The sequence below is a fragment of the Micropterus salmoides genome, unplaced genomic scaffold (assembly GCF_014851395.1).
Source record: "Micropterus salmoides isolate LMB-PRFRI ecotype aquatic unplaced genomic scaffold, ASM1485139v1 Ms_hic_scaffold_11, whole genome shotgun sequence".
Taxonomy (NCBI): domain Eukaryota; kingdom Metazoa; phylum Chordata; class Actinopteri; order Centrarchiformes; family Centrarchidae; genus Micropterus; species Micropterus salmoides.
Window position 1 is genome coordinate 23,097,006 of NW_024040152.1, and position 72,089 is coordinate 23,169,094.

General features: G+C 38.2%; 1 protein-coding gene and 1 long non-coding RNA gene across 2 annotated transcripts; one reads left to right on the forward strand and one right to left on the reverse strand.

The window, feature by feature from the left end:
* Positions 1-42,871: 42,871 nt before the first annotated feature.
* Positions 42,872-45,671, reverse strand: LOC119896868. The gene is made up of 2 exons (XR_005443299.1): positions 45,583-45,671; positions 42,872-43,276 (listed from the first exon to the last, which is right to left on the reverse strand). It is a non-coding gene; the product is annotated as an uncharacterized LOC119896868 (long non-coding RNA).
* Positions 45,672-59,394: 13,723 nt separating this feature from the next.
* On the forward strand, positions 59,395-67,422 carry nrsn1 (neurensin 1). The gene is made up of 6 exons (XM_038711899.1): positions 59,395-59,538; positions 62,952-63,070; positions 63,317-63,409; positions 63,585-63,703; positions 64,707-64,894; positions 65,043-67,422. Exons 2-6 carry the CDS (start codon positions 62,969-62,971, stop codon positions 65,144-65,146), a joined length of 606 nt encoding a protein of 201 aa, XP_038567827.1. The 5' UTR covers positions 59,395-59,538; positions 62,952-62,968; the 3' UTR covers positions 65,147-67,422.
* Positions 67,423-72,089: the final 4,667 nt, after the last annotated feature.

The following is a 72,089-nucleotide window of genomic DNA, read 5'->3' on the forward strand; positions in this document are numbered from 1 at the left end:
CATATGGACGCATGGTCAAGACCCGACGGCATCAGTTTGTAATGCACTGGGGATCCCCTTAGCGTCATAGTTCAATACAGTGCACTGTATTCCCAAATAGTGCTGCTAACTCATAAGCATTATGGGCGAAGCACTCAAAAACAGCTAATAAGTAAACCCAACAATAAACAAGTTAAAAGTTATTTTAGGATGTTTTAATTGTATGTGGATCAATGTTTATAAGTGAATACTGATTTCTAAATGATAACTTTCAAGTCTACAGAGGGACGCAGCGTCTGACTTTGTCAACGTCCAAACGTCTTTATGTTTTCAAAAAATTCAAGATAGCTACCCGAGGCTAGCGAGACGAAATTGCAAGCAACAGAGCAAAACTGTCAATTAATAACATAATTTACAAAGTAAATTTACAAATTATTAGTAACTGTTTTCTTGCACCTCCAACTCAAGTGATACATCATACTGAGTAGTTATGAAGTAGTCCACCATTAATTTATGATTAGGGCAGACCGTGTATGGTTGTAACACTTTTTGCTTCAGTAACTATAACTCACTGAATTTTTTAGCTAGAGTTCTCATATTTTTATACAAAGTACCCATATTTGTTCAGTACAAATTGCACCAATTAAATCCTCTACAAGAATATCATAGACCTCGTGAGTTGATGTCAAAAGCATGTGTTACAACCTACCCCAATAGCGTGGTAGGCTGTAACACATGCTGGGGTAAGTTGTAATAATCACACAAAAGAATCAAAAATAGACGCCACACTATATGATAAGCTTCCAAAACAGGTAGTTAATATAAAAGAACAAGGTTTCTCTCTTGCTGCAACAGACTTTGTCTGATGACTCACACGCATGTACAGTATGTGTGTACATTTATCTATAGAATAAACTTACTTAAGTCAGCCCTTAAGTATAAATACATACTACTAAAATGTATTAAATAATTAAAGAACATCTCTGTACATCCTTAGGTTTAACTAAAAAGAGGTGTGTGTGTGTGTCAATGTGTGTATATTCTTAATCAGAGTCACAGTCAGTGCTTCTATATTTTACTCTTTGGTGTACCGGGACTTTTTCTTGCGCATAGGCACTTCTCACAAGCTGCCCATACACTTTTCAACCCTCTCCACCGGCGGAGACCGAGAAGGTCAAGTGACGATACATACGCAAACATGTGTACAACATGTGAATGGGGTTCACATGTTGTACACATGTTTGCGTGTGTACTGATCACAGTGCTGACAAATTAATGCTGGTAACCCTGGAATGCGCATTTGGTGGGCCCAGACTGCATAGGGCAATCTACAAAATATTAAAATCAAGAACCTAGTTTTATGTATCGTGGATGGTTGTAACACTTTTTAAAGATGTTACAACCCACCCCTCCCCTGTCAGCCAATGTTTAGCTATTACCATAGTGGTTTGAAATTAGACAGGAAAAAATGCATCACATGTTGAGAAACTATATTTCAATCTAATATAAGTTAAACAATTCTATCTGCAATAGTATAGATTCTAAACAAAAAATACTCTTCGTCAAAAACTTTACTTTCTTACCTCAAAATCAGTTTTTTTCTCTATATATTCTAGATGCACCTCTTTCCAGACTTGATAACCACCATGCCTGATCAGGGAGGAAGTAAGTAAATACTGAAATGATCACCTAACTCCTATCTTATCTCTATTTGGTGGAGTTGGTGTTGTTACAACTCTCTCCATGTTACAACCATACCCAGTCTCCCTTACATGACTATTACTTACCCTTTTTGTTCACCCTCAAGTAAAGTGATAAATAATACTGAATAGTTACTAAACAGTCGCTCATTACTACAAGTACTTCAAAGTAGCTAGTGGGTTTTAGCTAGTGATGATTACTGATCATTGACAGTTAGCATAATGTGATGCTGTCTGATCAATATCTTGATATGCCACACCTGTGAGGTGGATGGATTATCTCGGCAAAGAAGAAGTGCTCACTTACACAGATTTTGACAGATTTATGAGCAATATTTGAGAGAAATAGGAAAAATTTACACCTTTTGTGTACATTGAGTCTTAGATCTTTAAGTTCAGCTCATGATGAATGGGGGAAAAACAAAAGTGTTGCGTTTAAAATTTTGTTCAGTGTATTTGGCTACACTTAACTCTCTAGTTCTTGTTGGACAGTTAGTGTTGAGCCTAAACCAGTGCTCAAAGAATTTAAGTTGTGCATCTGATGCTGCCAAGCAACACTTGAGTATGTTACACTTCAGGTGTCAGAAATTAAAGGCCGAAATTAAATAAACAAGTTCTGTGCATTGGGAGTAAAGTGTGTTTGCCATTTCACTATAGACATGTCCTGTTTTGTTTAAGTTTTAGTGGCATGTTAGTGGCCCAACAGCAGGTTGAAAAAAAAAAAGCTTAGCTGTGGTTGCAGCAGTGATCCTCTGCTGTAACCACAGCTTATCCAAAGCGATTTCCAATTGCTATACTGTATATATCAGAGGTCACACACCTCTGGAGCAACTAGGGGTTTAATTGTCTGGCTGAAGGGGATTTGAACCTGGGTCTTTCACACCAAAGGCATACAGCTTATCCACTGTTCCATCATCACCACTCGTTAACTAAAGGCTTGCAACTGTCTTGTTTCTTGGAGTTCAATACTATTACTAGCACAATATTTAATGCTGGGGATTTGTACATGCAAGTCTGCATACAGTCTGCAGTTCACTATTTGATGCTAGATTAAAAGCCACCATAAAAATGTCCTTAAGGCAATCTTTTACAGTCTTAATGTATTTTTATAGTAAAATTAACTATCTATAGATGTAATTTAACAGCCATAATGAAATCTGAATGAACGTATCAAACTAGATTATTTTAATATTGTCTGTAATTTATATGCAGGCTGAGGTAAGCTACTTACTGTTTCCAACTGTCCAGCATCCATTACAGACAGAAGGTTGTTTTTTATTTTATTTCATAATGATCATTATGTGAAAAAATCATTGGTGTTTGAATTTCTGTCATTAATAAATATTTCATTTTATTTTTTGTTATGATAAAAAGAGCAAGAGAGACAGAGAAATCCCCACAGACTCCCTAGAATGATGTTAACTGGCATTTAACACCATGTTGCTCACCTTCTTCACTGGGACAGGGAGGGCTACAGTTATGGGGAGACTGGGGTGCTGCTGACTCATCTGTTGTTAGTCTGCTACAAGGGGCAGGGACAATGATTTAATATGAATATCTTGCTAAACGTTTCCCTGCACTGATTAAATGTTGATGAAATGTAGGCTAAAAATAGTCTGTAGCTAGCGAGCTTATTTCACTGTGGACATTAACACCACTCACAAACTAAAGGCTATCCACCTTCTTGTCTTCCCTCTCTCTCTTGTCTCTCTTTCCTTTTTTGAAAACCAGATTTTGGTTTACTAGGCAACACTGTGATCACTGTATTTCTGGCGCATCTACTGACTGCAACTAAACACCATAACTGCAACAGTGGCTAAAGCAGGACCAAACCATTTCATGCAGATACAGGGGGGTGGTCGGTCAATATGGATGTTTACTTTTTTTATGTTTACTTTTAATGCCAAAAACAAGTAAAAACAAAGAGATCATTCATTTTATTATTACACTTGAAATATATTTATACTCAATGATGATGGTTTATATAAATATAATTTGATATTAGTTTTTACCTATTTTTTGCCCCCCCCCCCCCAAAAAAAACTTTTCCCCCTTATATGGCGCCCCTGGCATCACAACATGCTAGCTAGTGAGCTTTGTACAAAGCTTCAGCTCCACCACTCACAAATGTTCATACTGATTTACTATGACAGTGGATTCAGAAATAGTATACTTTAGTGTGCGCCCTAGACAGACTTTGCAAAAATGTTGCACAAACTAAGGAGGACTGTTAATGTTGGGAGACAATGTTGAGACCGCATATTTCAGTAATTTTTCAGGTTTCTGTTTTTAGGGGCAAGTCTATTTAAAGTATTCTAACTTGTTAATAGTCAATAAAACATGCATCTTGGGTAGATTTAGCTTCATGTAGGATTAATTCCGTTGCTTTAGCGTTGAAGAGCTGATGCTGCCTAAGAAATGAAGAAGGTAAAATTGAGGAAGGAGGATTGACTGAAGAACCCACAACGCCCCACGATATCACTGATGGAGAATAAGCTTTAATGATCGTTATTGAACCTATCATAAATAAGTAATATACAGTACTGGTTTTTTTTTGAAAGTCTAACTGGATGAGTTTTAGGCAGGTGTGGAGAAAGAATACTTTCAAAAATAGACATGTTGATAGATTATATAAAAGATTATATAAATTATATAAAAGCCTAAATCAAATTAATAGAGTGACCACCCTTTGCCTTCAGTACTGCATCAGTTCTTCTAGGTAAACTTGCACATCGTTTTTCAAGGAACTATAGATAGGTTGACCCAGCCATCTTGGAGAACTACTTATTAGATTTAGATAGCCTCAGTTGCTTCTCTGTCTTCATATAATCCCAGACAGACTTGATAATGTTGAGATCAGGGCTCTGTGGGGGCCATATCGTCACTTCCAGGACTCCTTGTTCTTTACGCTGAAGATAGTGACTTTCATGTATGTTTGGGGTCATTATCCGCATTGAGCAGACCGTTAATTCTGACCAAATCCCCAACTTTTTTTGCAGAAATGTAGCCCCAAACTTGCAAGGAACCTCCTACAATGCTTCACTGTTGCCTGCAGACACTCATTCCTATACTGCTCTACAGCCCTTTTTTTACTCATCAGTCCAGAGCACCTGCTGCCATTTCTCTGAACCCCAGTTCCTGTGTTTTCTGTTTTCTGCCAGTAAGCACGTATGTCTTTCATCTGCTGCAGTAAGTTTCCTTGGCTGACCACTGCGTCTACGATTCTCAACGTTGCCCATTTCTTTGTGCTTCTTCAAAAAAGATTGCACAGCTTATTATGACCCATATTCTGTTCTATCTATAACTTTAATTAAGACTGGGGCTCTGTAGCTCAGTAGGTGCTCTGTAGACACCACTGTGACATACACAGACACACACAATCATGCCATTGCCCAGAATTCACACACACAATTTTGTAAAGAAGGATGCATATGTACACACCAGACACACACACACACACACTCGGCACAGGGTGACTGAGTCATTCATTGACAAAGGTTAACAGGTCTACACAGATTCACCAGGAAGCGTAATCACCATAATTATTCCACCACAGGTGCCTATTGGCCGCTGAGGGCAATCACATGACATCTCCTCACAGTCTTTGACATTTGATTGGTTAATATGGTTCATTATGTGACACAAAGATAACAGATCAGTTATTACGGTGTGGGGAAAAAGAAAATGTGCGTATTTGTCTGGCGATGGTGGAGGTGGTAGGAACATCATGGTTGAAGAAGAAGAGAGAGCTTTAAAGTCAATGAATAGGAGAATACAAGAAAAGGCACAACACATGGGGTTAGTGAGGGCATTACAGTATATGATGACTGACACACGACCAGCTGGAAATCCACATAGAGTCACACTGTGAAAGAAAATGAGACAGAGTCATAAAAGACTAATGAGATAAATTTAATCATAATGTATACACGCAGTATATGTTGGTTGATTTACAGACATAGAGAAAAAGAGAACAGAAGATTAGATATTTAATGAGGTGTGTGTGATGACTGATTCTCTGTGATTCCTTGTGAAATAGACAGAGAAAGAAGGAACAATTAGGTCTTTAATTAACAAGACTATGAATGGATTCATATTCACTCAAACACTGACACTATGAAAGAAGAGAAAGGATAGGGATTAATTGGTGAAGAGAGTATAAGTAGCTGTGCTGTGTCAATGATAATGTTGATTCATTTAAACATTTAATATTTGCATGGCCAATACAAATTACTAAAGTAATTGTGATTGTGACATGATGACATGATGGGAAAAATAAACATTTTAAAAACATATTGTTAGGGGGTGTGAATATGTATGATTTTACTGAAGTATTTACTTGTTAAATCAGAAGAGAAGGGAGTGGGATAAAGTAAACCTTTCTTCTGCATCCACCATAAAAGTGCTGATTCTTTGAAAGTATGCCTGCTTCCATAGGTCTTGTCTGCCCCCCGCAGGCTGGCAAACCAAACATTCATGCAAAGTTAGGAAGTCAGTCCATTGTCTGGCCTCAGTGCCACCATGATGTCATGGCAAATGGGTAGGACAGAGGAGATTATTTATCCATTATTTGCTTATTAAGATGCTGTGGTCATTCTCCCTGGGGCTATTGTGGTAAGTCATTGTATGCTGAGAATTACAGGAAAGCTAAAGGGTTGCATTAAAGAAGACAGATTGCTGCTGGCACTAATAGCAGTAAAGAGTCTGCTCAAATTTCTATTTGGTCACATGGCTATTAACCTTTCAATTGGATTAAAATCAGTGCCCTCAATTTGGAATTCCACTTCACAACAGCTGTGTATTTGATTTCACCCACTGAATTTCCAAGTCAGTGGTACTGATGTAGTCTCTTGAAGACCTTGTACATCCAAGTTGTATCTTTGTATCTTTGTTACCTGAGAAAGTGCAGCATTAATGTTAACTTGACTGTATAACGGAAACATTACATGCAAGCTAAGTTTTAAGTTTCTGAATACTATGAAAAGCCTTTTTTTGTACATCGAACCAGTTATCTGCATCATCTAGGTACTGATGTGAAGTGTGAAGTGTGTGAATCCCTGTAAAATATACGCGTGTGTGACTTAATAAAATTGAGAGCTTCTGCTATATAATTGATTCTTCAAAGACAGTAACGCATTACAAGGCAGTGATTTATTCAAGTACAGTTCATTTCAATTAGCAAATAAATAACTAAATGCATCTGTAATCTTTAATATTATAACAGATGCATGCGTTGCTTTAAAGCCTTGCAATACCTAACTAGAACTAGAGGCACTGCATGCACTACAGCTTGTACTACAGCAGTTTGTTATATTTACCATGATGCAGTTTAACTTCACAGATGGATGAGGGTTGATAACAGATTATTTTGTGTGTTTGAATATTGTTGTCTTGGTTGGTATAGCTTTTAATCTTTTGTTAAGAACATATATTTCTACATTGTGAAATAAGTCTACTTTCCTTTGATCCTACCAATAATTGTGTCATATACTATCCTTTAACTAATTAAAGCTTCTGTCAGGTAACACTGCTGTCCTACAATGAAACTGAGTCTTTAAATTATCAACTTCTTATTCACTGAGCCAAAAATATCCTAATCTATTAATCTATTCTCTGAACCTGGGAGTGACTTATAATGGCTGGGTTGTTTGGGGGATAAGGATGTTGAGAAAAATGTTGTAGAGAAAGCCACTTGTTTTGATTTTACCAAAAGGTTAATCGGTTACTCATTCAGTTGCTTTTAGATGCGGGATCAAGAGCTATCAATGGCTTTGTACATAACCTCAACATGTTTTACTGTAAAACTTCAATTAATATCCCTCTATTTGCTTAAATCACTAAACTCACCCTGTCTATATTTGGGATACGCATCTATATGGGACGGGCCTTTAATTCCTTTTCCATGTCAGTGAATTTGAATGAATTATACTTTGGTGCTAGTTGTTTCCGTAAAATGAACTTAACAATTGAATTGATTGAGCTGAATTTATCAACACGATAGATGACGTATAACTCGCAACCACTTGCTCCTCTCCCCTATAACGCCTCTCCTGTTCACTCCCCTCTCCTTTGGCCTTTAAATATCTGTACCTATTGCAGTCATTTTCTATATAATGAGGTGCTTTTAAACACATTCTTATGCTAAAACAAACAAACATAACAAAACAAACAAATAAGGCCAGATACACAACTTGAATGAGACAGTGAATTGCCACACAACTATTTCTGCTGCCAAGCTAAATGTCCTTTTGCTAAAAAGTGCCTGCAAATGGATGTCAAAGTTTAATAGATTTATAGTCTGTGCCCTGGCTAAAACCCAGGGGTGTAAAGAAATACTTGGAAAGTAACGCTTGCTAATGGGAGGGGAATGCTAAATTATGCAAATCAGTCTCTGAGCCATTAATGGACATAGTATTTTTTAATAAATTGGGGGGGTATCTTTTTTTTCCTCTTCTCTCTTATTAACACCATTTGGCATGGGCCTCAAATCAATAGGAGAGGTGTGTTTCAGTTAATTGCTCCTTTCTGTCCTGTTATTCTGGCCTGTTTGTGCTTAATGGGAGATACATTATTGTAAACTTCTTGGAATGATATTAACATTTAATAGGGGACAATAAAGTACATTGGGGACCCGGTATCTGATGTGACAGAGCAATTAAGACGATGTTTTATGAGTGTCTTTCTGTCTTGAAGTGTGGCCTACGCTGTGGAGATTTGCTAATTTGGAGCAGGGTGCAAATGTCCTGGGTCATCTTGGTCGGTGCGGCTCTTGAGAATCGTACATGAATTGCTGGCAGTGTTCCTTTGGTGCTTCATTTTGTTATGTTATGTTTTATGTTACATATTTTTTTAACACACCATGACAAGAGAAGAATTTCGTGGCTGATAATTATGTTTCCTGTTGTCTTTCCCCATTCAAAGATTAAGCAGTTGCAGCAGAATGGTTGACTGCTGTTGCCTTGCAGAACACTTTTTTTTTTTGTTGTTGAGTAATTTCACTTTGATTCTCTTTGCGCTGTCAACGCACAAATTGTGACTTGAAATTGGCTGGCATGAGTGAACCTGTCTATAATAACATTTTTAGACAAATAATATATGTCCATGCTGTTATCTGAGATTGCAATGGTAATAATTAGATGGAAAGACATTTTGAAAGGAAATATTTTGGAATACCTTCTAACTTCTGTACTAATGCATAATATGCTTATCTTAAATACCAGCTGCCAACATGGTAGAGATGGCATTATTTTGTTATTATTGTTATTGTTATAGAAGGTATATTTGGATGGATGGAACAAACTGTTAATTTATGGCTACACTAAGTTTGATTGTTGATATCCCATTGATTGGACAAAATTATATTCATCCCATTTGCTACATATGGATGTAGCCTTGTGAATGCAACTTTTTACAACCTGTAAAATGACATCTGTAACTATATTGGAAAGTATGTGTGTACTGTGGGATATACTGTATGAGTGTGTGTATTTGGGTGCTTGGATGTATGTGTGTGTATAAACAGATCTTTAGTCAATATGTCTTTTCCTAAGCTGCTTACAGGCAGTGTGTGTGTGTGTGTGTGTGTGTATGTGTGTGTGTGTGTGTGTGTGTGTGTGCATACACATTAATGTGTCCACCAAAGGTGTCAATAAGTCTGCTTATGGTTTTGTATTGTGTGTGAGCATTGCATGTGTGTGAGCACTGCATGTGTGCCGCTTACCCACTCCCATCTTCTACCGAGGTGTCATTTGGGTGCTCTTAACACATGGAAACTGTAAGAATATGATGCATTCAGACTTAGCTCTATAATCTAGCCATGGCAGAACAAACCCAATTGGACAGTGGGAGGCTGAACACTGAATCTGTAATCCTCCACCCAACAGACAATCAATTCCTCCACTGGCCCTTGGATGACTCCACAGACTACCCCCACTCACCTCTTGTCTTTGCTGTTGGCTGCTTATGTACATTTCAGATGTGTGAGTGGGCTTGATGAAATTTCCTGTGTATTTCTGATGCATATTTTTTAAAGAAATGTGTCGATTGCATGCATCTTTCTGTCTATTTGTGTTGTTGTTTCTGTATGAATCCTGAATGAAGAAGGGGACAAGATAGCATTGTTAAAAATAGATCTGCTTAATTTGCTTTGCCTTGAGTGTGGCTGAACTTTGATCTGCGAAATAAAAAGAATCACTAAAATTCAACAAATTTTCGATAGATGACTAGGGATGACCTTTGTTCTGAATGTACTCATGACATCGTTTAGGTCCTAGTAAATATTTTGGCAAAAATCAAGTTTGTGAAACGCTATTGGCAGCTGGCAAGTCATTGACCACAATAACTCAAGTCCCTCCTGAACACAGGACTTTCTCATAAAAGGATTTTGATCTCAGGAGAACATCCTAATTAAATGAAGGTCAGATATTCCACCAAGGAGTTGCAAGTAAATTTCAACCTGCCATTTCTGGTCGGACTGTACCTTTAAGAGCTATTCTGTTCACACAATATAATTTGCGTGACGCAAATCTCCAACAAATCACCTGTTTAATGACTTTGCAGCATGTTCATATTAATGTGTAAAGGTGTTTGGAGTATTGGTAATCTCCAGTCCACACAACCCAAGTAGTCTCTCTATTGTTATTCTCATAATCCTGCCCTCTTTGAAATCTTCATACAAGCTTCTGATAGATGTTGTTGGCAAGAACATCTGGTGGGCTTTCCTGTTCACAAACTGATAGGAAGCCGAAAGGGAAAATAGTTCTTCTGCAAGAACTCACAGCCCCAGCAAGGTATGGAAGGAAGATATACCATTGGGTAGAAGCGTTTGAAGGGCAGGTAAAAGTCTTACCAAGGCAGCAGTGAATTACATTGAGCCAAATGTGAATTTTAATCTCAGTTACATACAATAGCCTAAATCAACATAGAGTTGAACTAATTACTTATAATTCAAACAAGTAACTACCAAAAGAAGGGAGAATAAGAAACATCATTTATAGCAGTGTTTTTCCATCTGAGTCTTCAGGATCCCTGTTACTTTTTACTCATGCCTTCTGTTACGACCCCTCCCCCTTCCTGCTTCCTTCTCCTGTAGGAGGCTGCAGGCAGAGAGAATGATTGGGCTGGGCAATCACCTGTGCAGCTCTACCTTCAGAGCTTATTTAGCCAGGAATGATCAGTCTTTTGTTCTCTCTCCTCCTAGGCTGGCGTCCTACCAGGTTTGTCTTGTGTTTCTTCTTTGGTTAATCCTGACAACACACACATACACATCTCACTCATCCATTCACTGCAGACACCACTGATAGTCATACTTTGCCACACCACATATTATTGGTGATCATTTGACCGTTCTTTTACTTTTATAATAAATCATACCATTGGCATGCAAACCTGTTGTGTCTCACCTCCTTTTTGTCACGGGCTAAGAGCTGGCTTGTGACATCAGAAATCCAGCAGTACTCTGTCCTGAAGATGAGAACTCACTACCACTAATTGACAGTATACAGAATATAACAGTAGGCTATGTAACATTCAACATCAACACTTCTGGTTGGTGGGGGTCAAGTTTTTTTTTCTTTTCCCCCAAATATATACTGATAAAAAATACACTGAAATTGAAAGTTTTATTGACACACTGAAATCAAATGAAATGGTGGCTACTATAACTTAGAACGGGGACATGTTTGAGCGTAGCTTTAGTCATCTCTTTAGTCATGCAAAACATCCCATAGAATAACATTAGCAACTCCTAGCTTAATAGTACATTCATAGGCTAACTCCATAATAATTTGAGATAGACCCTGATAGTTTATATATTTAAAACTGCATTTTTGTGTTAGTATTATTGCATCTTTCTGAACTGCATTAGCTGTTATTTTCCTGGAGTAGTGATACTGTCACATACAGATGTAAAAAGTCCCAGAGAAGATGCAGAGGCTTTCTTTTCTTGCTCTCTCAAAGATATCTGCTTCTCTATTGATTTCTCCCACCCTGGGCCAAGTAAATGCCTTCGCTGTGAAATTAGTAATGCACGTCGTCACGCATCCCTCACAATCATCAGGAGATTGGGATACAGGGATACGTGCTGGCTGTACCTCCGAGCATAAGACATTTGCATGAACCCTCATGTGAGTTTAATCAAAAGGAAAACTGTAAGATGAACTACTATGGAAAAGTGTATTGTACAATTTGGGAGGATGCCTTCGTAAAAACTGTGACGCTCTAAGCTTTGCAACCTAGACCTTGTTATTAGATGGAGTTTTTGTTTTGGAACTGTTCTGCATGTCTCTACTCTTCTATTCTGTGCCCACAAAGGTTCAATAATATGCAAGTTGTAAGTCCTTTAGTTGCAGTTTCACTGATAAAAAAAAAACAACCATTATAAACAAAGTGTCGACTTGGCAGGTTCACAAAAATTATCCTCTCAAAGATGTGATTATGTCTGTGCAATCTTCACTGGTCCTTAAACAAATACTGAATGACTCAACCTCATTAGGTGTGTGGATGTGAGTGAGATTTTCATGATGAGGCTTGATAGCAATGAGAAAATAATTGGTATTTCAGTTATGATCACGCTGGGGTTTACGGTGGGGAGATGGCTTCCAGTCTGATTTACACTTCAAGAAAAGTGCATTGACAGAAGAAAAAACACTATGTCTCTGTCTTTGATCTGGCTCATCAACAAGGCTTGGCGAGGGCAATTCCCACAGACAGACAAGACAGACAGTTTATTCAAAATGAAGTCAAAACTAAATCAAAACATGAGGATATTACATTGCGTATGGAAATTCCACATTTTCGTTTGGGCTGTTATCTTGAATATGTATTTAACAAAAATATAGATATTTTTTTGTTTTAATATAAATATTATAATTGTTTACAGTTTGTGTTTCCCCCTGAAAAACATTTAAAACAATCATCGCCATGTGAACAAACTCAAACAGATGCTTTTGTGTTGTTCACAGTGCTTCACTGTTTAATGATTCATTTTCCTTTAGATCAAATTAGGCCAAGCACTAATTGATTGTAATGGAAATGAGGTGACCAGTATTGTCATAAGCTGTTATTGCTGCGTGGCCCCAATCTCACTGTCTTTACGCTGATGGCTAATTGTTGGTCTGATTGCTTGGCCTTCCAGTGATGTGTTTTCCATGCTAATAAGATAATTATTGAACAACGATGTAGCCTTAAATAATTCAATTACTGTAGACACTAATGAACACAAATTCCAATAACAAGCGCTTGATATTTCAATTCTACTTGTGTCTGTACTTGACAGTTAGGGTCTGTGTTCACATGCTCAGTTTGCGGTAGATGTGATTGTATGGCAAATGGTGAGGTTAGAGAAACATGCCCTGTAGTCACACACGCATTCATTAATTTCAGAAAAAAATAACTGCAGCTTTGTGGTACACAAAGAAACAGATGCAGCTTTGTGGTACACATCCACATATATGTATTGGTTTTTCCTTGCTATTCTGGTAACAAGCTTGAAGCCCATCGATTGTCAGTATGAAGCAGAGTGTCTTTGGGTGCACAACTGGCATCAAGACTGATAATTTTTTTACTCCCCTTTCCTGTTGCAAACTGAACTTTCATTTATCATTTAAGGTTCAGTTCAACTTTTTCAAAATTTTCCATATTTCCATTTCAGAGAGTAATTAGTCGAAATTGGAAACAATAATAGTGAACACATTTTCTTTCACAAGTGTCAAGTGTCTCAAATGTTTTTGAGAGAGACTTGAAGACATGTGAGCCAATTCTTTAAATTTCACGGTTTCACAAAGTGCTCACAGATTTAGAAAGACATGGCACAATAAATAGAACCCATTACATGTAATTGTGAGTGGGACCTCATGAAAAAGATTTGTGTCTTTCCATCAGAGGTGGCATAGCGAAGATATAGCACTTTGGGAATGCACTTAACTTCACAGAGTCTCAAATTACTGTCAGATTAGTTCATCAAATGCAGGATAGATAGAAACCCAGAACATTAGAAACTATAAAGAATTTTCAATAATAAAGGTTCACTTCCTTTAGTACAGTTCTTCCTTATATCCAATTGTTTGGTGCCATTAGAGCCAAGTGAGATACCGACCTCAGGTTCTGTTTATACAAACTTCACACTCTTGGCGGCATGGCCTGATAAATGATACTGCCACAAATACCTATTTTACTTGCAGGTATTTGTGGCAGTAAGTAAAATCCCTTGTCACGTTCAATGTGTTTATAGAGTCCTTCCACAGAAAACAGTTTCAGAGACTTTGTTTTGTTTCTTTGTTGCTGACCATGGGAGGAAACCGGAAGAAGGCAATAAAAAACTTTAGTCTTTGGAGGGTTTACAAACATGGAGTTAATTGATGTTAAGAATGACTTTAGCTCTGTGTGAAACAGGTCCTCACACATTCACAGGTCACAGGATGGTCCAGCAAAAAATTTGAGCTGAGTTGGCCTATCAAATAGAGGCAAGCGTACAGTCTGCTTTGTAACAAGAAGGTCATATTTCTATTTCAGTTTACCTCGTGCTCGTCATGACGAACATCATGATAAATTTATGAAGATGTAACATTCTTAAAAAATATTAACTGTTTTTTAGCCATTAAGCACACCAATCTGTTACTTGAACTGGACTTTCTGCATCATATTGTCTAACATGCTCCCACCAACACAGCCCCTTGCATTTTTTTTAATGCAGGGCTGTTTTCAGTCTGAATGCCTGCTTAGGGTTACATTTCATAGATATTTTTCCCATATGAACAATCTCACCTGCGATGCTTGTGGGGAAGTGAAACATTTTTACTCAAATGTCCAGGATGTGATTAAAATTGCTACGGACTATAAAAGTTTTTATTTTGCACTTCTCATCTGGTAGTACCATGTCTTAGGAGGTCGCATGGAGTGGAGCAAATGGCAGATGCAAATGAAGAAACCTATACTCATTATTTACAGTTGTACTGATAGATACTGTAACTGATGTACTGTAAATATTTTGTAAACTTGATCTTCATAGAAGCTACACTCTGTAACCTCAACCATCCATCCCATAATAAGGTGGAAGGGGTCAGACCAGAGTTTAATAAGGATAATGATTCAAGCCCTATCAAAAAAGGAACACATCCTCTGATTCTACAAAGAAGAACGCTGCAAAGCTAACAAAAAGGCGGATTGGGCATGTGGGGATGCGATATTAAAGCTCCTGTTAAATTAAATAAATTTAGTTCCAATTTCCTGGCACAGAGGGATTTGGTGTCACAGAAGTTCATTTTATTGGCCTTTTGACATGACTAAATCAAATGCTGAGGAATTCATTTTACTATTATTTGATGGGTAGACAGGATTCACAAGGCTGGGGACTGCTTGCAAAGGCCAGCCAAAGCTTTATCCCTTATTTAATGTCTGCGAGTCGATACTAGACAGAAAGAGAGAAAGAAAGACAGATAAAGAAAAAAGAAAGTTTGAAACTAGAGAGTGAAAAAGAACTTCTGCAGAAAAATAAGCCAAACCAAAGAACAAGACCAATAGCATAGTATATTTATAATGAAAGCATAGGAAAGTGATAGAGAGAGAATCTTCTGCCTTAGATGATGCCCCTACTCGCTGCTGGAAGCCAAATGAACATTCTGATTTTTCTTTTTTTTTTTACCATAAAATGGACAATTTTGAAGCTTTACTCTGACACAGGGAGAATTAAGATGGTTTGACTGGGCTTAGGCTGAGTTATCACATCATCCAGCCGGACACTACACACACAGGCTGAGCCAAGCAGAGAGGACAGAGGAAGAGGACTTGAAAGCAGGTGCGGGATTCCTATGCCATAATGCTGAGTTGAAAAAGACTAGCTGTCTGTACTTTAGGCTTTATTGGTCTCCATCATACAAAGCACAGCCAGAGGCAGTGTATCAGAGGTGGGAGGTGGTAAGGGGGTGGTAGCAGTACTTACTGTAAAAAAGTCTGGAGGTTCTCAGTTGGAATCCATGATCCTGTTTAAACTACAGGCACTTTTCACATCCTCCATTCCATCAGCCTCTTCCAAACATCAGCTTGCCATATGCCTGTACAAATGTCTCCTTTGATGTTCTTTCTGCTATTTTAGAAATATACTTTTTTTTTTCTTATAGCATTACTCAAGACTATTAGCTAAGCACACTGTATAGCATTTTAAACCTTTAATGTGTGGGCATGGGTTATTGTTTATTAACTTTAGCTATAGAACTTCATGAAACATTAACTGAGGCTGACAGTTCCATTTCCCATCCATTAATTGCTCTATTAGTGGCTCTTTTGGGTCTCACAGCTGAGGCTCCCTGTTTCAGCCAGAGGCCAAACAATAACCTTTATTTCATTTGTTTTTTACTGTTGTTAATGTTGCAAATGGTTTCTCAAAAGACAAGACTGTAAGCATGCATAAGACTCTTACACACATGTGCATGCATGCACATACATGAGTAAAATCAACAAACATACATGCAAGCACAATCACATGCTCCAGGGGATGGACAGAGGAGGTCAGTGTGTTTGCAATCGCTTGTTAAACAGCTCTGTAAATCATCATAGTATCTCTTTTTGATTGCCAATTCAAGGTTATTTTACCGCAGCAACTGATTTGAGCTCTCTATATGAAAAGCTACACTGACATTCACACACATATACACCTGCACACCCGCACATTGTGGCTTGTGAGGCACAAGCCATAAACAAAATCCATTTAAGTACAAACCCGTCCTTTTTTGCTTTTATCTTCACAGTGCTGGGGCTTGATCCGAGATGAATTTTTTTAAACCTGTAACACCCACATCTCTGCGCTTCATAAATCAGGCCAACTATCATTCTCACAGGCCCAACACACTTTTCCTTGGAAATGAAGACATACTAGAATCAATTAGGTTTGATGGACTTGACGCTGTTGTGGTCTTTCATGTGCGGTGCAGTTTAGATTTTGTTATTGCTGTGAGAGCAAAAAGGAAAGTTTTATTATCACCGGAGTGTTCCATAATGTAATATTTGAGGAGACCCAGTACTCCTATGAAGGCCTGTTTCATTGCAGTCAATGTCTTCAACCACCAACTCTACACACATCAGAAATAGCTCAGTGAAATACATGAGAATAGAGTGCACTTTAAATTCCTATTTGAACCGATTTACCATTTTTCCCTTTCTCTCCCTTTGATACTCTTATGCTTTTTTTATGTGCGTGGAAAAAGCACCTTCAGCCAAAAAGAAGTAGATCTGTGTCCTATGGGAGGGTTGCCTTGAAACGCCAAAGTATACTTTTCCCTTATGCCTGTTGATAAACAGTAATGGGAATATCTAATGGACCATGGAAATATACAAGACCATACCTGCATCTAATATTGTCACTGCATTTTTGTTGAAATCTGCAGAGATTAAACTGGTAAATCAAGTGTCATGGACAATCAGAAACATCCCTAAAGGCCTAAAAGTTGTGCCCATGCACTGACATTCCTGGTTCCATTGTGATTTTTTCAAGGAAAATCTACAAGCAGAATTCTGTATTTAAGATTAAAATATATGTAGATATATTTTGCGTGCTATATCACAGAAAAAAAAAAACACGATTGTTGTGCTGTTTTGGTTATTCCTCTTTTTTCTGCAAAAACATGTCTGACTTTGAGAATATGAGAAGCTGACTATTAGCATCTCTGCCAATGGCAGTGTTAGCCATTTTCAAATGTTTGAGCCATCCTTCAAATTACAATTCTAGTCACTAGGGATGAAAAGGTATGGAAATTTCATATCACGATTATAGTGCCCAAAATTATCTCATTATTAGTATTATCACGGTATTGTAAAAATGTGCCGAAAAACATTCAAATGTACTGATACACACACTGAAATGATTTCAACAAGTTCTATATTGAAAACTACAAATAAAATTGCCATTGTGTTTGCATAAACAGTAAAATAACAGCCAATACCTTTTGTAAACATATGAAAAACATCTAAGTGTGCATTATAAAGATTTTATATTTTATATTATATAGGTAATGCAATGACCCCATGCACAATTACATGAAAACAAATAAGTCAGACAGTGATAGTAACTGCAATAAGCCCAGCAGCCAAACAAACCCACGTTGCATCCTGCGCGTGCGTACCTGCTTCTGGGAGACTGCCGCTAACTTTGGTTGATGCTGGACAGTATTTGCCATGAGTTTATAATAGCGTGGTAACTGAACCCAGTTATCATGGTAATTACAATGTGTACGGTAATAATCGTTAATCGTTTCATCCCTACTAGTTGCATGAAACTAAAACTAGTCCACTTTTCAAAAAGTGGATAAATACAACATGTACAAAAGCAACTTTATAAAAAAAACCCTCTAAGTTAAGGAATTATAAAATTAAGTAAAAAAATATCCATGTCACAGTGAAGCAGAAAATAGACAGTTCTGCTTTGACACTGATACTGTGTTAAGAATCATACATTAACTGATGAAAAACTCAACCATAACATGAACACAGTTAAAACTGAGTGTGGTTTCACACCAGTCACCAAAGTGTACGGATAAATTATCATTGTGCAGAATATTAATTTAGCATGAAAAGATTAAAGTTTTTCAACAAATGATTTTTTTTACAGTGTTACCATATTAGCATATTTGCATGTTAGAGATGAAGCCATTTTTTCCACTATTCTTGCCCAGTCTCTCCTAAATTATCTAATGATCTACATGCCAGCTTCAAAGCCATATTCACATAATTCATCCACAAACCAGGAATTATGATCCAAGTGTATGTCTTCCTAATATCATACACTAGGGAAATTATGAATTTTTATTACAACCACAGTCATATATTTGATTAGGTCATAAACATTACTTCTTTGTGCTTCTAGATCTAAAAATGATTAACTTCTGTTGGAGGGACATTATTCATACTATTGAAAACAGTAATAAATATTACAGATATTATCTGTACATAATGTGTTATGAATCTTATTTTTTTCAATTGTTTTCTAAATCTAAATCTAATTCTAATTATATTTGTCAGAGTACACATCATAGAAATATTTCACAGTTATGATTAAGAGTTAGCAGTTAGGATAAAGATCTGAAATGTCCACTTTCTTGCCAAAGAAAAGAAAAGAAAAAGGTCAACTGATAACTTCCACCGTATGTGTTCTCACCCCATACCACATTCAGTCTTTTTCATATTAAACCTAAACACACAATAGAGAGTCTAGAATATAAATTAAAGATTTCTACCAAATCAATCCATAGACTTCCATTCAATCTCCCATTACCTTTGATTCATGATACTTCAATATGCAGGGGTGTTCTATACTTAAAGATGGCCATCCATGTAAATCCTGCCCGTACTTGGCCCAGCGTGCAAGAGATATGTAAGAAAATGGAAGGTGGTGGGGGGAGAGGTGGGGGGGTGGAGATAGAGAGAAAGAGAGTGTGTGAGAGAGGAAGAGAAGGAATAGAAGAGAAAGACAGGAAACAGCATATGAGAAGGAGAGATCAACAGCAAGTGGGGGAAATTGAGAAAGAAAGAGAGAGAGAGAGTACCACACCTGACAGATATACTAAGAACTTCCAGCCAAATCTATCATGATGAAACTCTTCTTTGCACCAGGAGGCCTCCACTTCTTTAAGATCTACAGGCTTTGATGGCTATCATTTTAAAGGTCTAAACATCTTACTCGCAAAATGTGCGTAAAAATGGCAATGGGATTTCTCCAGGATTTGATGTTGGGGATGAGATATTGGAGAATTTAATAAAATGAACAACCTGGCTGAATTTGTTGGGTGAGATGGGTGTCAGAATTTATCACATTTATGGTAAATGCTCCATTTTAAAGTTTCCAGATTTTCACTAAATGTATTTGTTATTTTTCATTCTTGCTTTTTAAAAATTTTCACAGAAATCCCTCATGTCTTTAAAGGGGCCATGTGTAGTTTTTTAGTGGGCTCTAGTGGTGACGTTTCAGATTTTTCAAGCATGTTGAATGAGAGAGCTGAAACTCCCACTGCAATTTTATAGTAATATTTTTCATTACATGATAACGCTACCTAGATGGCATTAAGCCGATATTATACATCAATTTTCAATAACTATTGTGTATAGCCAGAGGCTCAGCAATGTTAGCATAGCTGAATTTATTGGATGAAAACGAAAACGGTTAGTGTGTTAGACTGAATATAATAAATGGGTTTACCATTACTTGTTTCAGCATAGCTAAAAACCATCATTTCTTGTAGCTTACCTGTCCAATAGGATTAAAAACAACTCTGTTTTGAAAACAAAGGTCTCCATAAACCAAATGCCTATCCAATGTCAACCTGTATTGTCGCTCGATGTCGATCTGATTCTCGCTTGGCCTGACAGGCTTCATCACATACAAAAAATTCCATTACCAGTACCAGCTCGACTCGCCTCGACTCGCCTCAACTGTACTTGACTTGGGTTGGCTGTGCTCCGTTTTCCATTGCAGATAGTACCCAGAGATAGTACCCTTCAGTGTAGCTGCTTGCCATAGCGACACCACACACAAACTGCTGCGGCGTAATGTTCAATGCGACACACACACCAGCGACTCACACACAGCTGTCTCTTGATTTAAGTTAAAACGTTTCAACATTCCTCAGAATGTAAAGACAGATAAGCGGTATGTACCTTACAGCTGTTTTCCTCTGCTGTTGTTGCTGCAGCGGTCTCTGTGACAGTAGGACCAGAAGGCTCTGTGAGCGGGCAGCTGGCTTTCTGTTGCTGGCCTCTGTCAGGCGCGCTAAATGATGACACAGTTAATAGTGACGATTCTCTCTGACCAATCAGTAGTCTGCCATGTTTTCACGTCACATTTTAGTATCGCTTCAGCTCTCTTGTAACCTCGATGGAGGTGATGCGAAAAAAAGTACCTGGAAGCAGGTACAGGTACAACAATAGAAAACCAAACAAAGTCGAGCAGAGTCGAGCTGGTACTATGCAGTGGAAAAGGGGCTTAACTGGCAATCATCCACCCAACCCACCACCACCAGAGTACAACTTTATGTCTATTTATAATGCATAACCGTCTTTGTCATGTGTTTGTGTTGTAGGGCCAACAATGACTCTTGTCTTGTCTATGTGCAAATAAAATCATGATAGATCAAAGGGACAGAGCTAACTGATTAAAACAAGGTATTTAGTATAACATAACATGATATGCTGCACCTGCGAAGAAAAATTATCTCTGATTAGTCATTCAGTGATTTGTAATCACGCCTCATGCATAAGCATATCATGTTCTATTATTCTGAACATTAGGAGAATTGAAGGCCAGGATTTCCAGAAAATCTGATGTAATTCTCTATAATTGTATAAATGGACTGAATGGAAAATGAATTGGAGGGACACACATGACACTGCAAAATACAAATCACTATTGCCCCACATCATTTTTAAGACCAGAAAGTCCATTATCCACAATTTCCCGTGAACATACACACATTTTGATCATTATATGTAGCATATATGTTTTTTTTAAACATTTTTAAACACCCAGAAAACACTGAGTTGTCTTTCAAATGCAACATGACATAAATTGACAAACTAATAATATTTAGCTATTAGCTAATAAACTAATAGAGAAGCTTACAAAAGACACTGGTGAAATATATTTATATAAACTTGTGAGTGGTAAAAAGTTAAGCTGAAGAATTAGGCAGTAGGTATTTAACATTAATGAATGAAAATGTGGGAACACTTTTTTGGGTCCATTCCCGTTAACTTATTTTTTTAATGATATCATTTAATTTTCACATTTTTCCCTCATTATGTCCCCACTTGAATATTCTTCAAACAGGATCAGGTTCAACATGTCATATGAACCTTGAGCAAGAAATTGTTCTGCACCTGACTTTGAACTCTGACTCTTATGGAGAAGGTGATGAGTGTGTGGGAACAGAGATGTCCCAAAAGCATGAATAAAGTAGCATACGATATATGCACGTCATGATCGTTTCTGCAATTATGTGTATAGGGGTGCATGTACAATATGTGAATCTGTATGAGAGAGAGCAAAGGTGAGATTGTGTGTGACTTCATTCAAACCTGGAAATTGTGTTATTTGTTGGGTTATTTTGGTTATATCATCATCCATATTAGCTTCTCAGGTTCATACATACACTTACATACACTCACACAATGTACAAACACACACACACACACACACACACACACACACAAATATCTGTTAGGATCCTGCTGCCATTATTCTAATTCAAGATTCAAGCCGTTTTGGACCACAAGACGAATATTGGCTAGCCATACCCTTCAAGCCAGTGACACACACACAAACACACACTTGCACATGCATGTACACCCCATCTCGTCACCTTGCCCCCAAAACACCCTGAAACAAAATTTATTCATTCATTTATTCATTCATCCAATCATTTTGGCCTCTTCACTTTTTGAGAGGAGGTGAATAGGCCCATTGTGCTGCAACCTGTGTACCTCCACCCCTCAAGCACTCTGGCCAATTTTTGCTCCCATGCTGTCCCCTTAAGAGGAAAGAGCTGAAATGAAAAGCCTTGTCCTTCTTTCTCCCTCTGCTTTCCTCCACCCCCACTCCACCCCGCCATCATCCTTCCATCCTCTTCTCCTCTCCAAAAACAACCCATAATGGGGGACTGGAGGCTGTCTATCTATTTTTCTGCCAAAAGAGGGGGAGAGAGAAAGACAGAGTAAGTGAGAGAGAAAGGGAGAGAGAGAGACCAACAGTGAGCTCATCATCCTTGATTAGGCCTGTCACCACCAGGTAGGAGGCAGCAATTAGCCTTGGCCAGGCCTGTTCCACTGAGACACACACATGCCCACACGTACATAATTACATAGACACAACAGACACTCATGCAGACACACACCCATACACTAGGGATATCGACTGAATGAGTGTGGCATCTGTTAGAGAGTGATTTGGCTGCTGAAGTGAAAGAAAGGATGGATGAATGTGTGGCAAGGAGGAGAGGAGCAGTGGCACACTGGCATGGAGGGATGGAGAACAGCAAAAGAGTCATGTTGAAGGACAGGAAGGGAAAAAGAGGGAGGGAGCAAAAGTTTTTAAAAAGGTAGGAGACTGTTGAGAGGACAGGTCTGTGAGGACAATGAGTGGAAGGGAGGAAGGAAAAAAAACAGTAAGGGATCTAAGGATCCATGGATGTTAAAGAAGGAGGAAGGAGTAATGGAAGAAGTGAGGAAAGGAAAGGAGAGGAGGAGTCAAGAAACTAAAGGGGGATTAAAAACAAGAATGTGGCTGCATGGACTGATAGTTTGAGTTGGGACAAAAGAGGAAACGATGGAGTAAGGCAAAAGGAAAATGAGGCATGGGGAATTGGGGAAAGAGGGGGAGTGGGGCACTAGCGCTAGTGAAAGAAGAAAGGAGGGACGGCAGGAGAGGAGGGGAGGACAGATGGAGTGAAGGAAGGGATAGGAAAGCAGGCAAGGAGCAAAAGGCAGGGGGGAGAGAGGGGAAGGAAGAGTGGGGTGCTGAAATGGACGGGGGAGAGGAGATTGGCTGTTTGGTTTTGATAGCATGTGCCAAATCGATTGTGGCTGACTAATCCAGTTAGTTATGGCAGAGGCATGCAGAAGAGGCGCTTATGGGGGTGTTAGGTTATAGTGTAGGGGTGTGTGTGTGTGTGTGTGTGTGCTTGTGTGAGTGTGTTTGGCTGTCTGCAATTGTGTGCTATTCTGGTGTTGTTTCCTGCCCTGTGTGTCTGCATGTATGTTTGTGCATGTCCAAAGCTGACATGAGGCAAAGCTACAGTACTGCCATGCTGTGAGACTTCACTCTTGGAAAAAAAAAACAACACAAAACAACAAGCACACACTAGTCAATAATCACTCATAAATGCACCGGGTAAGTACTCAAATGTTAAGCTAAATTAAATTGCTTTTACTTGAAATTAAAGGATGATTATGGCAACAGCAAGGGAGACTAACTTTAATATGCTGTCTAGATTCCTTTGGCTAAATATTGTATTAATTAGATTCTTTTCAGTAGACATTCTGAAGCATGCACAGATGAGGACAGATGGAGTCTGCTGGCAAATGTAAGCAGTTACAAAGGGTTTTCTTCAGCTGAAAGTGGAGCTGTTCATATGTTCAGTTTCTCTCCTAGCTACTTCCACAGTCTACAGCCAAGAAATATGGTACAGAATTAAAAAAAATCCCATGTCATATTCCATTTAAAGACATTGTCAAAAATTATTGCTGTGGCCAGAGTCATAACAGCAGCAGTGCTATAGGGTGCTTAGCATGCCCCGGCCCCTTAGCCTGCTCTTTACAATGAGCCACTTATGTAGAAAAGGAATGCTGGCATGTTAAATCACTTCATCTATAATTGCCTGCATTTACTTCTCCTTAGAGGCCCAAACATAAGAAATCCTCCCAGGCCCAATAAATGCCGCCGCTGACCGTATTTCTGATTAGGGGCTGTGGGTTTGACGTTCATTTTTCACAAACAATTTTTCCATTTTTCTTCACAGGCAGACAGTTGGCATTAGATTAGGACAGGCCTAACAGAAGCAGGGCCGCTAGCAAATTGTGCGGCTTGAAGGGCAAATGCCCCTCTGAATTTATCAACTTATGGCTCCAGTGAGCTGCGAGGGATGGTGATGACCTTAAGATACCCTCCTAAGGATGCCTTTTACCGTCACTCAATGCTACACACATTGGGTCTTTACAGGGCCATAGGCTACCAGTCTGAATGAGAATAGTGCTCTTTTTGAAGTTTAATTTTTAATAAATCTGTGAGTAAATTGGCTATACATAGCTGTGGTTGTTTTATGTTTTTTCACTCATGACTGGACCACTAAACTACATAGCAGTATGCACCATTCTTCTACAATATAAAAGCAGTGTTATAAGTCATTTTTCTTTTTAGGATGACTTATAAGATCAGATGAAGTTTGGATATAGAGTGAATGACAGAGCCTAGTGTGTGTATACACAACATACAGACAGTCATGTGTAAGATAAAGTGTGTAAAGCAGAAGTGTGTTCTCCCTAAACTCCGTCACTCACCTTCTGTGACAACTCTGTACAAAGAACTGCTGTTTCATCAGGTTCCTAACTCAACTGGAAGGACATGTACAATGGAAACACACATTTCAAAGCCGTTCCAAAAAAGACTGTACTCTACTGCGGTCTGTAAGGACTTATTGTGTGGTTGAATGAAATGCATTTGAATGAATACATTGTGCCTTGAAAACATCCAGTAAATTATACATCTGACATGTGGCCTTGAAACTGGACAGACACAAACAGGGACACACACACACGCACACACACACACACTCAAACACTCAGACAGAGCATCCTTAAAGTAAGCAGGGAAAAATGTAATTCTGTGTAGCTTTAGTACAGGTTGAGGTACATGCACCTGATTGCTGAACATACTGGAACTGGCACATTCTGCTTCATACTCGCATAGCAAGGGAAATCTTCAGCACTGTCTGATTATGTATCCTATTTACCTCATTGTGGTCATTTGTGGCCAGTTATCTGACACCAACAAATACGTTCTTTCTTCTGTATTAATAGTAGAAATCTAGTAAATGTTTAGTGTCGTTCGGTTACTAGCTTGATGGCACATTTGAAAAACATCACAGTCCATACATTAAAACTACAACAATGCTAATGGCGTTATGAGGATAATACATGGGTCACCATTGACATATTATGTGGGTATGATTTAATACTCTTGCGGAGTCATTTATTCTTACTGTAATTATCATGCAATCTAGATAATCAAAATGCCTGTTAGTTTAGAGTGAAAGGTCACCCTTACTAATGCCTACTTGATGAAACATGAGGTGTTTGAATACATGCTAATGTCATACACAGCAGCGGCCAGCCATCAGCGGGAGGCACTGACCATGACCCACTTCATCATATGATCTTTACTGTCAGATTTTACCTGTAGGAAGAGGCTGTAGCGTGAAGGCTGACTAACATGTTGTTTTCACGGGCTGTGTTACATCTGGATAAAAGGATATGAAGGTCATCAGGCTATTATTCTCTATAGTTTGAATGTAATCCAACATCTTTACAATCAATCTAAAGGGACAGGGAGAAAGTAACTTAATAAAGAAACATATTTATACATGTAACATTTGCCACTTGATTTTGATAGCATAGTAGAATGACTGTGGAGAACAAGACCATTACTGAGGAAAGTGGCTTAGTTTTTCTGTTTTTCTCCATGTATTTATTCTGTTTGTCCCCAGGCTCAGTTTCATAAAGGAGAATTGACTTAAAGCATGAAGGAGGGCCTCAGTCAAAACAGGAACGGGACTGCCTCAACCAGCCTCAACTACACTATAGTGACTACTTTGTCAGTTACTTCTCGTTCCTAATACCAGCATTTTGGTGCAACATTGCAAACTTCTTTTTCTTAGTGACAAATTGTCTTTCCTAACCAAATCCGAAACTTATATTAATTTTTTTTTTTTTGACAGAATGGGTGTGATTGCCCAGGTCAAAAAGAAGTGCTCTTAAAGGCACTGAAAATATACTAGAAATTCACATAGTATGCTTATTGTACATTCATACTCCTAACATGCTTACTACAAGTATATTAAAGATATATTCTCCTGAGCTTTAACATACTTCTCAAAAGTATACTTTGAATAAATTGGTAGTAAATATATACTTAATTAAACTTTTAAAAAATATGCTTAAATAAAAGTATATTTTTCACAACATTTTAGTCTATTTATTAAAACACATTTATTTAACTCTTAGTAAATACTATTTAGGTGTACATTGTTAAACAATTACACTTTTAGTGGGCTAAAATATATTTAGGCCAAATATGCTTCATTGTATAGGCTACTGCAAAATATTGTAATTATTTATGTAATTGCCACGTTTCAGCCTGATTTCCAGAAGTATGATTTTTAAAATATATTTTTTAACATTAAAATGTATTTTTCAAAAGCATTTTTTTTTCATTTCTTTTCTTTCTTTTAATTTTTTTAAATCAGGTAAATAGCTAGTTGAGATCAGAGACCTCTTTCATAAGGGTAACCTGGCCAAGAAGGAAGCAGCACATGTTGTTAACTTAAACAACAACATATAGAAATAAGCATACTTTAAATCATAATGTAAATATACTTGTTACTGATTTTTATTATTATGCTAAAAGTGCATTTTGCAAGATATTTTTAATGCATTAATAATGAATTATTCTCATACTGAATGGTTTCATAAAGAAGCTTCCCAAGATATTAATAGTGGCTCTTGAAGTATACTAGTAATAAATTAAATATGCTGAAATGCTAATAAAAATGTTCAGGGAACACATTTAAAATATATTTAAACTGTTCTTCAAATATAGCACAAAAGGGCATTTTAAGTTAAATTTAAAGAAGTATATTTAAATTACACTTAAAAGAGGTCCATTTTAACACAACTAAATATATTAAAATATATTGCAATTATCTTAAAGTTGACTTTAAGTATTTCTAAAATGACACTTAACATACTTTAAGTTGTTCCAAAATAACATATTTAATAATAGTACAATTAAAATGTAATAAGTGCATCCAAAAAAAGTGCTACTTAAGTATATTTCTTTTTCACTGTGACGCTGAGTTCTGCTGCAAAATTGATTTAAAGGTTCAGTGTGTAAGTTCTAGCGACATCTAGTGGTGAGGGTTGCGAATTACACCCCCTCCCCTCCCCTACTCTAGCGAGCGGTATAGCTACGGTGCCTGAGACAGGACAAAGATGTCATCTATGACATAAAAGAGATTGCCAGTCAAGAAATGAGGTTTCTTTAGATATATTAAGAAATTATATAAATTATTTAAAACCGTATGTTTTTTTTAATATTATTGTTACTTTTTCATTAATAAACTACAGCCACATGAAGAAATGAAGTGCTACATGATGTCTCATACTCCTGTAATACATTATTTTTGTAATACACATCTTGGGGGGTTTGGCTCATCTGGACTAACATAGAAGAAAATGAAAATTAAGAAATTACTAAACTAAACTAAACTATCACATCTAGTGCATCCAGTATGACCACTGACAAATACCAGAACAATGTAAGCCTCACTGTTTCTGCACCATAGTCCATTATAAACAACATAATACATGAAGTTTACAAAGGCAACGCAATAAAAAAGGGACGCAATATCCAATAAGTTTTTTTAATGCAAATTCGGAAAGTATTTGTTATTGGTCACTTGATTGGCACATGGTCTTGTTAAACATCACCAATAGCAGTAAAAAGAAATACATGTTTTCCAAAAACTACAAGAAGTTACAATCCAACTACATATTTTTTCTACCAGCGCAGTAAAAGTTTAGCCGGCTGATCTGAGCTTCGATGCTGGAAGCTGCAGTTTTATTACCAATAAGCGATCAGCTGATTCTCATGAAGTAACATACAAAGCCAAAAACAGAGCGCTGGAGAGAGAGAGAGAGTAACTACATGAAATTAATCCAACTAACATAACACCACAAGCCAAAGCATAGCGCTGGAGAATAAAGCAATCCAACTAACAATACATTTTTTTCTACCAGTCAGTAAAAGTTTAGCTGGCTGATTCTTCCATGCTCTAAGCTAACGTTATGGTTTTATTGCCAATTAACTTTCACACCGCTGACAGGGGAAACATGTCACGGCTCTCTTGTGATTATGGCCAGCTTCTAGCTAAAGCTATCAAACAACAGTTTTCATTTGCATCGCTAAAGTCTGACAAACAAAGTTAATTACCTGTCCAGCAGAAAACAGACAACTCCAGCACCGCTTTCAAAACATCTGTCCCACATTAACGTTATAGCCTTCCATCTGGGAAAATCCACAAAATCCGTGATTTCTGCCGTCAGCTGTCTGTCCCGACGCCGTCTGGCTGTCGGCTCTCCTGCTAAATAACACGTGTGCTCCTTCATTTGTCCAAATGTCACTTCTCTTCTTACTTATAATAAACCAGAAGACTACTCGGAGACAGTATATTACTATTAATATTATTATTATTCCCTCTTCTTCTTCTTTGTACGTATTCAATGTAGTGACGGGCGTCTACACCACCGGATTTACACAAGCAGAAGAAGAACGCTGTGATGACGAAACGCAGTCTCTAGCACTCTTTGTTTGTTGTTGCCTACGGTAAAAACATGACGACAAAATACAGCGACCTCCACAGCAGGGGGTGCCGGCGGTTATGTAGATATAAATGTCTCATTCTAAGGTAATAAAAACATAATGGTTCATTATGTAAGGTCTTCTTACACCACTGAAAACATAGTTATGGATCTTATATTGCATTTCTCTCAATAGATCCTCAGAAATATTACACACTGAACCTTTAAGACTTTTAATATCTGTAATAACACTGCACATATTAAACAGCAGGTGTTCCAATTAACATGGAAAAGTGAGGGGGTCTCAACTTACAATCTGATGTTTCGTAATTTGGTAATTTGGTAAAATGTTTTAAGATCTGATGCTTTGTGTCAGTCAAAATTAAGGAAATGTTACAGTCACAAGTCATAATTGTGCCAATGAAAAGTCTGTTTAATTAAAAAAAAAAAAACATTTAATTTATTTGTAGCTTTGGCAATATTGTTGTTTTACATTCAAGCCATTAAAGCTGAATTGAAAAGATGCTAGTCAGAAATAGCATTGAATTCTTAATAATTGATGCTATTTTTGTGTATGTTAAGCAATATACAGTATCAGCATTTACAGATGAACATTCGCCTCCACGTTTTAATGTTGATAATAATATTATCCTCAAGAATCAACCTAACCATTCATGTATGCAAACAATTTATAATCACCACTTGAAGCCCATTTATAAAAGGTGTGTTCAGTTTGAGCCATGAGATCTTTAGTTGCATTTGGCAGGTTGTATTATTTTAGTATTTGATGAATGGAAATCTGTCACACATTTGAAAGTACAAAATGCAGTCATGCATGGTGGGACTCTCATTTTATATAGGACATAGAGACTAATGGAATTTGCTTCAAACACTTTCTGAGCCTAATCAATGGAATCCCTACTTTCAATATAGTTTGCATGTCGCCTATTAAACTGAAACAGCTTTATTTAAGTCAAGGCCATCAATCAAAAGGTTCAGACATATTAAATCAGGAGATATTTCTGATGTTCTGACTACATCGTGCTGAATCGTGTGTGCAATTGACTACCTAGGTGCATGTGTGTGAGTATGTTTGTATGAAGGTGTGAATAAAGAAATCCAGGCATTAAAACATGCACATTGACTGGGTTTATCTTTTATGATCTGCAGTGTGAGATTCCATTGTTACAGTATTTTGGGCTCATATAATTTGTTTTTTCCTCACATTAAAGACACAACATCAGCCTTTCTGTCAAACACCTCAGTCATATATGACTTAAAGGTTCAGTGGCATCTAGTGGTGAGGTTTGTGAATTGCAACCTGTCCTGTCTACCACTGCCCCCTACCCTTTGTTATGTCCCGAGGTGTCTAGGGGTGTCGGGACATAAACATAAACAGGTGTATAAAAATAAAAGGGTAAACCAAAAACCAAAAACCAAAAAAAGTGCGTTTGCAAAAACAAAAACAAGGCGCACAGCAACCTTGAACCTAGTGGAAACTAACACACTACTGTGGGTGCATGAAAGGTCAGTTAAACAGGCCGTGGTCTTCGCTGGCGCTCCTTGATAGGCCAGCGGCAGCGTGCCGCACTAATCAGTGTCATGGTCACAGGAACCCAGGAAGTAGGCGGGACCTTCCTTCCTCGCACAGCCAATCCGCAGCGTGGGTTAGCACAGCCAACTCAGCATAATAGATAGACACATGCACAGGTAAGATTACAGACACCTTTCAAAGAGTATAGGACAGTTGCAGAGAGTAGCCCGTCAAGAAATGAGGTTTCTTTAGGTATATTTATTAAGAAATTATATTTACTTAATTATTCGGTAAAACCATGTTATTGTGACTTGGCCACTGACAGATAACATGGAAAATATAAGCAAAGAGTGCGTAACATTGTCACTGTTTCTGCACCACAGTCCATTATAAACCATGCATTAAAGTTTATATAAACATTGACAAGGGATACACAATGTAATAAATAAAAAAAGAAGCGGGGCGGGGGTACAGGACCTGACCTAGTGAAATGGAAAGGATCTAGGTTGACGTGTATAAAGTTTTGTATCAAGTATCATGTATCAAGGATGTTTGTTTACGCTCAGCTGCCAATTCCACACCTGCGCAGTATGTACCACAGGCGCTCTCGCGCATCAGTGGTACGTAACGTGTACTGCAAACAGTTCTACATTTATACTTTGGCTAATTGAAGCATCAGCTAAAGCAACACAGCAACGTGAAACTCAGAGAGAAACTCCATATGCTGCTGCCAGTGATGCTTGGACTCATCGGGAGAGAGTGGTGTTATAATAGGTAGTGGGCCTAAGTAGAGTAGCTAATATTACTTTTTTAAGGAGTAGGTCTATAGCTTATGCTAAGTAACTAGTAGGTAATATTATTTCTGAGTAACTTGCCCAACACTGAGTTGACAATAAGGATCAGATTAATTGGGAATGTTTTGATTATTGCTTGTTGTTCATGTAGCCTACACACTTTGCTGTGTGAATGGTTGCTTTTTAAGTCGTCCTTATGTGAAAGGTTTTGGCACGTTATTAATTAATTTCTTGTGAATGGTTGTGACAAGGTTTAGGCTATATAAATTATATTCACACAGGTCGCTCCGCGCTCCTCATCAACAGACAGGCAAACAAGCGCTCCGCGAGGTAACCATGGCAACGGCTTCTGTGTGACTGTTCCATTAAACTGGCGCGGTCGGTCGCGTCTCATGCACATGCCTGTCTGCTGCCAGAGTTGAAATGTCAAACTTTTTCCTACAGTTTCCAACAGATAGAGACTGATCAGCTGTTTCTTAAACAGTCAGGCCACCAGGTCTTAAACAGGCAGCAACCTTTGCTGCTGTCTTTTATTCATTAAAAATCATCTATTAACTTCAACTGAATTCATTTGAAAGTTAGTAGTTACATTATTTAGTTATAGACTCAATTATTTCATGTTTCATGTTGCACATTTAGCTGTTGAAGTTTGGTAAAAATGAATACAAAATAATAATTATTATAGAGAGGTTGCGATGGGGCAGTGGATTAGACCCTTGTCTTTGATTCCCACTAGTCCTACACCTTGCCATCAGAGGTAACCAAACAACATGTTGATGTAAGTCAATATTATGTGTTATATTCTCATCCACCATCTAATGGTTGAAAATATTGCTCAGATGCAAAACTTATTTGCCGACCCCTGCTGTATATTATTACAACATATTCTTCTTCTACATATTCAACATTGTGATCAGTGTCTGCACTGCCTGAATTCTACAAGAAATAGAACAAGTAGAATGTAGTGACAAAACATGCTCTGTAGCGCTGTTTGTCCGTTTTCAGCTACAGCAGAAAAATGATGATGCAACTTGGTGATGTCCATGGAAGGGGGTGCCTGTGGTTATGTAGATATAAATAGCTCATTCTAAGGAAATAAAAACATAATGGTTTATTGTGTAAGGTCTTTACACACCGCTGAAAACATAGTTATGGATCTCATATTTCATTTCTTTCAATAGATCCTCAGAAATATTACACTGGACATTTAATATGATAAAAAAATTAACGATTGAGCCTTTAATTTTAGGCAATTATTCCTTATTTGATGGTTAATAAAGGATTATCAAATACTGAGAGAGAGAGAGAGAGAGAGAGAGAGAGAGTAAGGGTGATATGTGATAGGTCTACAATTGTGGTTTTTATGGTACAATCTGTGTTACAGCCCCATACATCTCTCAGCTCATGAGGTGTCCCCAGGCTTCCTGGGATGTATAATCTCTCCAATGTGTTCTTGGTCTGCCCTGGGGTTTCCTTGAGTGCTTTAGAGAGGCATACTGATCAAATGCCTATCAAATCCTCACCTTATCCTGAAGGGTGAGCCCAGACACGTTATTTGGCAAAAAACAAATAATAATATGAAAAGTTGCTCATTAGTATTCGGGAAAAAAGTCAGCTCTGGAATGTGATAAACCATCTGAGAATGGAACTAAAGAAAGGCGATAAATCAGCAGGTGTAGCAGAGAAGAAGCTGCTGGTCTATCTGCCTGTCTATGAAGCTGCTGATGTGTCTGCGGCTGAGCAGAGCAGAGCAGAGCAGAGTTTCATTTGGAGGGGGATGCGTGCAGTATCACCCGGACAGGCCTGGCGGTTCATGAACAGTAGCTACAACCATGGGAGCCAGAAGTAGGGGCTAACTGGCTCCCGATTTTACACCCCTGTACCACATTCTTTTAAAGTTTTAAGTTTAATCACTGTATCACCACAAATGCTCCTGTATTGCAGCACTTACAGTAAAAAGAAATTTCAATCATGCCCGTCCACCCTAGGACATTAGTTAAAATAAAGCAGGACAACAAAACGGGAAGGACATTTACATTTGAATCCAATCAAAGAGTGAATACATAGTGAATCTACCCCACTGTCTGACGATCATATTTCCTTGCAAACGCTGATACTGGTAACACAAAGATGTGGAAGTGAGCAAAGCAGAGCTATTTCTGTGCTTATGGCCACAAGAACCAACACAAAGGTCATCTACTCACACCATCTGAGGAAGTGGGGACCCAGTGGATTAACTTTACATTTAATAGAAATATCCCAACAACAACTGGACAACTCTTACATGTGTGCACTAAGTTAACCATTTCACTTCAGACTGCTTTCTCAACGAGGGCCGGTTCACAGCAGAATTTGCTTCAAAACTGAAGCTCAAGGATAGATCGATAATAACTTCAAACCTGGAAACTGTAAGTTTTGTCATTTATATGTTGCTTTACTGTTTATTTTGCAGGTTAGCCTGTTGAGCTTGGCGTTAGCATCTTCTGTGCTTAATGGGGCTATAGCATCTATTGTATACACTCTGCAGCAATGTTGGAATTTTAAATATTGAATTGCACTCCATGCCAAGTATGCCAAGGGACTAAAATCAAATGCACTCAAGTTGTTGCATGCATGCTAGGTTTGGTTAAATGCTAAACATTGACATAATGATTTCTACATCTGCCACATTGCTGCTCACCTTCAATGAGGTGTGTAAGGCTGTTTCTGACTATTTCAGTCACTGTGTGGAGCACAGTATGTTTGAAAACATTCTGAAGCCCAGTTGGACAGAGAGGTGGACTGGTTAAATTGGGACAGACAGGCTTAGAGGACTGGTTATAATATTAACTGAGAATGATCAAGCAAAGAAGTTGAACCTAGAGCGGATTGTTGAAGACTTTGCAGTGTACAAGACTCACCAGACCCAGGTGATTAAAACCCCTTTATTGCCTATATAGAGATAGCTAAAGTCTTTGGCAGCAACTCACCCTCGACCCAGAGGGTGAGTATACACCTTTTCCCTACAAAGAACTATGACCTCAGACCTGAAATAGATGACCCTCACCCAAGAGAGAGTCCCTTCCTTTGCTCACTGAAGACAGAACTATGATCCTCACTATGTGTTTAGCTTTACCATGTCTGTTCCGCAGCCATCTGATCCAGCACACCTGCTAAAAATAAAATTAATGGTGGGGACACCGAAATAGAGGAATCAAAGCATATACAGGTAGGTTTAGTATTTACTGTTTTCTCCTTGCCAATGTGAACAGTGAATGTTAATTGTAGAATTACAGTTTGGAGTCCAGAGGTGTGTTTAATAGGAACCCGCAACATGCATTAGCATTGAGGTGACCTTCTCACATTGGACAAACTCCAACACTAGGAGCTCACCTGGGGCATTGTGAGTATCCTCACCACCTGCTCATTACAGCTCACTCTGAAGATCTCCAGAAAAAAGTGAGTTTATTTATTTCTTATTTAATTTAGCTTTATCCAAAGGTGAACTACAGAGGTGAACTACAGCATACAGGATGTAGTTGGTACCAGCTATGTTACTTAGCAAAAGCCTTTAAACATCTGATCATGAGCCACTAAGCCTTTGAAGAGTTTAAACCTCAGGTTTGCTATTAACAAAGAAAAGAGGTGCAATAAATAATAAATAAAAATATTATAGATGTATAAAAATGCACCAAACAGAAAAAATGAAATAGCATATTGTCAGTTGATATTTAAAATACATACAGTTAGCAGCACAAAATGTTGTAATCAGTCATTTAGGGGTTTTTTTGTGGGGTCTTTTTGAGCCAAATGTTTTATTATGTCTAAAGACTGGTTGTCACAATTTATAACACACTGGTATATATTTGGTATGTATTTTGTAGGATGCACTAGATAATATATATAGTCACATTCATTTTGACTGGGAAATAACACAAAGAATATAGAATAAGAATATAGAAGAAAGAATATAAGCTGTCAGTTGCAATGTAAATCCCAGATCAGATAGAGATCAGATTGTTTAATGAGTAATAATGACATCCGATATTTGTTCTTAAATGTAGGAAATCACATTAGAGCTACCTAGATGTAATAAAGAAAACTATGATCTTTCAGAAATCAATGCAATTAATGTAATCTACAAGCTATTGCAGTGGACCTCTGGGAACTGAGTCACCCAAATATCCAACTACAGTTCCAACTACATGATTGCCTTTGCTTTTGCTGTTCGAGCAGTTATGGCTGCATTAAATTATGGAATCTCTCTCATAACCTCAGGTATTGCAGAGCTTAGCAAAGCCATTTCTGATTCAATTCACTTGATATAAAAACCTGGGACAGGGGCCTGTAATCAATGGATAAATTCCACGTTACATGTCCTGTGGACTTCTGCTGTGTCAAACGCAATCAAAAGTGTCAAAACCTGTAAAACTTCCTCTCAGCTTGTGTGTATGTGGGAGTGTGCGTGTGCATAGAGGGTGTATGTGCGGGTGCGCACTTTATCTTGCCACTCAATATCCGCACTATTGCTCACTGCTTTTTGAACAACAAATGGAACCAACCGCTGCGGTGTAAATCCAATTTTCAACACCCAGTATGTGTCATTGTGCGCATAACGTCAGTCTCTCTGCTTTGCACATTACATCATTATAATTAAAACATTACTTTCACTAATCATACTTAATGTCAGAAAGAAGGGTGTTTTCTCAGTGCTAGATATTGTCATCTATGTTATAACTGAAACCAACCACATCCTTTTGTGAACATCATTGTCCACATGTACACGTCTTCCTCTCAGTTAGCAACATCTAATCTTATATGAAAATATTGCCACACATTATTTGCAGCTAAGAGAACTTTGTTGTAGACAGACCACTGTATCAACATCAACATATCATTAACACATTGACACATGTTTCTTTGATTGATTTTATCTTCAAACCTCTGAAAAAATAGTATGCCAAAGATTTATAGCTGTAAACTATAAACTATACACATTTAATACATAAAGTACATCAATCAGACTAAACCATTTTAAGGTAATGTAATGATCAGTCCTAATACGAGACACAGGGAAATATCACTAGTTACAAAGTGTATCTTAACCACTCTACTCTCTTAAGACATGAGAATAAGAGAAATGATTAAATTTCTCTCCTTTCTTTTCTTTTTTTTTTTTTGGTAGTTGCTAATGGCATTACATCTCTTTGTTATGCCTCGCTGGTGCAGACAGCAGTCCCTCAGTAATTAAGTACAAATGCTAGAGAGAGAAAGAGAGCGAGAGAGGGAGAGAAAGAGAAGGAGGCAGGCTCAGCTGGTTCCCTGAACATAAAAACAGGTCTAATTAACAGCGTTGACTTCACACATGAGATTTACTCAAAGGGGAGTGAATTGCAGGCAATTACTCATACAGCAGAATGTCATTTATAGACAATTCATTTGGAAACTTCTAGCAAATGTATTCCTTTTAGTGCCAAGCACATTCTCGGCAAAGCTAAGTTTAAATGTCTTGTGTTTTGGAAAATGTATCAGGTATAATAATATTTATATCATATTATTATTAATATTAATATTCCTTCTCAACACGTGTCGAGATCAGAATAAATCTTGACATGATTGGATTGCTGAACAGAAGAGGTTTTGTTTGATTGAGTGAAGATTATGTAAAATGTGTTTAAATTTAAACACGATATTGTATGAATGGATATTTAGATGGTAAATACTAAATAATCCAGGTTCATATCACTCCCTCATACAACCAAGTGCACCTACTGTTGTGAGGACAAAGGGAAACATCTATTTCCCCCCAAATGTAGGCCAATCATCGCCCCTTATTTTGGCTTTGTATAGAGTTGTTCCAATTTCACAATGGGGAAGTTACCTTGTTTGTGGATAGTGCTTTGTCATCAGGTTTGTCTGACGAGATGAAAAAAAAAAACCTCTACCGTCCCTTCTTCCCTCTTTATTTTTTCACACTGAGGCATGATAAATGGCTAGTCAGCGTCCCACCAGAGAATAATATAACTCCAGCCTTTACTGTCTGTCCATGCCTCCTTTCTCTACCTCCGCCAGTATTTTCCATTTTTCCTTTCCTTTTTTTTTTTACTTGCTGTCTCTTGCAGACACTCCCCACCTCACACAAACACACACACATACACACACCTCCCACCCTTTCTCGCCCACCTTAACCCTATCTCTCTCTTCTGTCTGGAACACTCTCCTCTCCCTCATACCTCCCCTTTCCCCCTCTCTCCATCATCCCCCACCCCCTACTCCCCCACAGAACAGAGAAGAGAGAAGCCAACATTATTCTAGCAGAGGAGCAGGTGAGGGTTAAAAGGCGACCGCGGCCTAGTCTTCCAGGAATTAAAGGGAAAGAGCTCAGGGAAGCAGGGGATAAAGACGGGGCCTGTTTAAAATTCTGACACCTCTCTGCTATAAAGTAGGATTTCTGAGCCACTTGGGGCACAGGGAGGAGGAAAAGAGACTTAAGCAGATGCAGAGGGTAAATGCAAGGCTTTGTTATTTCTGACAGCCCCACAGAATGGAAACGTCATTAACTGACTGTAAATATTCAAACTTCATCTCTCTCACTTTCACTCTGTGATGGAGGTTTTTACAATGTTGTTTTGTCTTTAGGCATATGCATAGATAATCCACTTTGTGCACAGAGAAGAAATTCTCTGAGACTTATATCAATAATTCAGGCATATAGATAAAGAAAAGAAAGGCGTACGTAAGTCTCCTGATGTAGAATTATTCATTTCTGTGCATTTTCCAAGTGTGAGTCTTTTTGAATTATTAAACTTTGAAATGGGAACAATGTCTTGCACAGTATAGAAGGTGCAGTTTATAAAAATGGTAGGTTTTATGTGTGTAGGCAGCTGTATTACATTATTCTAAAACTGTTTCATAAGAATTTCATTGGATATCTGTAGAACCCTTAAACTTGAAGACTAAAAGAGTTAACCCCCCCACCCCCCAAAAAGTTTATAGTATGGCCTTTGACTGTATATCATTGTATTTTTGCAGATTCTGTTCTATAACTACAGCATACACAAGAAGATTTAAAGAGGTGGTATTATGCTCATTTTCAGGTTCAAAATCTTAATTAGGGGTTGTACCAGAACAGGTTTACATGGTTTAATTTTCAAAAAACACCATATTTTTCTCATACTGCACATTGCTGCAGCTCCTCTTATTACCCTATGTGTTATACGCTCCGCTCTTGAGCTACAGAGTGATGCATCTTGTACAAAATCTTTGTAGGGAGTTGCATAGTTCCCAGGTAAGGACTACTAGCTAATCAGAAGCAGAGAAGGGCGGGTCGTAAGAAACAAGGTAGTGTGATCCAAATCAAAGCCGCTTCAGACTACGACCATAACCTAGCAGATGGTACAAGTCCACTACCACACAACATCATTGTTCCACATCTTACCATTAGGACTAAATGTTGAACTGTTGCCGGTGTTCTGATGATCTATGCTGCCTTGCCACCATAGCGCAAATCGATAGACTCGACTCTACTTGGCCCTGCTCCATTTTCCATTGCAGATAGTACCCAGAGATAGTAAGCGGGCGGCTGGCCGGCCTCACACACTCCTCCCGCGGGTTGACACAGGCATCCCCCACAGCCACTTGCGGAGCTCCTCAACTCCGAAAATATTCAAGCACAGTTTTGTTCCGCCATCACTTCTCGTGAAACTGTAAATATTTGAAATCTACACAGCTGATTTCTCACCTCAAAACTTCTCAGAAGTGGATTTAGTGATGAAATTCCATACGAAAACTGTAAAATATAAAACTTTCTGTTGCTGGCCTCTGTCTGGTGCAGCAATGATGATGCAGTGAATAGTGAATATTCTCTTTGACCAACCAGCATTCTGCTGTGTTTTCACGTTACATTTTAGTATCCCTCAGCTTGCTTGGAACCTCGACGAAAGTGAGGTGATATGAAGAAAAGTACCTGGAAGCAGGTACAGGTACAACATTTCTACAATGGAAACCCAAACAAAGGCGAGTCGAGCCAAAGATAGCAGGAAAGTGAGACTCACAAGTCCAAGACCAAGAGAAGAGAGATTTAGGCTAGGTACTGTACACACACAAACTAGGCACAAAAGACAACCCAAGCAGATGACAACATTTTCAGCCAACATCTTCAAGGACAAATGAAATAGGGCTGCCAGCCAAAGAGCACCTCAGGGCAGCCAGCAGAATCACGCTCTACCACCAACAACATATATTTGTCATTTAGCCCTTGGCAATTCAGTCCCCTCGAGACATTTGGAATGCCTCATCAAATGATGCCGATGTTCCCTTTCGCTGGTTTTGTGTTGTGTGCCCAAAAGCTGCAAGGCACATTCATCTTTGGAATAACCCAATCCCTTTCTTTCTTTCTCCCCTCGTGGGTATGTTGAGACGCCTGCTGATGTGGGTTATTTGTTCCCTCATGTTGAACACAAGTGCATTTGGGTTGATGTTGTAATATGCTCTACACTATCGCAGCAGATTGGAAGACTTAAAACCAAAGACAAAATCAACGTCATTTGACATGCGTCTAGCATGTCGGTCAGTCAGTCAGCCCACTGCTTTGGTCCAGACTGAAATATCTTAAAAAGTACATTTGAAATTTTGTACATTTCGCACTGGGGATACCCTGATGTTTTCTCTAGCGCCACCAGAAGGTAAAAGTTTTCATTTATCCAGCGAAATATCTAAACATCTACAAAATTGATTGGCAAAAAAAAGAGAGAGAAAAATAAGGGAATTCATAGTTCCCTGAACATGTATCCTTAAGACTTTGTGATCATGTGACTTTTCCTCTAGTATCATCATGAGGCTAATGTTTGTGGATTTGAGTAAATATCTGAACAACTACAGGATGAAATGCTCTGGAATTTAGCACAAACATTCATATTCCCCTCAGGAATTGTGATACATACCTAACTTTTCCTCTAGCACCGTCATCAGTTTAAAATGTCTAATACTTTGGTTTATGACTAAATACCTGCAAAACTAATAATATTCCCATCAGCTCCAGCTGTACTTTCTGTTTAATTTCTAATTGGTGGTGGGCATTATACCATCTTAGCATTAGCATGCTGATGTTAGCATTTAGCTAACAGAGCCGCTAGCATGGCAGTAGAATCATTTCGTTATGATTTTGCAGAACTTTGCAACCCTGGACCCAAACATTATTACAGTATCAAGTAGTTAACAGCGAACAGTGAAAACATTTCTGATAATGTTATTATAAAGAAATAAATGTTCTAGATATACACAATAAACACTCAAATCAATAATTGTTCTATACAGCACAAAGCGTTATGCTGCTACCCCGGATAATGGATATTTATACCTTAAAAAAATATAAATTGGTGCAATATCTTTCCTAACCAAGTCAGAGCTCATCCGACAAACAAGAGTTAAAATAATTATCTATCTAGAGCAGACAGAAACACAATTGTAATGGTATAGACATGCTCATTATTCCTCCATTTAAAGTCAGAGATATCCATTCTACACAATGCAGTTCTGTGCAGGCAGCTCGTTATGAAGAATGGAAAGGTACTGAACATCAATAGCATGCATGACTTCTTTTATGAGCCTTGCACACAGTTAAATTGGTGACATTTGGCCTTTAATGGGCTGGCTGAAAACTCATATCCCTTCTAACTACTGAATGAGGACTTCTAATGAACACCCAACCTGCTAAGAGAGTTAGTGGCCACTGAACTGAGAAACCAGGAAAGGCAATTATGAAGGTTCCCAAACAGCGCTGATCGAGAATTGCTGCCCAGAGCAATGTTTTTAACCTTGGTTTTAAAACCCCAGTTTTACTGCAGCAGCCTTGCAGCAGTTTTCATTATTAAACAAACGGCATTACACGCTTTTCAGGGACACTGAAAACAGTCTTTTGCTAAAAGTAAAAAGGAAACTACTTCACACACAAACAATTTTCAATTTAGATTTATCAAAAGTTGACATGCAAGCAGTTTTGAGTCCTTAATCACAGCCTAAGCAAACAAACCTCTAGATCAGCTCATTCATTATGATCTGAAAGGCCACACAGCACCAACTCACTGACTCAACCAGCTGTAAACTTGCTGAGGGGGAACAAATACCACATGTATTATACTTCAGCACCACTTTTCATGCCTTCATTTTTAGCACAGGACTGTGCTATTGATCTATGAGTGAGGTGATTGGACGTTACGATTAATGACCTCAGATGAAAGAAGTATTCCTCTGAGGTCCATTCCCTGAAATGCCACTAGATTACCTTCCACCTTCCACCAAAGCTTCATCATCAGTATGAGTGATACAGGGGCAGGAGGACCGAACAAATGACGGCCCCTGAGTCACAAGAGAGCTGTGTAAGTGTAAAGGTAAGGTAATTTTTGTAAAAAGCAGAGTCTCCATCTCTCTCTTTCTGTCATTTATTCACTCTCTCATTCTCCCTCTTCCTTCTTCTCTCTGTCCCGCATCCTAACTCCCTCTCTTTACTCACCCCTCCCTTTGCTCTATAGCTCAAGTCCTCAATTATTTTCAGACTGCCAGGCAAGGCACTGCAGGGGCACAGGGGACCATTTGGACTTAGTACATTAAAGAATTCATGATTTGAAACCACCACAGCCCACCCTGACGACTCTATGATATGACTTTTCAGTGCCTGAAGCTCCTTCCTTCTTTCCCCTTTTTCCACCAGACTGGCTTTCATTCCCCCTGACGACTGACATTGATCTATCCTTGAGTCTTTTAGCTCCAGGACTCCCATATCTTAAACTTCTGACTCCTGACCATTAAAAGAAACAGAGCAGCCGATATTTATGAATCTGTCCGTAATGATTTCCTTGTCTGTTTCTTGTGTTGCCATCTGTAAATGGGTCTGTTGGTATCAGGGACATGCAGCGGCAGACATGACAGCAGACTGCTGAAAAAGAGATGAAATGTCTCAGTGTAACACATGAAATCAATCTATATAGAGATTGTGGGTGTTGTTTAAGAGAAAAAGGGACAAGGACACAATATCAAGTACTGTGAGTTGGAGTTGAGTCTTTTTGCATAAAAGTCAGCTTTTGAAAAGAATCCATATTTTGTAAGATGATAAAGAAAAACCTTGCAAAAGAATATTCGCAAAACAATACCCAGGAACCACAGGAAGAAAAGTAGTTACTAATATTGATGTGATGAATCCAGTGCAATTCAATATTTCAATGTGCTTCTAGGGTCACTAAAAAAAACAAAGATTGATCATCTAAGCTAAAATATGCTGGATAAGAGATTCCTCCAGGCTACTGATTATTAACAAAATTATGGTTAATTACCGCCTCCACATAAAGACACCTTGGAATTGGATTTTATCTGACAGAAGTGTTATCAATAAACAGTAAGTGCAACATAATATGCAGCGACTCTACATCCAAGCCTGCACCTGTTTGCTCTTCACAGGAGAGGATGACATCATTCGTTTTCAGCATCACAACAACAGAGTTGATTTCAGTGGGAGAATGAAGACACCACAGACATCTACTGTTGCTGCTCTTCTCACAGTGGCCTCATTCATAAATTTCCATCCACTACATGTGCAAAGGAAGAAAACAGCAAAACTAAAAAATATGTCAGGTCTATTAATTTATTAAAGGTCTAACAATTAGAGATAGCAGGGTGCTGCTGTGTGCTCAGCTCTTCAAAAACATTTTCAATTGTTGGCTTAATGCACAATGAGTTATGGAGAAAAAAGTCTAAAATGTAAAATGCAACATCACCACATAAAATCAAACTGTCAGGTTTTCTGTAATTTCTTAATTTTTTTGACATCTCAAAATGTTTGTATTATCAGAGTCCCAACACCGTATAGGCTAAATGCCAGAACATTGAAGCGCATAGGCTTTCAGATAGTCAGTCATTCAACCTCTACCTTTTCATTCAAGCCCTGCTGTGCATCTAATCTAATGTTTTTGTGAAGCATCCCTGCTTTTCTATTACAGTATAAGGCATGGCGTTTGCTATATGATGGGAACATACTGCCATCTCCTGACCAGAGTTGGTACTATTATATTATTGGATAGAAACTGGCTCGCCGTCTGAGACATCTGGTTGCAGACATACAGTATAATGTTGCTCACTCCATGGAGGGTGAGTCTTTCCTTTGCTCTTCTCCTCTCCAACCTGGTATTTGCCTAGAACAGTGAGGAAGAAACAAAGCAAGAGATGAACTGAAAGAGAGAGAACACATCTTTGCAGCACCCTCTTAGTCAAGGTATTGAATGACCTAACGTGTTTCCAGAATGCAGGGACATTCTTCCACTCCTTGGCTACAACACCCGACGCCAAACAAGCCCTCCTCACTGTGGGCGGCATGCTACTCTCAGTGTGAGTTCCCTAATGGCCATAATGGAGGACAAGGCCATTTATTATTACTGGGGGGTGAGGTATGTATACGGCTACAATTAAGGAGAAAAACATCCTGGTGCTTGTAAAGGGCAGTAATGTGACTCGGGGGGTGATGGATGCTGGGGGAATGAGTCTCGAAGGCCGGTGGGAGTATCTTATTATCAGAGGCAGGTGGGGATCCGTCATTGAGCTAAATTAGAGAAGGGAGAGAGAAGGGGTGATGGGAAAATAAGAAATAGAGGAGAAAGTGAGAGAAAAAAAGGGTTCTTGAAATTGGACAGAAGTAAGAGGAGAGGGGCCAAGAAAGGAAGTAAAACAAGACAGGTTTGCTCTACAGGTCAGTTGCACAGTAATAGTACTGGTGGTGAAACGAATGGAGCTACACATATTTTCAAGCATATTTATCTGTTATTAAAGGTATTTGCAAATCAACTTAAAGAATGGGCTCCACCACTATGTGACCTTAATGCAATGCTTTCCATTTACTACACTCCACTGGGAATTACATCATTGGTGAAATTACTGTAGATCATTTCAGATTCCACAACAATAACTTCCCCTTGTTGCCATGGAAGTTGCCATGTTTACATGTCTAGCCTAGATCTGACAGAGACGGGAAGTGTTGTTTATTCATTTGCATAACATCTGTCAATGTATATTTGTGTCACTGTGCTGAATTATTAAAATTCTAGCTATTATTCTTTCTCTACATGTGTACATAGGTGTGTATGGACATTTTTTGTTAATGTAATCATGTTTGTATGCATGCATTTTTCTCTGCAGCCATCCACTGAAATTATAGTGTCATTCCACAATCCACAGTCATTAATGTATGCCTGGAAACCTATTCTTGTATGCATGTATTGAACATGTATACCATTTTTAATAAGTAGCTATCTATTTGAATTACTGTATCTAGCTGCATCCACAATCACTGTTTTTACCCTTGGGACTCAGTCAGACAGACAGTATGGGTGGTCAGTGGCAAGCAAATCTCAATTACACTGACAGGTGACAGTAAACTGAATAAATTATCATTATGTCTACAGAGTACAGCCAAATGTATTACTGACTGCCTATATCTATGTTTGTGTGGGTGCCCGTACACATGTGTTCCCTTTGGGAATGAATAGCCATATGCATGAATTCATTCTGTGGGGCAGCAAATGCCAATGAGCTGCCTAATAGCACCATTAGGCTCTGACAAATGAAAACACTAACTTACTCCAGAATGGAGATTCATATGTTTCAGTGCAGTTGGTTTCTTAACCATCAGTCCTGGGTCAATCTTATGATTATGTATGGATGTGACATTTTGAACTGTCATTGATTCAAATGGAACATTCATGTCCATGGATCACAGTTATTCTGGTTGTTCAAGAGGTGAAATTGTGGAATGTGATGTGGGTGGATTTCATTATCATTGGTGATTGGTAATGTCTAGCTCTAATACAGAACAAAGTCTGCTCATATCAGGCAATCAGGGAAGGTTAGGTCTACACTGACTTAGGCTTTCAAATACTAATATTTTATTAAGCTATGATGGACGTAATCTAATTGAACACTAAATGACACACAGGCTAAACATTATAAAGATGGACACACTCCATCACTTGAAGGCGGCAGTGTTGGAAAGTAACTAAGTACAATGTTGAGGTACTGGTACTGTGGATATGTGGATGGCCAGTCAGTGTAGATGGTAAATGTAGTCAATTGAAGCAATACTATATTTGCCCACACCCACCCAGCAGGCCTGCATCTCTGAGCAAGCTAGCTGCTGGCTGCTAATCAAAGTAACCCAGCATTCCTAAGCAAATTAATTCCTGAATTTGACGATTTCTTTTTCACATGTAACTATATTGTTACCGTCAGGGCATAACTATCAAGCATATTTACATGCAGCAGCAACACATACACACACACTTCCATATAACAACAAAGCTAATGCTAGCTGAGTTGCATCACAGCTTCACAGTTTCTCTTGACTCCCTCAGTATTACAACATTAGTCCAGCATCATCCAGCCCTTTGGGAGTACCACACTAGCCTATAACATTAGGCAAAACATAGCATTAGGTGACAAAAATACTCACTCAATGGATATCTGGCCTCTGGTGTTTGCACTCGGTGGCCAAGGTTTTGGAGGGCCCCCACCAGCCATGCCCTATTGTATGGCTGCGACTGCAGTGTCAGCCTTGGCCTTTCGCCGCTGCATTTCCTCTCTGGCTCGAATAAATATGGCTGAATATCCGAGTCAGCCAAACCATTGTAAAAAGTATCCATGTCCATAATACATTCTGAACTCATATTTTAGAATGGGATGAGAAAGTACTCCACTATCTGTATCTGTATCTGTTCAACAAAATAAATGATCTGTATTCGTTGGTGGGGGCTAACCAGAAGTTTTTATTTAGGCCTAAAATTGGAATGGGTTGATCAGGAGTTGCTATATTTATTAGAAAACTATTTACAGAACAGCCTCAGAATTGAGCTTTAGAGTTTTTGATTACAATAGTAAGATAACATTTTCTATAGTTTATTAGAAAACAGATATTGACACATTTTCTCTGATGATACTTGTGCTCCTAAAATGTACATTATCTCTACTGGATACTCATTTCCACTGAGTACTCGCTCAACCCTTTTTGGAATACCATTTTTGCTGTTTGAAATGTAGCTAGTTTGCAATACAAGCGAAGAGAGCGGCGTACAGAGCTCACCCCCTGGCTACCCAGGGGAAGAAGCTAGAAATCCAAGCTGAAGTAGTTTGTAGTTCTTCTGCTCCACCAACTACGTCACTGGCATGTAAAATGATGGTGCTGGATGCAGGAAGAACTACTTGGCGAACTCCGCTCTCTCTGTCAATATAACATACACTAAGGAATTTATTGCCTCAATGGACTGCATTTACCATCAACACTGACTGGACATCCACATGAAATGTGCTGAATTTAGCCTTTAAGTATTTCCATGTCGTGCTATTTTATACTACATGCTACATTTAAGAGAGAAATGTTATACTTTTCACTATATTTAAGTTACTGGTTAATTTTTAAATTTAAGGTTTTACATACGCTAACTTTATAAAATATGATCCATTGTTACAGATTAAACTACCAAAAGTACATGAAGTAGTTAAAATTAACATTAAGTAGAGCTTACATATTCACATCAATAATAATGATCCAATAATATAATAGTATTATGCTCACAGTAGCCACTCTGCATTATGTGTACTTTTCCTTTTGATACTTCACAAAGTATGTTTTGTTGCTAATACTTCTATACCCAATCAGGCGTGAGTAACTGCTCAACATTGTTCTACAGAAGTGTGTTCTGCAGCCACCAGTGATCACTATTCTGTTAAGTTCACTAAAGAGAGTTTAGAGTTTTTCCAACATAGATTTTTGTCTAACTTAAGTAATAGGTTGTAGCAAAGTGTCACATGATACTGAATAAATGCATGATGGGGATGATGATAACCAGTGTAAAATGTGTATTAATGTGTGTATTTCATTGCAAACTGTCATATTTTATATTTATAATTTTATTTGTAATTCACTGAAATACAAGTTGTATACAGAATAAACCATATTGCAGTGCTCCATTGGATTGAAAATGCAGTATTTTAACCTCAGAAAAGCAATTGGTATTTTACACATGCATGGAAACTATGAGACTAAGAAATATCCCATTTAAACCATGCTGATATGCTGTGTAGACACCATGCAACGTTTTTCCATCTCATCCTTATCTGGATAATCCAAAATTCCAAAAATGGGAATAGAATGTCACGGCTCTCTATCTCATATACATACCCGTGACATTTCTTAAGCATTGGGTATAAACTTTGTTTATCCCTGTGTCTGTGTGTGTTGGACATGTGTATTAGTGTGAGTAATGCTATGTATTTACAGTATATGTGTCCTCTGTTGTGCCTATGTTTTTGTGAGTGTGTGTGTGTGTCTCTGTGTGCAGGTGGACTTTGTAAATTTACTTTTTGGTAGATGTCCTTGATTTGCAGTGTCAGTGGTGTGCATTGAGAGACAGGCCAGTTTATTGCACAAATAGATAATCCCCAGCCTCATGGTGGATGCAATATGATAAGAAATTTATTGTCACACGGATGTGCTTCCATTGATATCATCATCTGCCAAACGCAAGGGGGGGAGAGTGAGGGACGAAAAACAAGAGAGAAACAGAGCAGTACAGAGAAACAGAGAGAAAGACAGATACTAAGACAATTAGTCATAAAATGAGAAAGAATGAGCATGGGTAAAAATAAAAACCCATCCACTTATATAGAAAGCAGGAATGACAAAGACAGTCAGACAGCAGGAGAAAAAGATAGAAAGAGGCAGATGGGGGACAGTAAGTCAAAGTTAAGTAACCATCGTCTGCTTCTTTATCTCACCCAGATATGCTAATCCCGTGAGCCTCTGCTGATATGAGTTTAATAGCCTGGCTCGTGCATGTGAGAATGAGAAAATACCCAGTTGTCCTTTCTCATCATGCTTGCAGTTACACTAGCTCTGCATAGCCAGTACTGGATGAAACAGTTATAATCTCATTGCAATGGAAACGTGAGTATAAATTTGCTCTGAGGCACTTAGCAAAATGTTATTGTGTATACGTTTATATATATATATATATACACACACACACACATATATATATATATATTATATATATATATATATATATATATATATATATATATATATATATATATATATATATATATATTTAATGCTAGAGGTCATTTATGTGTTATTACAACAACACTAACACATTTGGATTAGCTTGTTCCACAGTGGTAGTAGGCTACTCTTGAGATTATTATTTGACCCAATGGTAGACATTGAAATTCAGCACTACGCTTGAGTATTTGGATGGATTAAAATAAGGTTTCTCCGGGTTTCTCTAATAATATGCTAAAAGATGTTAGCATCGCGATAATGTAATCTTAACATAAACTACACATTGTGCAAAACTTAAAGTACATAGGTTTCCTGTGTTCTGTGTGAAATAAAAAAGAGCTGCTAACTTCACTGGCTTGCTCTGCAATTTGCTGCTTCAGCACTCCGCACTGACTAGCTACAGCAACCCCAAAAGGTCAAACATAAAACTCCCAGTGGCCTAGAAATACAGCTGGGTCATATCACTTGGTGGAGAAAGGGCAGCACAGTACTGAGTCACTGAACAATTATCAATATAAAGTGATTTACATATTAGACATAGGTGGTACACAGCAATTTGTATTTTCAGCAAAAATTCAGTAAATTCAGTTAATTTGCATTTTTATGTGACTTTTATAAAGAAATGTTTTTTATAATATTTTTTCATAGTTGCTCTATAGTTCTGTAATTTTAATCTACAGACTGAAAAACGTGTGATGAAGAATCATGCTCTTTCCCAGCAGTTTGGATTTGCAGGAAATAAATAGAGAAAACATAACCTTTTAACAGGTATTTTGTATTCATAGTTAGATATTGTCTAGCAATATATTGATTATCGCAGAATTGCTGTATCATGATATTATCGGTATCATGAGCCATGTATCGTGTATCATATTATACATGAGGTACCCTGGGATCCCACCCCTAATGTGTAGCTATCATTATTTTTGGCATATTTAAAGACAATGTCCGTACCAGAAAAAACAACACCATTATTTATTGAAATGACACATTTATAGAGCAAAACAGAAATGATTGTGTTTTTTTGTAAAACAAAACATTTATTAGAATGAGAGCGCTAGGAAATCCATTCTGTTGACCCGTTAGTTTGATCTGAATTGTTTTCTCTCCTGTGTTTATGACAGTTTGAGAAAAAAGGATGCCAGGATAATATTTCTAAATTCCTTAATTTTCAAATTTTCATCTGTGAAAAAATTTTCTATTGGTTGGGTGATTTTGACAGGGTTATTGGCAAAAAAAAATCAGAAAGCAGGAGAGAAATCTTAGAGCAGATGTTTCACAAGCGTACAGAAGCAACCTGAGTGCGAAATCTGTGCAAACAACAATATATCTTAGCGCTAGAGCTACAGTTTAAGCAGAAGCAGAGGAAATCGAAGCGCAAGAAGGGTCTACCTGAGTGTGAGTGTAGGTTTTGAGGGAAAACATTACGACATCTGTCTGCCAAATCAATGAGCCATGCTTTCAAATTGAAAGACCACGCTCTCAAATTAAAGGCCGATACTGGTATGCCCAGGTTGGCAGGGGGGTCATTAGCCAGGTTGGATGACATGTGCTAACACATTCAGATAGACCCCATATTATTATATGAGTCTGTATTGTAAACATTCAAAATAGTTTCAAATGTTAATGAGCCAACTGTGTCAACTGTATGTTTGAGTGTGCCTAAAAGCTATTACAGAGATCAAATGTTCAGCATGATCCTTGGTTTCCTAAAATGGTTTCTAAACATATCAGAACTGTAAGATGTGACAACCCACAGTAATTTCATATGAGTTTGTTATATTCCATTATTGTGGCCAGTCAATTGGACATGCATCTTGCCATCTCTGAGATTTGGTTACCTAGTTACACACTGAGATTATAATCTAACTCCTGCTTTTCATGTCAGGAGATGTCAGACAGAGAAACACTGTCAGTACTGTGTTCATGTGGGTGACCGATTAGCTGCTACCACATTGGCACATCTCTTCTCATTTTCAATGAATACATGTTCATGGGATTTTGGCATTTCACAGTTAGGTGTAGCCAATCAGTGCTCTCCCCTAATGACTGGAGGAATACGTAACAAAGTATAAGGCCATGCTGTGAATTCCGTGACACATCTGCAAGCACAGATGTGCACCCAGAGCCATACACGTTCACTGACATGAACATGCGAACCGACCTAACACACACACCAGAGAACCCTTTGCTGGTAAAATGGCTATTTCAGGCCCTGATGGCTAAAGTGAACAAGGGTCCATTAACTCTATCTCTCTCTCCTTTTTTCTACAATTCGCTTCATCTTTTATGATATCGCTCTTTATTTCCTTTCTTTAGTCTTTCTTTCCTCCTCTCTCTGCCTCTGCCTTCTATCCATCTAACTCTCCTTCTCAGCCCTTTCTCTAATATCTCCCCTGCAGCCATTTTCGGGACTCTACAGGGAGGGAAGCAATCTTAGATTTATTGTACCTCCAATTTCCAATTTGAGAGACCCCTGCTGCTGGAGGCGAATCTTCAGAGGGCCTGATGTGAGTCGTCCTGTAAAATTAAAGTCCGTAAAAAATGGCAAAATATTTCAGTGGCTCCCCATGTTTATAGAGCCACACAAACAGAACATGTTCATGTTTGTACACAGAGCAGTGTGTATCACTTATCATCATGGTTTCTAGGGCCCATTACTGTTGAGTTCCCATTTGACATGAGAAGTAACATGACTCAGAGAGGCTAAACCTGAGACCGCAATGGGCCCACTCCCAGAGCTAAAAAGTCATGAAAACAACAGACTTGAATAGTAATTGAACAGCTCTTGTGTAACAAGCAAATACATTATATAGAGATGTTGGATAGACTCTGCGATTTTGAATCTGGTCTTTGTATTATGCAACTTTATATGCTTGTTAAATGTCTTTTGTGTAATATTATTTGTTGCATAATGAGTCTGTGACATATACTGTATATCTTCAGTCTGCCAAAAACAGGCATTCAACAGTTACAATTGGTGTTATTCAAAATACAATGAAAGTTCTCTTGGTCTCCGTTTTACTGCTAATCTGACCCCCTGCAAAATAAAACCCCATCTATTCCCAAAATGCCCTTTGATAGTCCATTACCATTGAAAAGAATACAGTCTGCCTTGTAGTCTCCATATGTCTATTCTCAAATCAACCACACAAAAGGCCCCCACATACAATATTTCTTCTTTTTTTTTGCTCTTGATCTAGCAGAAACACAAACTGTCTCCCTCTCTCAAAAACACACACTCTCCCCTCCGCACAGCTTCTATTCCCAGTATAAAGCCCAGAGACAGGTGTTGGATTAGCTTTCTGGAAGAAAAGAGCTCAGCTCCTTTGATAGGAGTTGAGCTGGCCTGGAGAGCAGAGAGGCAGGTGCACCACGAGAAGAGAGGAGGGGAGCAAGGTGTGTGTGTGTGTGTGTGTGTGTGTCAGAGGATGCAGGCCAGTCATCCCATCTATTGAGAGGAAAAGAGGGGGCTTTTGGCCGAGCTCGCTTCTGTAATTGGAGAGCTTGGCGCGGCCAGAAGTGAAGCGTGGTTGGCCGTTGCCACGTGGTGACAGTTGCTTGCCAGCCGGCCTGTCTGTACACATGCACACACACACACACACACACACACACACACACACACACACACACACGCGCGCGCACACACGCACACACACTCAGGCAGATGTTTACATTTTAGATTCCCCACACCAAATACTACCTTCGTCACGACCTAAAATGTGATTCTCGAGCGCATCTCTAATATAACAAAAAAAACTTTTCACTGGAATCTTAAAAACCACATGGGTTTTCCAGTCAAATTTGTTTTCCTGCACGAGAAAGTAAACACTTACATTATAGACTCACACACTATACAAACACACACATGCTGCCAGCCTGTAACCACGGTAACTGAGAGAGCAAAGGAGGCCTCTCCCAGCTGCTTTTGTTCTGAAGGACATCCCTTAGAGACTGTCTGCCATATCACCATGGGACTGTCTCTCTTTCTCTCTCTCTGTTACTCACAAGTAGAGAAAGACAGAGAGAGGGAGAGAGAGAGAGAGACCTGCACCTCTAATCCTCCAATTTGAGGCTTTTTCATTCAAATGACCAATTACAGAAACACAAGGAGAAAGAGAGGGGAACAGAACGAAAGTAGAGGCGGTTGAGGAGGAGAGTAAACTGAACGGCAGATGGAACAACAGAATATAAAAAGAGCAGTTGATAGGAAGTACTTCTCCTATCTAGCAGCAGCGTGTCATGATAAAAGCCAGCTGCATCCAACCTTGCCCTACTAACAGTGCTGCAGGTGCAAGGTTGCATGTAGCAGGCTCAGTTTGGGCTCAGGGTACATTTATAGTGATGCAATGAACCAGCACTCTTAAAAAAAAACTACTTTTAATGAGTCTCTAGGTTTAGAAACTAGGTGTGTGTGTGACACTCATAGGCCAGGACTGCTTGCACTAAAGTGGTTCCATTTTCCTACAAAACCACCAAAGCAGTGGTATTTTCTGGCATTCAGTTGTCATTATGAAAGCAAAAGAACCTTGGATTCCAGTACGGGGCACACATACTGTAAGTCATGAACTCATAAATGATACATAGATCATAGATCTTGATGTAGTCAAAGGCAAAGGTGGACAGACCTTTTTCCCCCCAAAAGCCAACTGTTCTTCATGAGTGTTGAACATCAGCCTCACCTGTAGGAAGACACCCTAACCTATATTTTTATAGTAGTTTGCCTAACATTTACTTTTTTGGCAACACTCACCTAAATTGCTTGCTTGTGTGTCTGTGTGTGTGTGTGTGTGTGTGTGTGTGTGTGTGTGAGAGAGAGAGAGAGAGAGAGAGAGAGAGAGAGAGAGAGACTGTGGGGTGTGATCCAGCGTTATTAATTGCCGTTAAGTGTGTCTCTCATAAGTGATGTTGTGCCTGGAGAGCAAAGCAGAGATGATTACAGCTCAGACTCATACATCAACCCCCATAGACCGGTGACTGATGACCACTCAGTGCAAATGTTTGAAATGATACAATTAAATATGGAGGTAGCTGAGGTTCACTGTAGGAACACCAGGCTATAGCCCTAGAAACTGTGTATATGAGTGGTGAGGGCTGCAGGTAAAAAAGTTGTCACAAAGCTCTAACAAATCACTTGCAGCCATTATTTATGAATGATGTATGATGATGATTAATGTCTGTACACTGACACATATTTCAAACAGACACATTTTCTTTCTAGCAGGCTTCATAGAATTGGAAATTAGGGACTAAAAATGAGGTAAAACAATTCCTTACATAACTTTAATTACATAAACACTTGTGTCACAGCTGCACACTCTTTTGCATGTTGGGTTTGCCCCCTAAAATGATTTATAAAAAAGGATTTATGTATTATTTCTTTCTTCATACATTTTCTTAGCCTAATTACTTAATCATGCCTTCCATTTTGACTCTTCAAACAATATGACCTAGACAACTTTCCAACAAAAAATGTAGTAGATGTAGGGTAAGTTTAATTTGTATTGGAAGCCCATGTGTCTAATGCTGTTATACTTTCATTATCAGGAAAATATTTTAAAATTACATACAGCTCTTCCCCTACCTTTTTTTGTGGCTGATTTGTTTAGAAAGAACTGTGGTTTTACCCTCCTAACATAATTCTCCGTGTTCCCCTGAAGCTTCTCAGATTGTTAATAAAAGATAACAGGAAACATAAGCGATGTGTTCACATAACTAGATTTGTTGAAGGCCAAGTAAAACAGATAGCCTTTGGCCACAGTTTTAATATATGGATATTATTAGTGATGGGGGGTGTTGGGATTACAAAATAATTTGCATTCTCTTATTTGCTTAAAGGAAGCTGAATAATTGGAAAATTAGAGCACTGGTCCCAGTATCACTGGAAAGAGCTGAATAATTGAGCCATGTCAGTAGTCTGTGGTGTGATGTCTCTAGTATTCTAATGCCGGCCACATGACAAAGATAAAGATAAATTTAAACCAAACAAATTATTTCACCAAAGGCAAGCTATTATGTCAGCTTTCCAAATTACACAATAGAGGTTTTCTTCAGATATGTCCTCACATGTGCCACCATTGTTTGAGCCTGTAAAAATGCTGTCACAGTTCAGTAGCAGCACAGCTATAACTGTGACAGCTTTGTCCCACAGAGAAAGATCTCTTCTATCAGTGCCACACTTTTTTCCCTCCTACAGTCAATGGTTTATGAAATACAGCATAGCCTAAGAGGAAAGTCCGAGCTTCCAGCTCTGGTATAGCAGAAGGACATGGGAATCAATAAGATGAAGAATGGACAACAATGCCAAGGCTAAGGTTCCCGAGATGGATAGAGCAGGTGTTTCTCCCTCTCATCTATCATAAAATGTAAGACAGGTGGGATATACTAATGCAAGACAGCAACAATCATGTGTGCTTGAATAGAAATACAAAATCTGATAAAATTGAGAATTGGGAATTTCCACAATAAACCATTATTAATTACTGGTTTAAGTGAAAAAACACTGAAATAATAGCATGGATGGGGTGTGTGTCAGTTTTAGATGTACATAACAGATGTAACTATAACAGAGTCAACTGAAATTGCCTCCATGTTGTTTGTGAAAGAAATTATGTGAAATAAATCATATACAGTTTGAGAGAGTTATTGCACAAGCCTTGACCTATAGGACAAAAATTATCATCTGGGTAAATTTTATGTCAAACACTCTTTGCACAGAATACTTGAGTTGAGTTGAGTTGAGTTGAGTTATAAAATAGTTTTGAGGTTATTTTATATAAAATGTCAAATAAAAAAACTGCACACAACAGAATAAGCCCAATATGTGGCAAAACATAGATAGTATGGAATGCTGATGTGGGTACACTAATTCATTCATTTCACTGTTGATGCAGAACGGATGATGCCCAGTAGATGTCAGCCTTGTTAGTCGGAAGCTATTATTGACTGTGCTGGTGTTCACAATGATAGCAAATGTGGTGCTGGGTTAAGCAGTTTGAATGATTTATGAGTTAATCTTATTTGTAGCAACATCACTATGACTGTATTGTGGCAGTTGAATCCATCATCAGAGACCATATAATCATAACAACATACAGTACAGAGAATAAAGGGCCCAATGTGAAACAACTCGGCAATAATTGTTCATTAATATATATTTTCTGTAAATATCTGAAAAGTGCACATACTCACATTATAGCCTTCATAATAACTTGCACAATATTTGACATTTTTATTTGGCCTAGGTAATCTAGGATGCATGTGAAAACCAAGGTTACTCTTTTTGTAAGTAATGATTTAGATAGACATAAAGCTGATGTTTTTATAAAAATACAGTCAGGACGGGGAGATTGAACTTTGGTACACTGGACTGAAAAAGAACTGGTCTAGTAAAAGAACTGTGGACGAAGAAATATTGATTTGTTATAATTATTATTTTACAGTTCTGAACAGGTCACCGCTGATCAGGCTGTAGTAAAATTTATCTTTAGGTTATTCTGACAATAATCAGCTCTTCTCATACCATTGTACAGAAGAGATGTCTCATGTCGTAGTGTAGCTGCAGCATTGCTGCTAATGTAGGTCACAATGTCCTGCCAGGCAGCCAGGTAGCATTGCCCTATATAGCAGTTAAGTCCTCTTGTTTCTTTCTAAATGATTTTAGTAGATAAATGTGATGAAATAAATTAATTAATAATAATAATAATAATAATAATAATAATAATAATATGACCCCCAGATCCGGTGCAAAAAGAAAGTCAGAAAAAAAGCACAGGCACCATAAACCATTACAACAACACACACACGAAAAGTTCAATGGTTGATGTGCCAGTTAGTTGCTTGGTTCAAAGTTATAGTCATGTCTGCTTGGCTGCTTTAGTATTCCTGCTATATAGGTTAATATCACTTTATGTATGAATAAAGTAAGCATACTGGACTGCATTTTACATGAATTGTTTTGCATGTGGGATTCGCTGAGCAACCTGGGAGCCTAACACATTCCTATAACAGAGATATACAAACTGTGTAAGTGTGGCACGCCATTAGTTTAAATGTTCTATTGTTTCTTTGCTCTTTGACTAATAATCTCTCCCGAATCCCCCCCACCACCTCCCCGCTCTTTCTCTCTAATGAGCTGAGGTCTGTTATCAGTCATTACAGGAAGCTTGATTATCCAACTGGCATTCTGCACACGCACACAGAGAACTTCCTGAAGGTGACCTTTTCACGTCGCCATAGAAACTGCCTCTCTTCGCTCTGAGATGCTCAGCTTGTACACAGAGTGAGAGAGAAAGAGAGAGAGAGAGAGAAAGAGATGACAGAACATTTTCTTCCAAACAAAAGTGCATTAGTATGCTGCAATGTGATAGCTCACACACAGGCCTTTTTACGATGTGGCAGTGCAGATTATTTTGTTAACCAATAATCAGCTCAACTATTATTAAACATAGGGCATTCAAAAGCTTCAATTTCTCATACTTTATTAGATCTAATTTATTTTAAAAAACAGCACTGTAAAGGTCCATTAATTCCTCTGGCTTGAAGGGAGTTCTCACAAATAGTCAGTACTGTGTGAGCTAATTTAAATATATACTTTTTAAATACTCTGGGATGGTACACCTTAAACATGTAAAAAGTAAGTTTGTAAAGGCCTTGGTGAAACATATTTTCAACTGTGTGTATATGTGGTGTGTGTGTGCACTACTTTGTGTGATTGAACACAGGGATGCGTGTTTGCAACGGATGTCAGTCACAGAAAGTGATTGCTGTGAGTGGTATTTTGGGATGTCTAATAATACAGTACTATACTAACCACTTAAGAAACAATAACACACAGGAGCTTTGACAGATGTAACTCTTGTGTCAAACAGTCATACTGTTCTTTTTCTTTAGTTATTTTATTTATATAGTTAATATTTTTATTTCATTTTATTTATTTTTTATTATTTTTAACACACACACACTTTTACTGTTTTACTGATTTTATTTAATTTATTTATTGTATTTATTTTAACGCACACAAACACAAACCTTTGACTGTTTCATTTATTTTATTTAATGAACTGTATTATATTTTAAGTTCTGGCAATATTGTTGTTTGATATTCATGCCAATAAAGGTGAATTCAATTGAATTACACAAAGAGATACAGAGTTGCTTTTAAGATGCATGTCACGCAATCACGTATGTGCTATCAGCCAAGGAATGTATCATTTATTTATTCATCATCATCAAATGGAGGCAAGTACGCCTATGACAACATATATCAGGCAAAAGGTGGGGATACACCCTGGGTGAGTCCCTAGTCCTTCACATATCATCATCTGTATGTTCACAGGCAGTACAATAAATATGTGTGCCACTCCAGTAATAGCAAATAAGGTGTGATGCATTGTCACTGCCAATGCTACCTTATGTTATACAGAATAATACACACTAACAGCAAATTCAATTTCCCATTTTAACCTTACATCTTAAAGCATATGTTTTGCACGTCTTATCATTGAAGACCCATGTCTGCTAATTCTTATACTCATCTCTAATATACACATAACTACATATTCATTTGGCATTTATAGATACATAATTTTATTTTTAATCTTTTAAGTGTCTGATACACATCTTTACAAACCAGCACAATGTAATGATGCAACACAACTAAAGAAACCTCAGCTTATTTTCATGAATTAAACGACAAACATCTGCCCTTGTACAAACAAACTGAAATGCTCATTTAAGGCACAAAGCAACACAGCCTCTCCTTTGAGACATACTTAACAGCCTCTCTTCGCCTTAGCAATGTCCCCAAGATCATCGTCATGGCACCAGCAATGTTAAGACGGACTTTAACACAGCTGTTCGGCCTCCTGAGTCTAAGTTGTGGGTACTGGATCTATCAATCCAATAACAATCCAGGATGTAACAATCCAGCGTTACATATATGTCTACTCTCTAAACAGCCATTGGAAAATAATAGATGTTGATTGATGTTGCCAAGGCACAAGTAGGAGTTATTTTATTGTCATTTTGTCAAAACCTCAGAAAGGGAATAGTAATGTGAGTGGTAATTAATCCCAGCCCTATTTATGTAACTTAAATTAAATTTCAAAGGCGGAAACAAAAGAAGTCAATATTATTCACATTTCCATAAATATATTATCCAACAATTTATAAAACTGATTCACTGCTTATATGACTTCCAATGTAGCATCTTTTGGGTGGTGTAGAGAAGTGAATTCCAAACTTATTTTAGGGTTAGCACAACTTGCATTTCTTCCACAGCGTATTTTTGTAAAGAGGGCTTTTTTCTGTAATTCTGGATTGATACTGGGGCTCACACTTGGTGATTTTAAACTACCCAAATTACACAATGTGTTAAGTCACAGACATTTTACAGGCTCATTCTGCTGACACAATTCCATGGACCTAATGGTTCCAAGGAAACTGGCTTATTCATTTATGTTTTTTACAGTAAGTCACATGGGTGATGCCTGGAAATCAGTCCAGACTTGATCTTGATCGGTTACAAACTCTGAAAAGTTTCTCTCATTTGGATGTGCTGACTTATGGATAAATCGTGACTATGCGTTTGACTGAACAGCAGGCTGCTTCTCAGTCTTCATTGAACAGGGATTTCATATTTGAGTCGTGATGTGGTTTTTCTCTTTAGGTCATATACCTTCTTTAAAAGGAGCACTGAGATGGTGACTAACACCGCTTTCAATGATGTACGTCATTGACAGTGGTAAAAATAGACTGCCCTGGAATGTCACTATAGAAAGTGTGTGTGTGTGTGTGTGTGTGTGTGTGTTTTTGCGTGCGTTCGTGTGTGAGTATGTATGTATGCATTTTTGCATTATTGTGTACCTGCTGTGGCTCATGACTCAGAGTCCTTCCCTCCACCTTATGACCTTGTTCACTGGTCTTCATTTGTGTTTCTGTGACTAGGACATCTCATTGAGACAGGTTTTATCTCCAAATCTATCTATCTGCAAATCTATCTGCAAATCTATCTATCTATCTATCTATCTATCTATCTATCTATCTATCTATCCATTCATCCATCATTCGATCTAGGCATGAATGTTGAGTCTTGAATGAATGGCTTTCGGTTCAACTAGCCCTTCCAATCCTCCTGCCTGGTTATTTATATTCGCCATTGAATCATATTTTGCCTGTGACGCCTGCGCAGTAGACAGGTGAAAATGTGAATCATCGACGGAAAAATAAAGAGAGAGAGAGAGAGAGAGAGAGAGAGAGAGAGAGAGAGAGAGAGAAGCGACTGTAGAGTGATGGGACCAGGCTGAGGGAAGAGCAGCGAGTGATCACTCTCCGAGCCGGTAATGACAGGTAAATGACAATTTGGCTGTATTTCAAATATATTTCTGGGATTATAGACGCTCATTTGGATTGCTGATTTTGTAAATGACAAATCGGTAAATCGTATTCCCTGCATAGACTCGCTCAACGATGTCATCCTTGCACACGGTGTCCTCTTGATCTCACATCTGGAAGTAGCGTTCCTGCAACACATTTGTCGAAAACTATGCTCTTTTGAACTTTGTGTTGTCACCTCTTCACTAATCCGCTGGGTTATATAGTCATTTATAAGCGTTTCGGGCGTTGGTATCCCAATGAAATGGAATGAAAGTTCAGCCCTAAGCTTGTACCTGCCATTTTTAGATATTACATTTTTCAGGCGGTTCAGACGTCAGACGGCATGCTTTAGTCCAAATGTGCCTTACTAACTTTAATTGGAAAGCTCGCTGTGTGTCTATTTGGGGGTTGGGAGAACGGATGGCTGAGGTCTGTGTTCATACTGGCGTCACATATTACGTCGGTGTGTGTTTTCCTGCTGGGCTGAGGGCTGGATGGTAATAATGGCGTTCAGCACCATGGCCAGCTCCTGGTTGAACGGTCGATAGGACATGTTGTAGGCATGGTTGTAACACCGTGTGGCCATTGGCATCTTCATTTTGATAATTGTATGTGGTAGATTTATTTAGTTCGTTTGCTTTGAGAGGTTTACTTGTATTTTAGTAACAGCTTATCTTATGTGTTGTGGATAAGGAACAATGTTAAAATACGAGCAAACAGCAGCTCATCTGGATTTAGAATTTGACCATTTTCAGTTCAGTTCACGAGTTTGGTTTGGTAGTATTGTTTTGATTTACAAACATTTGATACATTACATTGCAGTTATCTTATTCTGACAATGACATGACGTTTTGGCCATTGACTTTTGTTGGACATCTGTTACTGTATGCTTGAATATTGTCCTACTACAGAAGGTCAAGGGCACTGATTAAAGTTCATTCATTCACACACACACACACACACACATATATATACTACTGCTAACTATTCTAATTAACAATAACATTTTTTTAATCAGTGCCCTTGACCTTATGTACATATATGCTAATAATTGGCAATTGGTCATATTTTGCATTTTTCATTATTAGACAAGATGATGAATATTTCAGCCTTTTTGAATATATGCAGATATGGGTGCAGAGGTTGCAGCATCTGGGCAGAGCAAGATGTTCACGAGAGTCCTTAGCAGGTACAAATTAAGCAGTAATTTGATTAGCATGAGGTGCCAGGAAACAGTCTACCTCATCTTAATGCAGCTTTTCACTCATCACATATCACATATTACAGTATCTGACTGAAACCATGATGTTTCCCATATACAGTGTGAATTCATGTTTGGCAAATTATACAAGTGAAACACTTTCCAAATGTAGACTGTAGACTAGAATGACAACATACATTAGCTCGTGACAAAGGTGCTTGTTGATAGACATTTTCACCAATGAAACTGGTCAACCCTAAATCAAGGGTCTTGGCTGAGATTTTTGATGCTCTTTTGTGCTTTTGTCCCTCAAATTCCCTCTGACATGACACTGAACACTTTCATGTAAGATTAGTACTGCACATCTTGCAGCAGTAAACTGCACAAATATTGTTTACTCAAACAACTACTCACCTTTATAAAGTTGTGCAAATAGTACCCTGATTACTTTACAGAAAGTGCTTCCATATACAACCCCACATGTATTACCAACAGTATTTAATAAGTCAACAAGATTTCTGGGCAATCATTCCTTTTTTTTTCTACAGATGTTTGTGACCACTACTACATTATGTAACATTACACCATCTTGTTGATTTACATACCTAGCCTGGTGAACTACAAAGCTAATGTTTTGTTTCAGGATTTAATCTGGTGAGTCACATCAGTTTCAAATATTGCATCTTTGTTTAGGAAAGTTGCTTCGTCCATTTTCACACTTGTCATAAGAGCACAGATTGCAGCTTTGGAAACACAAAAATATGTAAGGGATAATGCCCAACAATGGACTCTACAGAGGCAATCGTCCGACACGCCTGTCATCCATTTATTTCTGATAATGGACACCCCAAAGGATATTATCCTGCTTATATCAAGGTCACTTGCCCAAGAAAAAAAATTAAGACCATAAATGTATATTTTCATGCATTTTGTAATCAAAATCCAAAGTTTTTCACAAGCCATAACTTTGCTTCCCTGGTAACACCTGAGGGATTGACTAATAACTGAAAACAATCATTACCAACATTATGCTAGCAAGATTCAAGGTCAATATCATGGATTAATGGACGTCCTGCAGTCAATCAGAATCAAGTATTCACCCGGACCATTGTATAATGTACAATGATTTGCTACTGGGATGTGTGTCTTCACTTTTTACTTCTTTTGGCATATATAAGAAACATTGCCAACACTGGGATCAATGATTTAGTCCCACTTCAGTTGCCCCGTCTATTTCTGTTGTGGCGCAATAGAAACAGGGTTTGAGATTTAGTTCTACCTGAAAAAAACTTGAAACACAGTTATGTTTGTTTGTATGGAGGAATTCAGCTGTGAATTGCCTCTGGATCTCAAATGGATACAGAGGGACTTGCAAGTGTGTGTAAAATAATGTTTCCTAGAGTAGATGTTTTTTTGTCTTGTTTTATTGGGATTCAAGAGTTACAACAAAAGAAAGAAAAGGGTAACATGTACAGTACAATACATGCTCTTATGTATATACAGCTGTAACAAAACAGCTAGTCACATTCCTATCAAGCGCTTTATGTCAAAAACACATGAGTTTCTCTAAATTAGTTTCCGCTGAATGTTACTGATTCGTTAAAAAAGATATATTTTGAGTTTGATAAAATTTGATAGCATTCATAACATCACATGCATTATGGGATGTATTCAATTATTTGGATTTTTGAGGTTTTATTCATGAAATCTTGTGAATTGCAACTTACTAAATATAGTGTGTTATTTTTAATGTACAACACAACAAATAAGGGCTTTGATGTTATACCTTTTGCATAAAGCACAGTATGAAAAAAAAGAGAAGGTTTAGTCTGTGTATGTCAGCACTCTCTCTATTCAGCCGACACAATATTCAGTTTAACGAGGAGGTCTGATGTAATATTTCATGGCTTATTTCATAACAACAGACAAAGAGAATGCATCATTAATCTCAATGTACTGAGGCACCCATGCCTTCAGTACAATGTTACATAACTTTCTAGCACGGTGTGTGAGGGTACATGCTTGTATGTATGAATGTATAAATGTACTCCGTGTGTGTGTGTGTGGGTACATGTTTATGCATAGGTAAAAGCTGGAGTGTTTGTCCACAAACCGTGTGAATGGTTTCTTAAAGCAAGTGTGCAGTCAAGCATTCATGCATGTGTATGTGTCTGTCCTCATGCAGGTAGGCAGATGTGAAGGATGACTTCTTGCTCAGAGATCTGTGGGTCGGAGTATGGTGAGCAAGCTCATGCCAGCAGCAGGAACTGTCAGCAGTATGGCGTCCGGTCCTACCTACACCAGGTACAATGCAGACACACGCACACACACACATATACAGTATATACCCATACAAAAGAGAGAGAGAGAAGTGTGGGGTATTAGAACCATTATCAACAATTCTCTTTTATCACAAGAGCTTTATCTTCAAAGTCGTAATCATATGACTGTTTCTGTTTGAAACTTGGGCTTTTAGATCTTGATCTCTTGTGGGTTTCAGTTTCCATATTTGTAACGTAAAAAAAAAAATCTCTATGATCTCTTATCCAGTTTTATGAGGAGTGCACAGCTTCTATCTGGGAACGTGATGAAGATTTTCAGATTCAGAGATCGCCTAGCCGGTGGAGCTCTTTACTCTGGAAGGTGAGGTTCACCTTCAATTTTGCTCAAACACAACCAAATCTCACCTGCTGTTTTTTGGATCATCATATTTTAGTTGTAAATACTGCAAGCAAGGATCGGTGATTACAACAAGACTTTTTCTTTACAGAACATTAACAGCCTCTCTTTCATCCTGCAACTTGATTATTCCCGCCAGGTCTGTCTCGTGTTCGGCACCCTGATCTTGTTAGCAGGCCTCATTGTTGTTTTGGTGGGTTATGCCACTCCAACCAGGATTGAAGCATTTGGCGAGGATGATCTCCTTTTCGTTGACAGGTACAGTAGAGTATATTAATGGGAAGGAGGTACTTTAATCTTTAATACACTTGCACAGCTATCCTGTATATTTAACATTAACACTTGCAATCTGTACTGTATTTTCTACCAACACATGATTATAATGGAGAGCACATTGTTTTGGTAGAATATACATGCATTAGATTAGGGGTAGCCAGTGTAAAAAGCTTTGATCAAACATACTATTCTATTGGAACAGCTGGTATTTCAGTCTTAACGACAACAAAATTGCAATAATTTAACAAAATACTTTATAATAGAGCTGATTTGCTGAGAAATGTTGTTATATGAATCATGTACCAATAAAGTACTTACTAGTTCCCACTTGTAATTAAATGTAGGCACTCTGAAAGCAAATAAGAACATGGGTTGCAAGGGTTTGGATATGCCACCAAAACTGCAGATGTGCAGTGAGGTAAAGGGCTTTAATATATAAAAACATACAACATTAATAAAGATTTTAAATATTTAGCTTATGTTCCCAAAATCACAACAGATGTACTCATCATTGATGGGGTACAGCAAAATAGTTTTGGGATAGGAAGCTCAAATCTAAACAATAAGGAGGGACTTGTTAGTCAATTATGGAGTACAGCAACTTACTTATAGGGAACAGGATAACCACTAGCCCACTGCATATGCAAATTATACAACCAGATTATGTTCTTGGGTTTGACTGCAGTGCATTACGTTATAGGTTCTGCAGAAAGTATCAGTTTTGATAGCACCATTGTTTCCAAACTTCAGTTTTATATCCCAGTACTGTACGCCATAGGTACCCATTATATCCAAAAATACTCTTTCTTACTCCCTTGTTCCCCATAATAGTGTTTTTTCTTTCACTGAACCTACATATAAGTACCAGTCAGGAACCAATAATATCTCATTGGTGCATGAATCATGCAGGATTATACTGTAAATCACGGGCTTTATAATGAAGTGTACCATTTTTTTAAAAACAAACTGTCATTTTCTTCAACAGCCACGCCGTCAGTTTCAACCGTGTACTGGATATCTGTAAGCTAACTGGTGCTGTGCTGTTCTGTGTGGGAGGCACTTCCATGGCTGTGGGTCTCCTGCTGTCTGCCTTTGCCAAAAGCTATTCCAAAGAAGAACTGTATCTGCAGCAGAAGTTTAAGGAGAGGTTGGCAGATCTGCACGCAACAGTTGGTAAGATTTCACTCTGTACTTATTAGCACACATTATTAACATTAAATATTAAACATTAAGTAGTGCAAGTTGTGTAGTGCTTACTGATATACTATGCCCATACTGTTGTGTATGAATATCCCACCTAGCAGAACTGCTTTTGTCATAGGTACCCCCATAATGAGAGCGCCGACCCCCGGGGAAGGAAAGGTGCCAGTCACACTTTCTAAAGTCCAGAACATCCAGCCAATGACCACAAAGTCAGAGACCTGACAGAAGTCCAGATGAAGGCATATAGTGAAGAAGTGTGTATGATGGTTGATTGGTGTGCAGAATATGTGTGAGCGCGGACATGCGTATGTCTCTCAATCTGTGTGTGCATTTTTTTCTTTTGAAAGGTCAAATTACATGACAGATAGTATTGGTTCCTCATCTATATTTGCCTAATAAAGCTTTTTTTAAGGTTATCTAGGTGCAGAGTTACTATAGCTGAGCAAATGTCATCAGTCAGATGTATCAAATTCATAGTAATGAAAAAAGCACACGCAGGTCTGGAGCTCTACCCAGAAAATAAAACCACCGAAACAAATCAATAGAACTAGAAGAGTATTTGTCTGTCAAGAGGATTCAAATTTTGTAAATAAGGATGGTGTCGAGCAACAGATGCAATGTTGTTTGAAGTTATTGGTGATTGGCCCCCATTCTCTGAAATGATCAAAAGCACTGATAACAACAACCTTTATCTCTTCCTAGTGTCTAAAAGTAGATCAGAGGATGAGCGTTCCTCTGTGCAGAATACTTTGTGTGTACTGTGTGTACATGTACGTATATGTAGCGTAACTTCATTACAGCCCTCAAAGTGAGCGCTGTCAATCAAAAACTGCACAATATAAATACATCTGCTTTAGTTCATGAATACTTAGGCACTGTTTACATGTAACGCCAAGCCAAGAGAAGCCACTTCGTTAGAAGTTCACACATCATCAGAAAAGATTAGAGATAATCACTGAATAGCTCAGACCTCGAGGGTAGATTTCACACTGACATTTTCTTCTGCCTTATTAGGCATCTGACCTTGTCTTCTTCAGTGAATCTTCAGACAGGATCGATAGATGAGACAGGACAGAAAAAAATTTGAATCAAACAGGTTACTTTCTAGATAATGCAAATAAAGCATTCCACCACCACCTTTCTATCTTTTTCCTACAAAACATAATTGCCCATTCTCTTCCTTTCTTTGTCTCTATCTCCCCCTGTGACAAATGCAAGCGTGTAGACACACACCTGCCTATCCATTCAAGCATGCACATTTTTGAATCAAATCGTTGTCAGCTAGTAGTCATGAGTTGGTAAAATAAAGTGCAGCTGCTACGTGTTAAAATGAAGATGGAGTAAATATATAAGCACCCTTATTACCAAAGCTTTATATATAGCTTTGGCAATAAGGGTGCTTATATATAATGTTGTTGTTGCTATACATTCATGCCAATAAAGCTAATTTTAGAGTGAGAGAGTAAGGGTGCTTCAAAAGAGACACGCAACGTGAGAGATGTGTTACATAAAGGGGGGTGAAGAGACCACATTCAGCTCTCTCATGAGATAACCTCAGCTACATCATGTTTGACAGCGCTCATTGTTTTCAGCCTGTCTGGATCCTTTAGATGCTTTAGATATTATAACTGCCTTCCTGTGCTCACGAGCAAAACTTGAAACTACATAGGCTACGTTAAAGTAAGCTGAACGGTATACAACATGTAATACTGTAGAAATCGTGAAATGTTGCATCATCAAAGCTTTTCTTTTGACTGGTTGAATATTCACATGCATACAATATGTGTAAACAGGCTTTACATGAAGGGTTTTTATTTTATTTTATTTATTCTTATAAACCTAGCATTCACACACTCTGTAACTAACTTACAATCACAACAAGCTGATATTGGTCATGTTTTGCTGCTTTTTAAAAAAAGTGTATTAACATTTGTTTGTTGTTGCTTTTATTTTGATTGTTGATCTGTATACAGCAAAAATGCAGTTTATTTTTTTTTATTTACTGTACTTGGTTGGAACAATGTTGGAACAAGTCGCAGGCCAAGCACCATCAAGCTACATGCCTCCTACTGTGCATCAATGCTGCAGGTCATTCTAAACAATTTCTCCTCTTCAATTCCACGCAGCAACAATACCAGATACTTACTGTATAAATTTAAATAATTCTAATGCTGGCTACATAATGTTCATGTAAGTTGACCTTTTAATATTATTCCAAAACATGCACTTTTCTGTCTTTCTACTTTTACTTTGAAAAAAATCTTATGTCTTTTTAACACATTTGGACTCAGATACAACATAAACACCTAGCTGTAACTATGAGGAACAATATATTAGTAATTAAGACATTTTCAACGAACTTACCCAAACACTATTAAGCTGCAAACCTACTGTACAAGAAGGAAAACCACACGGTTAAAAGCTGTTATAAACAGGCTGTTATAAACAAACCCTCCAGAATGATCAGAGTGTATGATCAATAAATGTGCTGACTTGTAGTTCTATGCCGTGAATTGTGAGTTTATTTTTAATCAATATATTTACCCTTGAGTTCTGCATTTCAATCCCGAAATCCAGAACGGATACTTTTCTGCTCTTCATCTGACCATCACAAAAATGGTCTCCCAGTTTATGTGTCTCCTAATGTAACAATGGATTCTCCTAGTACATAAAAAAAGTACACTGTACTTATTGGAGGTTGGATTGAATAAAGAACAAATATATATCAATGTCAATATACATTATGTCTATTTTTCAAAGAACACAATAAAAATTGAAATATCCACATATTATATTGTATTCATCCTTTTACTCTCCCCATCACCACTTCAGTTGTATACACTGTACATCATACTGTTCATTGTCAGTTTACCTTCATGATTGATAATATATTTTACTTGACAATACTAAGAACAAAAATATGTCGTACACGGGCTGAAACCCAAATTAGTGTTTTTACAGTTAATATGTCTTAGTTATATCTATTATTTCATGCTTTTTTAACCTCGTTTCCATTGTAAAATCACTGCCTTGCAGTTTTGAATTGTGCAATAATCAACATGTTTTATCATCTATAACATTTTTAAGTACCTGAGATATAGGATTAGTTCAATATAGTGTACATACTTAAGCAACTTTTGCTTTGTGTATGCCTTCACTTCAGGGAGAGAAACAGAAAAAAGTATAAGTAATAAATTTGTAAAGTATTAGTAAAGTAATTATGGGATTTGTTTTTTATTAATAAAAGACTCTAAACTGTTAATGTTGTTCCAACATACAAAGCCTTCATTGTGTAGAAGCTCTTACAGTAATCAATTCAGGAGAGTCATTTAGGTAGGGGGAGCGCAGAAGGGTGCCGATGCTATTCAGGGCCTTATTAACACACCCACATACACACAAAGTCACACAAAGACACACACACACACACTCTATAAAAGGGGCCAGAGGAGGAGATAAGACAGAATGGATGGTAACTCCAGAAATAGTACCTTGTAGATCATCACCTCGACCAGTCAGGCTGTATGACTCACACACAAACTGCCTTTCTCTGTGTGTCTCTCTCTCTCTTTGCTCTCTCCTTCTACCTCACTCGCTCTCTCACCCATGTTCTCCCATGTGGGATGGTTGACTCAGAAACACATTGACTACATGAATCCCAATTTGAACAGCTGCAGGGACAAGAGGGCGATGAGGCCATCATAGACACTGAATTAGATCACAGTTCACACTACAGGTTCCTGCCTGTGGGAGGCTGTTTATAGCAGCTTTATGCAACCTTGTTTCATTGGAAAACAGAGAGGCAAATCATCACATTTCAAATTTGTCTCACCTGTCTATTGATTAAAGCTGTTCAAGACTCAAGACTTGCTAACCTTTACATCTTGGTTTCTTAAATTAGATATAGGTCTAAATAATTTATGTTAATACACATTATTATTATCTTAATTGGAACATTATGTAGAGCCAAATTTTATTGAGAATATACCTGATGAAAAATATTCCCAGTACATTTACTTTATGTTGTGTACTGGCCTGAAATTGTGTGGTTTTGCAAAACTGGTTAAAGACTTTTTACTGTAAGCACTCAAGATTTATGCACACAAGCTGACTCAACAAATTACTGCTATGCATATGAAGACTGGCTTTAAATAATAATGTTACTTAATATGTTGTCATACTGGACCCTTTGATTACATTGGGTGAAGACTGCATCCTTCCTTTCCTTAATGATAATGATGTGTTGCTAAAGGCTAACTCCTTTTAACAACTATATTGTACTTGTTGATGTTAGCTAAAAGGATATAAGGATATAAAAAGGATAGATAGATAGAAAATAACCTATAATGAGAATATAAAACAAAACATGTTGTGATGTAAGATGTGTTTTTTTGTGCAGTTTGGCGCCCCTACTGTTTCTGAGTTTGGTGTAGTTCACCCCTGTCAAAAATCGCTTAACACATGCATTTGTTATGATTATATTACTTCAAGTCGGAAACTTTGCTAATATTGTCAATAACAAGTGTGCACACCACACAAGCAGCCTGTTCTCATTCTCAGGCGTCATAAATACCCGTCATATTTCAAGCAAAACGTCAATTCTGCATGTACAGGAGATGCTCCTAGTTGCATGTGTATGACACGCATCCAGGCACGTCTGTATGTGACGGCCTGGGGTGACCAGAAATGCTAGTAGTACTTCCGGTCGCTAACTAGCTATCTAGCTAGCGAAGTTTGTGTTTAAGGCGTTGACAGTCCCCCGAGGCAACTTAACCGTCACAGAAGTGTGTGCCTAAACCTAAGTCAGTAAATATATGCATGTCGACCGGCTAACCCTACAGCTGTGCACATAGCAGGCGGCGTTTGTATTGCAACACAATAGCAAACTGCAGCGTATCATACTGTAGCAGACCTAAATATTAGTCATGCAATTTAATAAATTTATGAGAATTGATACCCAATTATGAATTAATATTCATAAAATCAAAATTTTCCTCGTTTCAGGGCACCACCGGAGTTGTTATAATCCTAGAGTCTCAGGACCTCTAGGTAGTTTTAATAATTATACAATTATTACTAGTGATCAGTTAGTTAATAATCGCTCAATTATCTTAAATCAGTCAGTCAGTCTCATATCTAAAGGGTCAATTCTCTTGGCAGGAACTAGAAATAGGCAACACACACAGCTCTTGGTTATATTACAGTGAATTTATTCTTTAACTAAGGTGATAAAAAGATGGTTGGATACAGGGAACATAAACATTTGCTGAACAATGAGCCTGGAGGTCCGATTGTGGGAAGCATTTGACTCATACGGCATAGAAGAGCTAATGAAAGTAAACTAATGCTATAATTTTAGGAGTTAAAATGGACATCTGATCACAGAACGTGTGTTAAGTCTTACTGCTTGTCGACAGCATGCTTTTGGCCTGTTGCACGGGTCCCACGCTAGCTGCCTGGCTGATCCTGGCTTTTTGCTAGGGATTCTCCGGGGTTCTCCGTGTCTGATTGAAAACGCCTCCTCCGCCTGGCAATTCGGCTGTTTTCAGGTTTCCTTCGTTGTAGCTGGCGAGACCACGTGGCTTGGTCTGACCTCGGTGAAGTTGGCTCGACGAAGAAGGCTTAAAATGGAACTTGGTCGTTCCTGAATTAGTCCAGTGTAACTTAACGGACTGATAACTTTAACAAACAAAAGAAATAAAGAAAATAAAAACACTTCACGTGTGTAACTTCAAGCGAAACAAAAGGGCCTGTTTCGCTGGCCGACTGAGGGCGTTGCCTGGTGTGGCATGTCGCTCTTTTGTTGCCTGGGGCGTGGTTCCCCAGGGGGTGTCTCAGATTTCCCAAGGGACTGCCTTTCTAAACTTAATGTCTAAAAAGAAATCTATTTGCGCGTATTATAATCAAATATTTTCCACAATCGAACCTCAATGGTTGAACGGTTGTACTGTTCTAGGCATTTGGTAACAGGAAACAATTGTCACATTATTGGTCAGGATATTTATACATTTAACGGCATTTCCAACGAGGGCATGTAATACTTATTTCGTCCACTTGGGGGAGCTCAGGTTACATGAGTACAGTAAAACATTCCTTTGTCCTCATTTCTAAAGGAATTTTGTAGGAAAGTATTATGAACAAGCGTTGATTACATTAGATGAAGGAGTGTCTTGCTGAAAATGAAAACACTGCAAACGCAACTTTCTTTTCAGCACTAATATCAACAACAGATAGCAACAACATGTTAACTGCTCAAATAGAGGCAAACGTAATCAAGTAACTAAAGATTTAATTAAACTTAATTAAATGCTTTGAGTCTTTGGAGACTGCAGTCCTTTGTCATCCAAAGTTTGGCTGTCCTGGGTTCTGTCACACCTAGGTGAGACAAGGAGTATCCCTTTGATGGGATAATAAACAAAGAGCAAAGTCAGTTGCCACGGAAACATGTGTGTGTGTGTGTGTGTGGGGGGGGGGGGGGGCAGTTTTGATAGGCTGTTCAGGGAAATGCCAATGGCTGGTTCGTGTCTCTTTGTCAGTTTAACAGTCAGGCCCCGCGTTATCAGCTTCGGAATCAAAAAGGTTTATTCAATATAAAATGCACAAATCCACACCGTTGTTCACTACAATACACATGCCAAATCGACATTTTGCGTAAAATAGTGTGTATATATGAGATGAGAACGGGTTGACACAAGACATAGCAATGTTACTTACCAGTCCAACAGAAAGAATGCCAGCTCAGAGTCTGTCTTCCTTAGTCAAGGTCCTCTTTGGTCTCTTCGCCTCTGCCATTAGCTAATGTTATGTCCATAGAGGCTGCTGAGCCCAGTTATGTTGCCTGCTTGACACCAGCACTGCCCTCCCTACCACCTGTTATTTCACGATAGAAAAGTTACATACCGTTGCTTAAAACTTGAGTGGCAAGTTAGTCAACAAAGCTAGAACCGACGCAAGAGCACTTACAGTAACGACACCAATGTCTGAGTGTGTTATTAAATAAAACATATTTTTGCCTTGCTCATTCTTTCATTAAGTTTGCTTAGCTTAAGTTTGATATCAACTCAAGATTTATAGCTAGCGGCTAAATCTGTCTGTTAAACCTCTGTCTGATTTTATTGAGTTGACAACTTTGCTAACACAGTTAAACATCATGAAAGTGCAATAGGTG

Coding starts and splice junctions, on each gene's coding strand:
- nrsn1 (XM_038711899.1), top strand. CDS start 62,969: ATGACTTCTTGCTCAGAGATCTGTGGGTCGGAGTATGGTGAGCAAGCT. Junction 63,071..63,316: donor TCCGGTCCTACCTACACCAG/GTACAATGCAGA, acceptor TCTCTTATCCAG/TTTTATGAGGAGTGCACAGC. Junction 63,410..63,584: donor GGAGCTCTTTACTCTGGAAG/GTGAGGTTCACC, acceptor TATTCCCGCCAG/GTCTGTCTCGTGTTCGGCAC.